General features: G+C 32.3%; 2 long non-coding RNA genes across 5 annotated transcripts; both read right to left on the reverse strand.

Annotated features, from left to right (window-relative positions):
• Positions 1–5735: 5735 nt before the first annotated feature.
• Positions 5736–37019, reverse strand: LOC127714186 (uncharacterized). 2 transcript variants are annotated; one of them, XR_007987602.1, is made up of 5 exons: positions 36917–37019; positions 36103–36408; positions 29587–29710; positions 9755–9910; positions 5736–6150 (listed from the first exon to the last, which is right to left on the reverse strand). It is a non-coding gene; the product is annotated as an uncharacterized LOC127714186 (long non-coding RNA). The 2 variants fall into 2 exon arrangements; XR_007987601.1 differs by lacking the exon at positions 9755–9910.
• Positions 37020–55919: 18900 nt separating this feature from the next.
• Positions 55920–66023, reverse strand: LOC127714185 (uncharacterized). 3 transcript variants are annotated; one of them, XR_007987597.1, is made up of 3 exons: positions 65957–66023; positions 57657–57694; positions 55920–56353 (listed from the first exon to the last, which is right to left on the reverse strand). It is a non-coding gene; the product is annotated as an uncharacterized LOC127714185 (long non-coding RNA). The 3 variants fall into 3 exon arrangements; XR_007987598.1 differs by lacking the exon at positions 57657–57694 and adding an exon at positions 59478–59515; XR_007987599.1 differs by lacking the exons at positions 55920–56353; positions 57657–57694 and adding exons at positions 58386–58413; positions 59478–59515.
• Positions 66024–72089: the final 6066 nt, after the last annotated feature.

Consider the following 72089-nt stretch of genomic DNA (forward strand, 5'->3'; position numbering starts at 1 on the left):
TCAATGAGATTTTAATGTTTGCGATATTGAGAAAAATCCTGTTTAATTTATGTAACAAATTTCAAAATGCGAGTTTAAATAATGGCGATTATAACCATAAAAACATCGCAATATGTTCTGAATTTACAGTATTTTCATATGAGTCGGACTTATTTCAGACACATCTCAAAAACAAGAAGATCAAAGAAGCCAGATCATTTAATTTCACATTCAGATATATTGATGATGTTCTTTCAATTAACAATCCAAAATTTTCTGATTAGGTCCCATTGATATATCTTCAAGAACTAGAAATTATAGAAACAATATTTAAAGGTTTCATAACGATTGAGAATTGTATATCGCTTGATATCAACTCGAGGTATTTGATTTCAATATAATAATAAACGAGCCTTCGGCGTGGTACATGACATTTAAAAAAAATGGTGGGTTGAACCTGGAATACAGAAAAAATAAATGCAAGAACACTCAGGACAGAGAAATACAGAAATAAATTATCTACAAGTACATTTCAACATGTAAACAACAGAATAACAAAGAATAGCTAAAATTATTTTACGACAAAACACAAATACAGCACAATAGAATTTTATACTGTGCGTCACACGAATGTACGTACTAACGCCACAAAAAGTGAGTCACAGATAAACATTTCTAGAAATAGAATATAAGAATGGGATTAAATTTGTAATGGTGTTATTTGATGTATTTTCTAACCCTTTCTTGAATATTAATATAGAATTATGCTAGTAATGGTGTAATTGTTGTATTGTATAACCATGTTGGGTTTTCTTCTGAATCTAACGGTTTAAAAACAAGTAAATCATGTGTATATAGTTGCTTAAAAAAAACCAACACACAAATGAACTATGTGGTTCAGTACCTGTACTTTTACATACATATAGAAAATAAAAATAGAATTAAAACCACAAACAATCTACAGCTAGTACCATCTAATGAAATAGTTAAAAACGACAAAACAAACAACAACAAATAATGCAAGATCCAGATATATGTACCTTCACTTCGAACAATTCGTAAATTGGTCGGATTTAAACAAATCCCATTTGCCTATCTAAAAGCAAAATCACAAAAATACTAAACCATATTACAAAAATGTAAAACACAGAAAAATAGACTCCTACAGCCCATCATTTACACAACGCGAAAAGCAGAGCCTCAAAGTACTGGTATGTCTTGAACCTGGTAACGCTTTTAGTAGCCCCAATTGTTCATTTTTTATTGCAATGCCGTCAAAAACGCTAGATGCTGAAGCTGAATTTTCAGGTTATGAAATGTTGGTAACAAGAACCTAATCGAGAAAGTTAATTTTAAATTATCATTCTCAAATACATGGTTTTCTATAACTGGTATTTTCCAATAAATAAGAAGAAACGAAAGTGTTAAATTTTTTATATTTTTTGTTCTAATTTATTTATTTTGACTTTCAGATATATTGATGATCTCCTATCACTCAAGTGCTCGCTTGTATTGCATTTCTTATAAACTAAACTTTGTATTGAGAATAGAGCTGTTATAAGAAGTTCTTCTTCATATTTAGAACATTTTCTGGATGTTGACACAGATTGACGGACGACTTAAAACTTGAAATTATGACAAATAAAGGGACCTATGTTATATTCTAAAATTCTAAAGATCTACTGCTAAATCTTAGATCACAATCTCTGCAATTTTGCTGCAACATTAAGACTTTTGATTTCGCTACGCTTTACACTACTTTTCCAAATGCTCAATTGAAAGATCGACTTCACCATCTCATTAACCAGAGCTTTTTCTATAAAAATGAGAATCGTAGTTACAAATTTCTTGTTTCTGGAATATCATAATTCTTATGTTGTGAAGAACCAGACTGAATCTACAAGAAAATATATTGACGATGATACAATCAAAATGCTGGACTTTTTGATCGACAATATATTTGTTGAGTTTGGAGGATTGATATTTCAACAGACATTCGGTACAATGTATTCCAATGAGTACTTATTGTGCACACCTACTTGCAAATTTGTTTTTGTACTTTTATGAAGCAGAATTCATTCAGAACCTTCTAAAAGACAAAAAGAAAAAGCACCTTGCGAAATTCATTAATTTTACTTTCAGATATATTGGTGATGTCCTATCACTGAATAACTGAAAATACTACTGATACTAGAAGGACTGCTTCATACTTTGATCTTTTCCTCAATATTGACACAGATGATCGACTTCACACTAAAATCTATGACAAACTGGACGATTTCAACTTCCCCATTATCAATTTCCCATTTCTCAGCAGTAAAAAGTAAAATCACAAAAATACTGAACTCCGAGGAAAATTTAAAACTTTAAGTCCCTAATCAAATGGCAAAATCAAAAGCACAAACACATCAAACGAATGGATAACAACTGTCATATTTCTGTCTTGGTACAGGCATTTTCTAATGTAGAAAATGGTGGACTAAACCTGGTTTTATAGCTAGCTAAACATCTCACTTGTATGACAGTCGCATCAAATTCCATTATATTGACAACGATGTGTGAACAAAACCAACGGACTCAATTGATAAAAATGTCAATAATAGGGGTACAGCAGTCAACATACACTCTGCCCCATCGTATGGTGTTTACATATATCAGTTGATACGTTATGCTCGTGCATGTTCACACTATACGGACTTCATATACAGGAGTATGCACCTTACGCAGAAACTGCTCCAACAAAGTTATGAGGAGGAAAGATTAAAAATGACACTTCATAAATTTTATGAACACCATCACGAATTGGTTGATCCATACGATATGTCTGTGTCGAACTAACTAAAGACATTTTTACCTTGTCTTAGATTGTAGTTTACCATTTACGTCGTCTTGTCTTTTAAGTACCGGACATGACCTATTCCCGAATATGACTGTTTTGTTGAGTGTGAATTCGCATTGCTATAAGACGTGTCACGGTATTTGTTTATCCATCATTCGTGTATTTAGTTATGATGTTGTATTTGTAGTTCTGATCGGATATTGTTACACATCTTATCGTTTGTAGTTGTAATTCTACTTTTTTATTTTCTATTCGTATGTGAAAGTAAAGATAATTAATCACTCGATTCATTTGTATGATTTTGGTTTAAAGCAACTGTATGTACATGTACACGATTTATTTGTTTTACAGTTTGATTAAGAAGAGATACTAACATGGCTGGATGATACAATAAATTATCTTATTACTAACACAATTCTATATTAATATTCTTGTAGTGTTATAAAATGCATCAAATAACATTATTACAAACCTAATCTTTATTTATATCCAATTTTTTTTAATTTACCTGTGACGTCACTTTTGTGGCGTTGATACAGTCGTTTGACGGACAGTGATGTTGTCATTTTAGTGCTTTTTCTTTTGTGTTTATTTTTTTCTATAAAAATATTGTATTGTATTGTAATGTATTAAACATTGCCATAAAAGCGAGAGATTTGGCTAGCCACAAAACCAGGTTCAACCAACCATTTTTTCTTAAAATATCCTGTACCAAATCAGGCTAATGGGAGTTGTTATTTTATAGTTCTTTTCTGTGTGTGTTGCATTGGCGTTTGTTTTTTGTTGCACTTCAGTGTTTCTGTCGTTTTGTTGTTTTCCTCTTATAATTGATGTTTTCTCTCGGTTTTAGTTTGTAACCCGGACTTGTTTTTTGTCAATCGATTTATGACTTCTGAACAGCAGTTCTCACTGTTTGACTTATTGGTTGTATTGTCCCTATGATATTTCCCCATGTTAACCTATGTTCCTTTGGAATTTCAACCAAAGATGAAGAACTGGATCTTCCATCACTGTATTGAATACCTAAACTACAAACAACGATATATTGCTGGGTCTTCCAAGTGCTACAAGAAACCTCTTTCTAAATTATTAACATCTGTTTTATCAGCAATCAAAGCCGTGCTTCAAAGTTATTGTGAAACTGCCATTTCTAGAGGTGGCGTGAATCAGATGTGGATACTAAATAAAGGCAACAGTAGTATACCGCTGTTCGAAACTCGATAGAGATAAAAACAAATCCGGGTTACAAACTAAAACTGAGGTAAACGCATCAAATATAAGAGGAGAACAACGACACAACAAAAACACAACATTAAAATGTAACACACACAGAAACGAACTATAATATAAAAATGGCCATTTTCCTGACTTGGTACAGGACATTTTAAGAAAAAAATGGTGGGTTGAACCTGGTTTTGTGGCATGCCAAACCTCCCGCTTTTATGGCAACGTCAAACACTACACCAAAACGACAACATCACATGACAGGATACTAAAAAAAATTCCAAAGAACTTTTAGAGTACATACAATCTAAGACTCTTTCATCTTGCAACAGTATTAAAACATTTGACTTTTCTACTCTTTACACAAGTATTCCCCATTCCAAACTTAAAGACAAATTGAAAGAGTTGTTATTGCTTTGTTTCATAAAAAAGAATGGCCAACGTTGATACTAGTATCTTGTCTGAGGGAGGGATAAATCCTACTTTGTAAAGGATCACACTGATTCAAACAAAAAGTTCTCTGAAACTGACATTATTAAGATACTTGATTTTTTGATTGACAACATATTTGTTACGTTTGGAGGACGTGTTTTTCAACAGACTGTAGACATACCAATGGGAACCAATTGTGCCCCTCTTCTTGCCGACTTGTTTCTTTATTATTATGAGGCTGGCTTCATACAGGAACTTCTTAGGATGAAAAATAAGAAGTTAGCAATATCCTTTAACTTTACTTTCCGCTATATAGATGATGTTCTCTCACTAAATAATTCAAAATTTGGTGACTATGTTGAACGCATCTATCCCATCGAACTAGAGATAAAGGATACAACAGATACAGTTAAGTCTGCCTCATATCTTGACTTTCATCTAGAAATTGACATTGAGGGTCGGTTGAAAACAAAACTTTACGACAAACGAGATGATTTCAGCTTCCCAATTGTGAACATTCCATTTCTATGTAGCAACATTCCAGCAGAGCCTGCATACGGAGTATATATCTCCCTATTGATACGATATTCCCGCACATGTATTTCCTATCATGATTTTCTTGATAGAGGGTTGCTGCTCACAAGGAAGGTATTAAACCAAGAGTTCCAAATGGTGAAGTTGAAATCATCCCTTCGTAAATTTTACGGAAGCCATCACGAGTTGGTTGACCGTTATGGGATAACCGTTTCACAGATGATATCGGATATGTTTCTTACGTCGTAGCTACAATACCCTTCCCTTTTTCATGAATGTGACCTACCGAATTAGACTATTTACCGGGTTTGTAATAACATGAGCAACACGACGGGTGCCACATGTGGAGCAGGATCTGCTTACCCTTCCGGAGCACCTGAGATTACCCCAAGTTTTTGGTGGGGTTCGTGTTGCTCAATCTTTAGTTTTCTATGTTGTTTCTTGTGTACTATTATTTGTCTGTTTGTCTTTTTCATATTTAACCATGGCGTTGTCAGTTAATTTTCGATTTGAGTTTGACTGTTCCCCTGGTATCTTTCGTTCTTCTTTTCTTTGCTTTTGTAATTGTTTGGAAATACCTTGACCTATATTTTTTAAGGATACACTTCTTATATGATTTTTTTTTCTGTCGAAAACATCAAATATTCATCTTGTTAAAACTATTATAAGAACAATATTCAATTGTTTCTAATTAAGAAACAATAACAGAAAACAGAAAATAAAAACATTGCAATATTTAAAGAAAATATTTAATTTCTCAAAACGTCTTATACTACATTAACCTAAATTCAACTGTTGATAAGGCAACGATTAAGCTATAACCTAAGTTTATATCAAGCAGTGTTACTTTGCGTTGTATCATCCGTTTTATTTATTATTAAGGCTAAAATTTCATATATTTTGTTGCTGACACGTGGGTCGAATAAGCGAATGACTTCAATTATATCTTTTATGTCACACCCACATAATAAAAGCCCTATTGTCAGAAGAGGTCCATATAAGATCTTATATTTCAGTAAATGCCTTCCAATAAGTTTCAGGTTTTCAGTCGAGCATAATCCTGGTTTTGGTATCTCTTCGTTTTTCTCTGAACCAGTCTTGTTATTGTTATTATCTTTATTCTGTTCAACGGGTATGTCATTCTAAAATTAAAAGGTATCATTTTCTTTTTTGTAAGATTTAAATACATATTCTCAATAAAAATTACCTGGCATTTTTATATTGCGTTAATTCTTAAATATTTGAAAGTAAACCAACAGAAATAGATTTAGTGCACAAACATATTGCTCGAAATGTGTATATCAAAAGTTGTAGTCATATTATATGCATAACGCTAACTTATCTCTTCAGCGCACTATTTTAGAAAAAAAATATAAATGTTGTCAACAGTTTACCGGATTAAGGATCGAATATCGCATAACAAAAACTTTAACCTTACAATCGATTTTTTATGTTAAAATTATAAACATATACATTGACATCATTATTTACTAATATGTACATTTTGTGGTGACATTATCCAGTATATTGATTACATGAATAACCAAGAAAACAGGCACATCTTAGTACTGAAATAACTGAGTACCTTTATCATTCTCGTACGAACTTCTCATAGTGTATAGTGCCTTAGGCTCAATGATCACTTTTTGTATAACTTAAGAATTATTTAGCCACGTCAAGAGTCATACAATATAAAACCAATCAGAACACAATGAAAGTTAAACCGGGTTTATCTGATTACCTACCTTATTCAAAATGAAAGTACATACAGACCATATATTTTTGGAATCAGGGCGTAGCAAGTTATCATATTAGGTCGAAAGTAATATTTTCTAAACCGGAAAATGCAAATTATTTCCCTTTTTTCAGACGATATTTAATATTTATCAAACAAAGAGTTCAAAATGGTTAAGTTGAAATCATCCCTGCGTAAATTTTTTCCGCCATTACGAGTTGGTTGTCCGTTATGGAATGACCGTTTCAAAGATAATGTTCCTTATGTCGTAACTACAATCCCCTTCCCTTTTCACGAATATGACCATACCGAATTAGACTATTTACCTAGTTTGTAATAACATGAGCAACACGACGGGTGCGACATGTGGAGCAGGATCAGCTTACCCTTCCGGAGTACCTGAGATCACCCCAAGTTTTTAATGGGGTTCGTGTTGCTATGTCTTTAGTTTTCTATGCTGTGTCTTGTGTACTATTATTTGTTTGTTAGTCTTTTTCTTTGTTAGCCATGGCGTTGTCAGATTATTTTCGATCTATGAGTTTTACTGTACCTCTGGTATCTTTGGCCCCTTTTTTATTGAAACCACATATTTTTTAATCAGTATGAGTTAATCTATGTTTAAACGCCAAGAGCAACTTTATGTTAACCATAAGTAGCATCTCATCAATTATTTAGAAATTTAAAGTGGAAAGACATTCCTTGTGTCATAACTACAATCCCCTTCCCTTTTCGCGAATGTGACCTACCGAATTAGACTATTAACCTGGTTTGTAATAACATGAGCAACACGACGGGTGACACATGTGGAGCAGGATCTTGTATGTGCATATCCTTGGTAATAGAAAAAAATAACGACGAAAGTTTTTTTCTTGATGTGCGTTCTATCCTCATTAAGCTTTGGTCTGTTTTGGTAAATGTTTGAATAATCTGATGACATTTTACAAGAGTTATCAACCCATCAATTATTCTTTTATCGGTATGTTCGCGTAACTCATAAAGCTGTAATGATCAAAGGTCTTTCCATTAAAGATCCGTAAGTCATAACATGGGAAATGAGGTCAGGTTAAAGGTCAAGTGTGTAACCTCCTCTCAAACTGTAAAGGCTAGGTACAAAAAAAACTGAAGGAAAATTTTGGGTTTTAGAAAGATAAAAAACGATACATTCGGTCCAAACCTGTCTGGTTATATCCTCAGGAGTAATAGCCCCCTAAAATGATTAAATTTAAGGTTAATTTATTACAATTTCATATTGATACATGATAAAGGCCTGTGGTCTTTTGCAAAGGCTAAGATGATATATCACCTTGACAAAAATTAACCGGATGTGACCTTGTTCAAACCAGAAGTAATATTTTTTTTCACTTATTCAAGGTAAAAAACTCGAGATTATATACTTTCGACATCAGCATACCAAAAATTATAAAATGGCAACAACAAGGAAATTTTTAAAACCGGCATTGGATAATTATCTGCCTTACTAAAAGAAAAATATATAGAAATCAAATTTTATATCAATGTAGAGATGCTATTTCATTGAAGCGAATGTGATCTTTTGTAAACAGGAAGTAACTGATTATCTTCTTTATAACATCTGAAAGTACATAGAAAAAAGAAAAATCACAAAAATACTGAACTCCGAGAATAATTCAAAACGGAAAGTCCCTTATCAAATGGCAAAATCAAAAACTTAAACACATCAAAATAATGGAATACAACTGAAATATTCCTGACTTGGTACAGGCATTTTCTTATGTTAAAAATGTTGGATTGAACCTGGTTTTATAGCTAGTTAAACCTCTCACTTATATGACAGTTGCAACCACTATATTGACAACGATTCGTGAACAAAACAAAAAGACACAATAGGTAAAAATGTCACAAATAGGGGAACAACAGAAAAACGAACCCAACAAAACATTGGGGTGATCTCAGGTGCTCCGGAAGCGTAAGCAGATCCTGCTACACATGTGGCACCCGTCGTGCTGCTCATGTTATTACAAAGCCGGCAAATAGTCTAAATCTGTAGGTCACATTTACGAAAAGGGAACGGGATTGTAGTTACGACATAAGGAACATATTCGATATCATCTGTGAAACGGATATTCCATAACGGTCAACCAACTCGTGATGGCGTCCGTAAAATTTATGAAGTGTCGATTTCAACTTCACGAATTGGAATTCTTGGTTTAAAAATGAAAAGGTCACATTGGGAAGCTAAAATCATCTCTTTTGTCTTAAAGTTTTGTTTTCAACCGACCCTCATTGTCAATTTCTAGATGTAAGTCCTATACAAATGGCAAAAAAGTCAAAAAGAAACCATATACGTTTTGCATCAGTGTAAAATTACCTTTTACATGTTTAACATGAAACTAGAAGTGACACAGAAAAGACCCTAACTATTTGTTTTTTAAATCAGTATAAAATATCTTTTCAAAGAACACCGGAAGAGAAATTTCTAGGCCGGCAGTAGCTTATAATCTACCTAATTTCGAGTACAAGTACAAAGAAACAATATATCTTGGAATCGGTGGATTGATTAGCTGTTTTCACACACTCTTTTCACTTTTGCATATGAAAGTTCCCAAACTTCATCTATTTGGAATTAGTGTGAAGTCAGGTTCAGATGAAACCAAAAGTAAAATTTTGTAAACTGGAAGAACCTCCGTATTTTCTTTTTTTAGCAAAAGTATATAGAATCATTGATTTTTTGAATCAGCGTACCGAAGGTCAATAGTTTCTAATTAAAAAATGTGCAATTGGAATCGAAAAACCGTCAATTGTTCTCTTTTTAAATGTGTTTTGGTGAGGTTATTTATGCTGTTATGTTCACAATAATGTTTTCTGGTTTGCTTTATAACTCTAACGATATGGTATAGTTCGTCAACGTCATTCTGGAAACAATTTGCATGAAAACAGAAATCTGTATTACATTGTTTTTCGAAACGGATTATCTCATCATTCGATGACGAGTTAAAAAAAAGACCAAAAATTACATTTCAAAGTGTGCTTACCGCAACACGCACACCTAGAAATCCACCATCCTTTGATTCGTTTTTTTTTTTTAATCAGGTTTGGTTTGTATCGTTTGGATATTTCTTTATGAATGGCAATAGCTCGATTAGATTTGTACCATTCATTTTCCAATATGTTCAAATCTTCTTGATTATCTTAAAAGAAAATGAAACAAAAAATTACCCAAAACATCTTCGGTGCAAGGTGGACACGTCACCTAAGCTTCTTCTGTACATAATGTCACTTAAAAAAGTTTAAAATCTAAAAAATAACTTGGACGTTGACAATGACAATTCAATTTGTCTGATAATTTCAAAACCCCTGTTTAAAAGCAATACCTAAAACAGTTTCAAAGTAGCCTGTACAACTTTACCAGAAAATAAAATATAACAGAAATAGTATTCTAACGTCTAATGCGAGGCTGGATGAATTGTTGTCATAAGTTCAGTTAAAAAATCTTTGATGTTTATGATGGCCATATAATTTTATGATATGATGCCTGCTTTGTACTAAATCAATATTTTTAGCATGTTAGTTTTCAAGACTCAACACATTTTTATTTGTTTCTTGTCCTAGTCACGATTTGAACTGGAATTGATAATAACTCATGTACTCCAAAATTTGAGACAAGATCTATGTTTCATTTTATGTTTTTTCATTAATGCCCTCTGGGGAAAGCTAAGGACAGTTTCCCCAGAGGGCATTAATGAAAAAACATAGAATGAGTCACTCATTTTCCCTACCATCACTCATTTTCCTGACATCATTTGTTTCCAGTTACTCCGACTTCCTTACTTGACCCTTACAGTTTTAAGGATTCTTTTGGAATTTTTTGAATTTTACTAGTTTAAATACCAGGGTTCTTTTCATTTGGTAGGGATGTACAAGTACGCATCCACGTCCAATTTTTTAACCTTGTCCCAAATTTACTATTATTTTTTTCTTTTCATTATAAAACTGCTATTTATTTGGGATGATAAAAGCCTCTGTTCGACATATTTTACCAGCTTATATCGATCAGTGCTGTTTTTTTTTTTTTTGGGAATGTATTTACACGCAGTTGTTGTGCCAGTTCATATCTCTAATTACTATTTTCATTTTAGGCATGTCTTTGAGTCGTTTTTTGAAAATTTTAAAAGTTTATTAGCGTCTCTACATATGATGTTCGGGTGAAACTGTTTCACTTTTTTTATTGTATAGAATTCAAGATTGCTATAGTTTAATAATCAGAATAGATTGATCTGATTCATTTTACATCGTGCTCATACTGATGAAGGATATCTGTTATCCGAAATATTTATAGTTACATTTGTTCGTTTATTGTCATTTTTTGGTGATGTTGTACCCTTTTAGACTGGTTATATATTATATTTTGTAGTGTACTGTATCATATTTATATGATCCATCGCCCCGTAAGATTTATCGTTGGCTACTATTCAGTCATTTTATATAATTATATATATATATATATATATCATGTGTTGCTATTTATAGGCACTTATATTAATATCTTCAGTAACACGCATTTCACAAATCTTTGTGTAATCCATTCAAATTTATCGCTATCTTTACAACATGGATAGCGCACTGCATTTTAAGAAATTTAGATCTTTAACTAAAAAGAAACTTCAAACTGAACATCATATATCAAACTAAAAACATTACATTCAAAGTAGATCTGTACCAAAAGGTTTAAACATCAAAGTGAGTCTCTAGGCACCGGGACATACATCAAAAAGGTTCATGAGCCGTTGGAATGAAATTCTGTTGAATTGAGCTTCTTCAACTGTTACTTTCTTTTACAACCACAAATTACAAACAAATTGTAAATGAAATATTAGATATCATCAACAGTAGTCACATTTCACGTGACGATTTACCAAGAATAAAACGTCGCCTCGAAGATATTGAAAAAATTGAACTATACAAACATAAAGAAAAACAAAGGAATAAATTTCAAAGAGATAAAGTTCACACTGTTTCTTTAAATCAGCATATTAATGATATCAATACAACAAACCATAAGGCCCCTAGAAAATGAAAATTTAAAAGATGGAAACAAAAACCTGAACGCATTTTTGTAAATTTGTCATCTAAAGAACTGACACGTGCTGAAAAATGTCTTTTAAGTAAAGGTTTTAACTTCTGTCCTACCCCATCAAATGTTAATAACTTCCAGCTAGACGAGGACTTAGACCAATTCGCTAGACGTTTACGCTTGAAAGATTTTTTCTACAATAGGGGCAAGAAACACCTTGAAGAAGCCGGATTAACAGATTCAGATACTGAGACCAATGAAGAAGTCACGCCCATCCCAAAATTTAGGAAAAAAAGTTCATGGAAACCACCAAAAGTAAAAACGATAACTTGGGAGTCATTTATTTACTACGTGAGTTCTGATATAAAGTCCTGTATAACAAATAAAAGAAATTATAATTTATCCAAGTCAGAAAGCATCGCTTTGAAAGCGTTAAAAGAACAAGAGGATATTGTAATAAAACTTGCTGACAAAGGGGGTGCTGTGGTTGTCATGAATAAAACAGATTACATGGCAGAGGGGAATCGCCAACTGTCAAACTCCATTTTTTATATACAATTAACCACATATCCAACACTAAATACCATTCGAAAGATCAACACCATCCTTCAAGAGATGTACGACCAAAAGCATATCGATAAGGACACCTTTGATTATCTTCGACCTCTTGAGAACGAAGCAAAGGCTTGAAGATTCTATATGTTGCCTAAAATACAAAAAACGGGCAATCCTGGTCGACCAATTGTTTCAGCGAATAGTCACCCAACTGAAAAGATATCCGAATTTGTAGATCATCACTTAAGACCTCATGCTAAAGATAAAGAACTACCCTCTTACATTCAGGCTACGACTGATTATCTAAAGAAAATGGAAAGCCTCAATCCTCTACCAAACAATACTATACTCGCATCCATGGACGTGTCTTTTTATATACCAACATTCCACAAGAAGAAGGAATAGCAGCGTGTGAAGAGGCATGGAACACTCGTAGTGAAAAAAATCCTCCAACTGAGTGCCTTGTTACACTTCTGAAACTAGTGCTGGAGAACAACAACTTCTCTTTCAATGACAAACACTATCTCCAGATGGACGGCACTAGTATGGGCACAAAAATAGCCCCGTCATATGCCAACATATTTATGGGCCAACTTGAAAAACGCCTCTTGGCTAGTGCTCCATACCAGCCATTATCATGGTTTCGATTCATTGACGATATTGATTTTAAATGGACAGATTCGCAAGACCATCTTCATACACTGCTCCCGTTGTATCCCATTCAGCCAGGCATTGCGAATCAAGAGAATATGCTCTACTGAAAATAAGCAAAATGCTAGACTTGGACAACTACGTAAACATCTAGTTGTTCGAGAGTACAATAACAACATCATTGATACAGCTTTCGAAAGAGCAAACAAAACTAGTCGCCAAGAACTTCTAGAGTACAAGGATAAGAATAAAGAAGTCAACAGAACACCTCTTGTACTCACTTACCATCCTGATTTTAAAAATATGTCATCCATTATTCTGAAGCATTGGAAAATTATAGAAAATGACTCAAATCTAAAGAAAGTAGTTTCCTCACCACCAGTCATGGCCTTTAGAAGACATAAAAACATCCGTGACAAATTAGTGACATCCGTATTAGCAAAACAGCCTACTCCACCTCCCGGTTGCTACAAACAATGTGGTTGAAGGAATTGTTTATGTTGTAAAGCTGTCAATACAAGCAGTTCTTTCATCAGCTCCGTTACTAAACAAAATTATACCATCTACTCAAATTCTAACTGTAAAACGGAGAACTCAATTTATATATTAACATGTAACACTTGTGGCATTCAGTATGTGGGAGAAACAATGGATAAATTCAATATGCGGCTCAATAACCATCGTTCATGGTACAAAACCAACAAAAACTGTCCTCTCACAAGACATCTTCGCTCAAAGAAACATCCTTTTGATAATGTTACTTTCCAAATCATAGAAGTCAACACCGAGTGGGACACCACGGCGAGAAGGAGAAGAGAAAACTTTTGGATCCACCAGCTCCACACTTTAGAACCGGATGGTCTTAACGAAAAAGACAAGAAGAGATACAGGAAAGATAAAGAATAATTTAATACACAGCATCGTCCTTTTTATCCTGTAATATTGGCCAATGGACGTTGCAAACTCGAACTACCAATGTTGTAAATAATCTTGAACTTCATCCAAATTATGTATTATTTACAAGGCAGCTAAATTCATGTGCAACATGTACATTGAGCTGCAAAAGTTTCTTATCATCTACATCTGATTTCACCTGGATATATGCACGCTTGATAAACCTAGTTTGTCTAGCCAAATATTGCGTTTATTTTTATCGTTTTGTAAATATTTTAAACATTCTAATATTTACATACTGAATAGTGTGTCAAAATTACATTGTTAGGCAATCTATAATTTTATTTGTGTAATTGTATTAATCTCTGTACTGATTAATCCACACTCCCATAGATCTGTATGTCATGTGTTGCTATCTATAGGCACTAGGTACAAACAACATTTTCCAAAAGACCAAAAACGTGAAAAAGTATATTCTAACAAAACGCATTTGACTAACAGGTCGAACAACAAATGTTCTCAAACCCTGCTGACTGTCATTGGCGATTGCCAAATAAACGAATCACCGATATAAAAATGGATCTTAATTATAAATTTAATACTAAACAGAAAACAATAAACTTGCGCAAAAGATGGTATACCGCAAACAAAAAGTGCAAAGGTTTTTGTACACCATATCCGGATTTCGACAATTAATGTCTCTTCAGTGATGTTAGGAATCGAAACGGTATTTGGAAAGGCATGCAATTTGCCTCAATTTAGGTTAGACTCTTGAATTTTGAGGAGTCAAAATAGGATGAACGGATCATATAAACCCGAAGGCAAATATAATACAAGCCCAAACGAAAAAATATAAACAAGTCTAAATTGAAAACAACGTTCAAACCTATGATTGCGTTGGATAAAAACCGCAATTTTTATACGTGTGCATGCAAAACAAATTTCTTGTTAGAGGGGTCTAAATACAGCACAAACAACATTTTCCAAAAGACCAAAAAAGTGAAAAGTATATTTTAACAAAACGCATTTGACTAACAGGTCGAACAACAAATGTTCTTAAACCCTGCTGACTGCCATTGGCGATTGCCAAATAAACGAATCACCGATGTAATAAATGGATCTCAATTATAAATTTAATACTAAACAGAAAACAATAAACTTGCGGAAAAGATGGTATACCGCAAACAAAAGGTGCAAAGGTTTTTGTACACCATATCCGGATTTCGACAATTAATGTCTCTTCAGTGATGTTAGAAATCGAAACGGTATTTGGAAAGCCATGCAATTTGCCTCAATTTAGGATAGACTCTTGAATTTTGAGGAGTCAAAATAGGATGAACGGATCATATCAACCCAAAGGTAAATATAATACAAGCCCAAACGAAAAAATATAAACAAGTCTAAATTGAAAACAACGTTCAAACCTATGATTGCGTTGGATAAAAACAGCAATTTTTATACGTGTGCATGCAAAAAAAATTTCTTGTTAGAGGGGTCTAAATACAGCACAAACAACATTTTCCAAAAGACCAAAAAAGTGAAAAAGTATATTTTAACAAAACGCATTTGACTAACAGGTCGAACAACAAATGTTCTTAAACCCTGCTGACTGCCATTGGCGATTGCCAAATAAACGAATCACCGATGTAATAAATGGATCTCAATTATAAATTTAATACTAAACAGAAAACAATAAACTTGCGGAAAAGATGGTATACCGCAAACAAAAGGTGCAAAGGTTTTTGTACACCATATCCGGATTTCCACAATTTATGTCTCTTCAGTGATGTAAAGAATCGGAACGGTATTTGGAAAGCCATGCAATTTACCTCAGTTTAGGATAGACTCTTGAATTTGTAGGAGTCAAAATACGATAGACGTAATATATAAACCCGAAGGCAAATATAATACAAGCCCAAACGAAAAAATAAACAAGTCTAAATTAATAACAACGTTGAAACCTATGATTGCGTTGGATAAAAACAGCAATTTTTATACGTGTGCATGCAAAACAAATTTCTTGTTAGAGGGGTCTAAATACAGCACAAACAACATTTTCCAAAAGAACAAAAAAGTGAAAAAGTATATTTTAACAAAACACATTTGACTAACAGGTCGAACAACACATGTTCTTAAACCCTGCCGACTGCCATTGGCGATTGCCAAATAAACGAATCACCGATGTAATAAATGGATCTTAATTATCAATTCAATACTAAACAGAAAACAATAAACTTGCGAAACAGAAAACAATAAACTTGCGGAAAAGATGGTATACCGCAAACAAAAGGTGCAAAGGTTTTGGTACACCATATCCGGATATCGACAATCAATGTCTCTTCAGTGATGTTAGGAATCGCAACGGTATTTGGAAAGCCGTGCAATTTACCTCAATTTAGGATAGATTCTTGAATTCTGAGGAGTCAAAATAGGATGAACGGATCATATAAACCCGAAGGCAAATATAATACAAGCCCAAACGAAAAAATACCAACAAGTCTAAATTGAAAACAACGTTCAAACCTATGATTGCGTTGATTAAAAACCGCAATTTTTATACGTGTTCATGCAAAACAAATTTTTTGTTAGCGGGGTCTAAATACAGCACAAACAACATTTTCCAAAAGACAAAAAAGTGAAAAAGTATATTTTAACAAAACGCATTTGACTAACAGGTCGAACAACACATGTTCTTAAACCCTGCTGACTGCCATTGGCGATTGCCAAATAAACAAATCACCGAAGCCCAAACAATAAAATATAAACAAGTCTAAATTGAAAACAACGTTTAAACCTATGATTGCGTTGGATAAAAAAGGCAATTTTTATACATGTGCATGCAAAACAAATTTCTTGTTAGAGGGGTCTAAATACAGCACAAACAACATTTTCCAAAAGACCAAAAAAGTGAAAAAGTATGTTTCAACAAAACGCATTTGACTAACAGGTCAAACAACAAATGTTCTTAAACCCTGCTGACTGCCATTGGCGATTGCCAAATAAACGGATCACCGATGTAATAAATGGATCTTAATTATAAATTTAATACTAAACAGAAAGCAATAAACTTGCGGAAAAGATGGTATACCGCAAACAAAAGGTGCAAAGGCTTTTGTACACCATATCCGGATTTCGACAATTAATGTCTCTTCAGTGATGTTAGGAATCGAAACGGTATTTGGAAAGGCATGCAATTTGCCTCAATTGAGGATAGACTCTTGAATTTTGAGGAGTCAAAATAGGATGAACGGATCATATAAACCCGAAGGCAAATATAATACAAGCCCAAACGAAAAAAATATAAACAAGTCTAAATAGAAAACAACGTTCAAACCTATGATTGCGTTAGATAAAAACCGCAATTTTTATACGTGTGCATGCAAAACAAATTTCTTGTTAAAGGGGTCTAAATACAGAACAAACAACATTTTCCAAAAAAACCAAAAAAGTGAAAAAGTATATTTCAACAAAACGCATTTGACTAACAAGTCGAACAACAAATGTTCTTTAACCCTGCTGACTGCCATTGGCGATTGCCAAATAAACGAATCACCGATGTAATAAATGGATCTCAATTATAAATTTAATACTAAACAGAAAACAATAAACTTGCGGAAAAGATGGTATACCGCAAACAAAAGGTGCCAAGGTTTTTGTACACCATATCCGGATTTCGACAATTAATGTCTCTTCAGTGATGTTAGAAATCGAAACGGTATTTGGAAAGCCATGCAATTTGCCTCAATTTAGGATAGACTCTTGAATTTTGAGGAGTCAAAATAGGATGAACGGATCATATCAACACGAAGGCAAATATAATACAAGCCCAAACGAAAAAATATAAAAAAGTCTAAATTGAAAACAACGTTCAAACCTATGATTGCGTTGGATAAAAACAGCAATTTTTATACGTGTGCATGCAAAACAAATTTCTTGTTAGAGGGGTCTAAATACAGCACAAACAACATTTTCCAAAAGACCAAAAAAGTGAAAAAGTATGTTTCAACAAAACGCATTTGACTAACAGGTCAAACAACAAATGTTCTTAAACCCTGCTGACTGCCATTGGCGATTGCCAAATAAACGGATCACCGATGTAATAAATGGATCTTAATTATAAATTTAATACTAAACAGAAAGCAATAAACTTGCGGAAAAGATGGTATACCGCAAACAAAAGGTGCAAAGGTTTTTGTACACCATATCCGGATTTCGACAATTAATGTCTCTTCAGTGATGTTAGGAATCGAAACGGTATTTGGAAAGGCATGCAATTTGCCTCAATTGAGGATAGACTCTTGAATTTTGAGGAGTCAAAATAGGATGAACGGATCATATAAACCCGAAGGCAAATATAATACAAGCCCAAACGAAAAAAATATAAACAAGTCTAAATAGAAAACAACGTTCAAACCTATGATTGCGTTAGATAAAAACCGCAATTTTTATACGTGTGCATGCAAAACAAATTTCTTATTAAAGGGGTCTAAATACAGAACAAACAACATTTTCCAAAAAAACCAAAAAAGTGAAAAAGTATATTTCAACAAAACGCATTTGACTAACAGGTCGAACAACAAATGTTCTTTAACCCTGCTCACTGCCATTGGCGATTGCCAAATAAACGAATCACCGATGTAATAAATGGATCTCAATTATAAATTTAATACTAAACAGAAAACAATAAACTTGCGGAAAAGATGGTATACCGCAAACAAAAGGTGCCAAGGTTTTTGTACACCATATCCGGATTTCGACAATTAATGTCTCTTCAGTGATGTTAGAAATCGAAACGGTATTTGGAAAGCCATGCAATTTGCCTCAATTTAGGATAGACTCTTGAATTTTGAGGAGTCAAAATAGGATGAACGGATCATATCAACCCGAAGGCAAATATAATACAAGCCCAAACGAAAAAATATAAAAAAGTCTAAATTGAAAACAACGTTCAAACCTATGATTGCGTTGGATAAAAACAGCAATTTTTATACGTGTGCATGCAAAACAAATTTCTTGTTAGAGGGGTCTAAATACAGCACAAACAACATTTTCCAAAAGAACAAAAAAGTGAAAAAGTATATTTTAACAAAACGCATTTGACTAACAGGTCGAACAACAAATGTTCTTAAACCCTGCTGACTGGCATTGGCGATTGCCAAATAAACGAATCACAGAAGCCCAAACGAAAAAATATAAACAAGGCTAAATTGAAAACAACGTTTAAACCTATGATTGCGTTGGATAAAAACCGCAATTTTTATACATGTGCTTGCAAAACAAATTTCTTGTTAGAGGGGTCTAAATACAGCACAAACAACATTTTCCAAAAGACCAAAAAAGTGAAAAAGTATATTTCAACAAAACGCATTTGACTAACAGGTCAAACAACAAATGTTCTTAAACCCTGCTGACTGCCATTGGCGATTGCCAAATAAACGGATCACCGATGTAATAAATGGATCTTAATTATAAATTTAATACTAAACAGAAAGCAATAAACTTGCGGAAAAGATGGTATACCGCAAACAAAAGGTGCAAAGGTTTTTGTACACCATATCCGGATTTCGACAATTAATGTCTCTTCAGTGATGTTAGGAATCGAAACGGTATTTGGAAAGGCATGCAATTTGCCTCAATTGAGGATAGACTCTTGAATTTTGAGGAGTCAAAATAGGATGAACGGATCATTTAAACCCGAAGGCAAATATAATACAAGCCCAAACGAAAAAAATATAAACAAGTCTAAATAGAAAACAACGTTCAAACCTATGATTGCGTTAGATAAAAACCGCAATTTTTATACGTGTGCATGCAAAACAAATTTCTTGTTAAAGGGGTCTAAATACAGAACAAACAACATTTTCCAAAAAAACCAAAAAAGTGAAAAAGTATATTTCAACAAAACGCATTTGACTAACAGGTCGAACAACAAATGTTCTTTAACCCTGCTGACTGCCATTGGCGATTGCCAAATAAACGAATCACCGATGTAATAAATGGATCTCAATTATAAATTTAATACTAAACAGAAAACAATAAACTTGCGGAAAAGATGGTATACCGCAAACAAAAGGTGCCAAGGTTTTTGTACACCATATCCGGATTTCGACAATTAATGTCTCTTCAGTGATGTTAGAAATCGAAACGGTATTTGGAAAGCCATGCAATTTGCCTCAATTTAGGATAGACTCTTGAATTTTGAGGAGTCAAAATAGGATGAACGGATCATATCAACCCGAAGGCAAATATAATACAAGCCCAAACGAAAAAATATAAAAAAGTCTAAATTGAAAACAACGTTCAAACCTATGATTGCGTTGGATAAAAACAGCAATTTTTATACGTGTGCATGCAAAACAAATTTCTTGTTAGAGGGGTCTAAATACAGCACAAACAACATTTTCCAAAAGAACAAAAAAGTGAAAAAGTATATTTTAACAAAACGCATTTGACTAACAGGTCGAACAACAAATGTTCTTAAACCCTGCTGACTGGCATTGGCGATTGCCAAATAAACGAATCACAGAAGCCCAAACGAAAAAATATAAACAAGGCTAAATTGAAAACAACGTTTAAACCTATGATTGCGTTGGATAAAAACCGCAATTTTTATACACGTGCTTGCAAAACAAATTTCTTGTTAGAGGGGTCTAAATACAGCACAAACAACATTTTCCAAAAGACCAAAAAAGTGAAAAAGTATATTTCAACAAAACGCATTTGACTAACAGGTCAAACAACAAATGTTCTTAAACCCTGCTGACTGCCATTGGCGATTGCCAAATAAACGGATCACCGATGTACTAATTGGATCTTAATTATAAATTTAGTACTAAACAGAAAGCAATAAACTTGCGGAAAAGATGGTATACGGCAAACAAAAGGTGCAAAGGTTTTTGTACACCATATCCGGATTTCGACAATTAATGTCTTTTCAGTGATGTTAGGAATCGAAACGGTATTTGGAAAGCCATGCAATTTACCACAATTTAGGATAGACTCTTGAATTTTGAGGAGTCAAAATAGGATGAACGGATCATATAAACCCGAAGGCAAATATAATACAAGCCCAAACGAAAAAATATAAACAAGTCTAAATTGAAAACAAAGTATTTTTATACGTGTGCATACAGACAAATTTCTTGGTAGAGGGGTCTAAATACAGCACAAACAACATTTTCCAAAAGACCAAAAAAGTGAAAAAGTATATTTCAACAAAACGCATTTGACTAACAGGTCAAACAACAAATGTTCTTAAACCCTGCTGACTGCCATTGGCGATTGCCAAATAAACGGATCACCGATGTAATAAATGGATCTTAATTATAAATTTAATACTAAACAGAAAGCAATAAACTTGCGGAAAAGATGGTATACCGCAAACAAAAGGTGCAAAGGTTTTTGTACACCATATCCGGATTTCGACAATTAATGTCTCTTCAGTGATGTTAGGAATCGAAACGGTATTTGGAAAGGCATGCAATTTGCCTCAATTGAGGATAGACTCTTGAATTTTGACGAGTCAAAATAGGATGAACGAATCATATAAACCCGAAGGCAAATATAATACAAGCCCAAACGAAAAAAATATAAACAAGTCTAAATAGAAAACAACGTTCAAACCTATGATTGCGTTAGATAAAAACCGCAATTTTTATACGTGTGCATGCAAAACAAATTTCTTGTTAGAGGGGTCTAAATACAGCACAAACAACATTTTCCAAAAGACCAAAAAAGTGAAAAAGTATATTTCAACAAAACGCATTTGACTAACAGGTCAAACAACAAATGTTCTTAAACCCTGCTGACTGCCATTGGCGATTGCCAAATAAACGGATCACCGATGTAATAAATGGATCTTAATTATAAATTTAATACTAAACAGAAAGCAATAAACTTGCGGAAAAGATGGTATACCGCAAACAAAAGGTGCAAAGGTTTTTGTACACCATATCCGGATTTCGACAATTAATGTCTCTTCAGTGATGTTAGGAATCGAAACGGTATTTGGAAAGGCATGCAATTTGCCTCAATTGAGGATAGACTCTTGAATTTTGAGGAGTCAAAATAGGATGAACGGATCATATAAACCCGAAGGCAAATATAATACAAGCCCAAACGAAAAAAATATAAACAAGTCTAAATAGAAAACAACGTTCAAACCTATGATTGCGTTAGATAAAAACCGCAATTTTTATACGTGTGCATGCAAAACAAATTTCTTGTTAAAGGGGTCTAAATACAGAACAAACAACATTTTCCAAAAAAAACAAAAAAGTGAAAAAGTATATTTCAACAAAACGCATTTGACTAACAGGTCGAACAACAAATGTTCTTTAACCCTGCTGACTGCCATTGGCGATTGCCAAATAAACGAATCACCGATGTAATAAATGGATCTCAATTATAAATTTAATACTAAACAGAAAACAATAAACTTGCGGAAAAGATGGTATACCGCAAACAAAAGGTGCCAAGGTTTTTGTACACCATATCCGGATTTCGACAATTAATGTCTCTTCAGTGATGTTAGAAATCGAAACGGTATTTGGAAAGCCATGCAATTTGCCTCAATTTAGGATAGACTCTTGAATTTTGAGGAGTCAAAATAGGATGAACGGATCATATCAACCCGAAGGCAAATATAATACAAGCCCAAACGAAAAAATATAAAAAAGTCAAAATGGAAAACAACGTTCAAACCTATGATTGCGTTGGATAAAAACAGCAATTTTTATACGTGTGCATACAAAACAAGTTTCTTGTTAGAGGGGTCTAAATACAGCACAAACAACATTTTCCAAAAGAACAAAAAAGTGAAAAAGTATATTTTAACAAAACGCATTTGACTAACAGGTCGAACAACAAATGTTCTTAAACCCTGCTGACTGGCATTGGCGATTGCCAAATAAACGAATCACAGAAGCCCAAACGAAAAAATATAAACAAGGCTAAATTGAAAACAACGTTTAAACCTATGATTGCGTTGGATAAAAACCGCAATTTTTATACATGTGCTTGCAAAACAAATTTCTTGTTAGAGGGGTCTAAATACAGCACAAACAACATTTTCCAAAAGACCAAAAAAGTGAAAAAGTATATTTCAACAAAACGCATTTGACTAACAGGTCAAACAACAAATGTTCTTAAACCCTGCTGACTGCCATTGGCGATTGCCAAATAAACGGATCACCGATGTACTAATTGGATCTTAATTATAAATTTAATACTAAACAGAAAGCAATAAACTTGCGGAAAAGATGGTATACGGCAAACAAAAGGTGCAAAGGTTTTTGTACACCATATCCGGATTTCGACAATTAATGTCTTTTCAGTGATGTTAGGAATCGAAACGGTATTTGGAAAGCCATGCAATTTACCACAATTTAGGATAGACTCTTGAATTTTGAGGAGTCAAAATAGGATGAACGGATCATATAAACCCGAAGGCAAATATAATACAAGCCCAAACGAAAAAATATAAACAAGTCTAAATTGAAAACAAAGTATTTTTATACGTGTGCATACAGACAAATTTCTTGGTAGAGGGGTCTAAATACAGCACAAACAACATTTTCCAAAAGACCAAAAAAGTGAAAAAGTATATTTCAACAAAACGCATTTGACTAACAGGTCAAACAACAAATGTTCTTAAACCCTGCTGACTGCCATTGGCGATTGCCAAATAAACGGATCACCGATGTAATAAATGGATCTTAATTATAAATTTAATACTAAACAGAAAGCAATAAACTTGCGGAAAAGATGGTATACCGCAAACAAAAGGTGCAAAGGTTTTTGTACACCATATCCGGATTTCGACAATTAATGTCTCTTCAGTGATGTAAGGAATCGAAACGGTATTTGGAAAGGCATGCAATTTGCCTCAATTGAGGATAGACTCTTGAATTTTGACGAGTCAAAATAGGATGAACGAATCATATAAACCCGAAGGCAAATATAATACAAGCCCAAACGAAAAAAATATAAACAAGTCTAAATAGAAAACAACGTTCAAACCTATGATTGCGTTAGATAAAAACCGCAATTTTTATACGTGTGCATGCAAAACAAATTTCTTGTTAAAGGGGTCTAAATACAGAACAAACAACATTTTCTAAAAAAACCAAAAAAGTGAAAAAGTATATTTCAACAAAACGCATTTGACTAACAGGTCGAACAACAAATGTTCTTTAACCCTGCTGACTGCCATTGGCGATTGCCAAATAAACGAATCACCGATGTAATAAATGGATCTTAATTATAAATTTAATACTAAACAGAAAACAATAAACTTGCGGAAAAGATGGTATACCGCAAACAAAAGGTGCAAAGGTTTTTGTACACCATATCCGGATTTCGACAATTAATGTCTCTTCAGTGATGTTAGAAATCGAAACGGTATTTGGAAAGCCATGCAATTTGCCTCAATTTAGGATAGACTCTTGAATTTTGAGGAGTCAAAATAGGATGAACGGATCATATCAACCCGAAGGCAAATATAATACAAGCCCAAACGAAAAAATATAAAAAAGTCAAAATTGAAAACAACGTTCAAACCTATGATTGCGTTGGATAAAAACAGCAATTTTTATACGTGTGCATGCAAAACAAATTTCTTGTTAGAGGGGTCTAAATACAGCACAAACAACATTTTCCAAAAGAACAAAAAAGTGAAAAAGTATATTTTAACAAAACGCATTTGACTAACAGGTCGAACAACAAATGTTCTTAAACCCTGCTGACTGGCATTGGCGATTGCCAAATAAACGAATCACCGAAGCCCAAACGAAAAAATATAAACAAGGCTAAATTGAAAACAACGTTTAAACCTATGATTGCGTTGGATAAAAACCGCAATTTTTATACATGTGCTTGCAAAACAAATTTCTTGTTAGAGGGGTCTAAATACAGCACAAACAACATTTTCCAAAAGACCAAAAAAGTGAAAAAGTATATTTCAACAAAACGCATTTGACTAACAGGTCAAACAACAAATGTTCTTAAACCCTGCTGACTGCCATTGGCGATTGCCAAATAAACGGATCACCGATGTAATAATTGGATCTTAATTATAAATTTAATACTAAACAGAAAGCAATAAACTTGCGGAAAAGATGGTATACGGCAAACAAAAGGTGCAAAGGTTTTTGTACACCATATCCGGATTTCGACAATTAATGTCTTTTCAGTGATGTTAGGAATCGAAACGGTATTTGGAAAGCCATGCAATTTACCACAATTTAGGATAGACTCTTGAATTTTGAGGAGTCAAAATAGGATGAACGGATCATATAAACCCGAAGGCAAATATAATACAAGCCCAAACGAAAAAATATAAACAAGTCTAAATTGAAAACAAAGTATTTTTATACGTGTGCATACAGACAAATTTCTTGGTAGAGGGGTCTTAATACAGCACAAACAACATTTTTCAAAAGACCAAAAAAGTGAAAAAGTATATTTTAACAAAACGCATTTGACTAACAGGTCGATCAACAAATGTTCTTAAACCCTGCTGACTGCCATTGGCGATTGCCAAATAAACGGATCACCGATGTAATAAATGGATCTGAATTATAAATTTAATACTAAACAGAAAACAATAAATTTGCGATAAAGATGGTATACTACAAACAAAAGGTGCAAAGGTTTGTGTACACCATATCCGGATTTCGACAATTAATGTCTCTTCAGTGATATTAGGAATCGAAACGGTATTTGGAAAGCCATGCAATTTACCTCAATGTAGGATAGACTCTTGAATTTTGAGGAGTCAAAATAGGATGAACGGATCATATAAACCCGAAGGCAAATATAATACATGCCCGAACGAAAAAATTTAAACAAGTCAAAATTGAAAACAACGTTCAAACCTATGATTGCGTTGGATAAAAACCGCAATTTTTATACGTGTGCATGCAAAACAAATTTCTTGTTAGAGGTGTCTAAATACAACACAAACAACATTTTTCAGAAGACCAAAAAAGTGCAAAAGTATATTTTAACAAAAGGCATTTGACTAACAGGTCGAACAACAAATGTTCTTAAACCCTGCTGACTGCCATTAGTGATTGCCAAATAAACGGATCACCGATGCAATAAATGGATCTTAATTATAAATTTAATACTAAACAAAAAACAATAAACTTGCGGAAAAGATGGTATACCACAAACAAAAGGTGCAAAGGTTTTTGAACACCATATCCGGATTTCGACAATTAATGTCTCTTCAGTGATATTAGGAATCGAAACGGTATTTGGAAAGCCATGCAATTTACCTCAATTTAGGATAGACTCTTGAATTTTGAGGAGTCAAAATAGGATGAACGGATCATATAAACCCGAAGGCAAATATAATACAAGCCCAAACGTAAAAATATAAACAAGTCTATATTGAAAACAACGTTCAAAACTATGATTGCGTTGGATAAAAACCGCAATTTTTATACGTGTGCATGCAAAACAAATTTCTTGTTAGAGGTGTCGAAATACAGCACAAACAACATTTTTCAAAAGACCAAACAAGTGAAAACGTATATTTTAACAAAAGGCATTTGACTATCAGGTCGAACAACAAATGTTCTTAAACCCTGCTGACTGCCATTGGCAATTGCCAAATAAACGAATCACCGATGTAATAAATGGATCTTAATTATAAATTTAATACTAAACAGAAAACAATAAACTTCCGGAAAAGATGGTATACCGAAAACAAAAGGTGCAAAGGTTTTTGTACACCTTATCCGGATTTCGACAATTAATGTCTCTTCAGTGATGTTAGGAATCGAAACGGTATTTGGAAAGCCATGCAATTTACCTCAATTTAGGATAGACTCTTGAATTTTGAGGAGTCAAAATAGGATGAACGGATCATATAAACCCGAAGGTAAATATAATACAAGCCCAAACGAAAAAATATCAACAAGTCTAAATTGAAAACAACGTTTAAACCTATGATTGCGTTGGATAAAAACCGCATTTTTTATACGTGTGCATACAGACGAATTTATTGTTAGAGGGGTCTAAATACAGCACAAACAAGATTTTTCCAAAAGACCAAAAAAGTGAAAAAGTATATTTTAACAAAACGCATTTGACTAACAGGTCGATCAACAAATGTTCTTAAACCCTGCTGACTGCCATTGGCGATTGCCAAATAAACGGATCACCGATGTAATAAATGGATCTTAATTATAAATTTAATACTAAACAGAAAACAATAAAATTGCGGAAAAGATGGTATACTACAAACAAAAGGTGCCAAGGATTTTGTACACCATATCCGGATTTCGACAATTAATGTCTCTTCAGTGATGTTAGGAATCGAAACGGTATTTGGAAAGCCATGCAATTTACCTCAATTTAGGATAGACTCTTGAATTTTGAGGAGTCAAAATAGGATGAACGGATCATATAAACCCGAAGGCAAATATAATACAAGCCCAAACGAAAAAATATAAACAAGTCTAAATTGAAAACAACGTTCAAACCTATGATTGCGTTGGATAAAAACCGCAATTTTTATACGTGTGCATGCAAAACAAATTTTTTGTTAGAGGGGTCTAAATACAGCACAAACAACATTTTTCAAAAGACTAAAAAAGTGAAAAAGTATATTTTAACAAAACGCATTTGACTAACAGGTCGAAAAACAAATGTTCTTAAACCCTGCTGACTGCCATTGGCGATTGCCAAATAAACGGATCACCGATGTAATAATTGGATCTTAATTATAAATTTAATACTAAACAGAAAGCTATAAACTTGCGGAAAAGATGGTATACGGCAAACAAAAGGTGCCAAGGTTTTTGTACACCATATCCGGATTTCGACAATTAATGTCTCTTCAGTGATGTTAGGACTCGAAAAGGTATTTGGAAAGCCATGCAATTTACCTCAATTTAGGATAGACTCTTGAATTTTGAGGAGTCAAAATAGGATGAACGGATCATATAAACCCGAAGGCAAATATAATACAAGCCCAAACGAAAAAATATAAACAAGTCTAAATTGAAAACAACGTTCAAACCTATGATTGCGTTGGATAAAAACCGCAATTTTTATACGTGTGCATGCAAAACAAATTTCTTGTTAGAGGGGTCTAAATACGGCACAAACAACATTTTTCCAAAAGACCAAAAAAGTGAAAAAGTATATTAAAACAAAACGCATTTGACTAACAGGTCGAACAACGGATGTTCTAAAACCCTGCTGACTGCCATTGGCGATTGCCACATAAACGGATCACAAGATGTAACAAAATGGATCTTTATTTTTTAAATTAAAACCAAGCAGAAAACAGCAAACTTGCGGAAAAGATGGTATACCGCAAACATGAGGTGCCAACATTTGTACACCATATCCGGATTTCGAAATTAATGTCTCTTCAGTGATGTTAGGAATCGAAACGGTTTTGGAAGGCCATATAATTTACCTCAATTTAGGATTGACTCTTGAATTTTGAAGAATGGAAATAGGATGACCTGGTCATATAAACCCGAAAGCAAATATAATACAAGCCCAAACGAAAAAATATAAATAAGTCTAAATTGAAAACAACGTTCAAACTGTGATTGCGTTTGATAAACGGATCACAAGATGTAATATATATATATATATGATATAAACTTAGTGATAATGAACCTAAAATGAATTGCTTTAATGTGTAAGTCCGGTAGGGAAATAAATTATTTTTCTCTTACGTTGCGTGCATATGATACTCCGGTCTTTTTTTTACCTGAATCTGTGTGTTATTTTTTATCTTAAGTTATTCATGTAATAATGACGAATATTAAGTTCAGAAATTAAAACGAGACTGCAATGTAGCTTAAATACAAAGTGCCTTTGTCAGGATAAAATTGCAGGTAGGAATACTCTGTCAGCATCTTTATACATTATTGAATGTTGTTTCATAATGTTGTTCTATAGCTGACTATGTGGTATGGGCTTGCTCATTGTTGAAGGGCGTACGGTGACCTATAATTGTTAATTTCTATGTCAGTTGATCTCTTGTGGAGAGTTGTCTCATTGGCCATCATACCACATCTCCTTTTTTTATATTTCTTCTTTTTATATACTATCTAAAATGTGCGTACAATCTCAAGCGTGTGATACTATCCTTTACCTGGTATTAACTTGAGGCATGGGACACTTAAAACCCAAAAACAGGGTTATGTGTTTGTGTTTCTTAAGTTTCTTCAATGCTATAGTTATAGATAAAACACAATTAGTATACACAATCATTGTTTGGCTTATCTGCTTGTATATCCTTCTTAACCTGTCTTTGTATGGCTGGCTTACAAATCAATAATACGTTTCATAATATTACTTTTGATTGATGATTACATTTAGAATGGAAATGGGACATATTTCAAAGAGACACCAACCCAATCAAAGAGCAGCCGGAAGTGGTCTTTAGCTAGCCCTAACTAAAATTGTGTACTAGTTCAGTGATAATGGACGTCACACTAAATTCCAAAACATATAAATGAACTCAAATGAAAAACAACATACAAGACTTACATTGTTTAAGATTTTACGTGGAACAAAAAAGGCATGCATGACTAATAAAAAGAAACATTTAGATTTGACCAACATATATTTGATTATTTGTTTCATTCGAGGGGAATTCAGTTGCTAGTGCACACAATGCTCATAATTTGTATAAACTACAGGAGCAATAAGGCATACCTGCTTGATAAAGCACTTCCACTTTCAAATTGTCTTTGCCAAATGTACAATCTTCATTAGTTTGCATTTTTGTCGTTCTCATGGTAGTTCCATTCTTGTCGAATAATATTAATGACCATTTTTCCTGTAAAGAAAAAAGGTCACCATAATAGACTGGCTTGCTATATGAGCGAAAGATATCTTTAGAATTGATTTTTCAAAGGATGCTTTGTATCGTTTTAAAGGAAAAACATATATACGTAGCTTACTATAGTGAATGAGACATTGAGGTTCTCATTTTATTCCTGTGAACTTTGGTGCAACGGTGTTTTATTTCTAATTATACAATATTCATTTATATTAATAGCTGGATTATAATTTAAAATGGGAATGAGGAATGTGTCAAAGAGACAACAACCCGAACAAAAAGTTAAAAAAAAAACCAACCGAAGGCCGTCAATTGGTCTTCAACAGAGCAAGCACCAACACCCGGAGGCGGCCTTTAGGTGGCCCCTAAACAAAACTTCGTACTAGTTCAGTGAAAATGGACGTCATACTAAACTCCAAAACATATAAATGAAAGAAAATTAAAAAAAACATATATTGGAAACTCTTACAAATGAACATTTGCTTCACTATTGAGCTTGAATGTCCCTCTGGTATCTTTAGCCCCTCTTTTATACATGCATCACACCGCATTTTTACTTATTTAACTCGCGATGACGTTCGTAAAAAGTTCGAATGTATGATTTTAACTTCATCACTTGGAACTTTTGGTTTAATAGCTTCCTTGTGAGCAGCAACCTTCAATCAATTAAGTCACAATAGAAAACACAAGCCCTGGAATGTCAACTTGGATAAATGTACTCCAAATGCATGCGGCTGCTGAAATGATGCTACCTAGAAAGGTAAAGTTTACAATTGAGAAGCTGTTAAAGTTTTGTTATCAACCGACCCTAATTGTCAATTAATAGATGTAAGTCAAGATATCAAGCAGACTAAAACTATATATTGTATCTGGCGTTTCAAGCTCGATGCAGTTGATGCTTTCAACATAGTCATTAAACCATGAAATATTAAGTGAAAGGACATCCTAGTATGTATAGTGAAATGTTAAATTAAAGGAAATTACTAGCTTTTTCCAACATACATAAAAAGCTCTTGACGTATAAAATCAGCCTCATATGAAAAATTCGGAAAGACGAAGAGCACAGTGGGTTCGGCAAGACGAAGAGCACAGTGGGTACGTCAAGACGAAGAGCACAGTGGGTAAGGCTAGACGAAGAGCACAGTGGGTTCGGCAAGACAAAGAGCACAGTGGGGTCGGCAAAACGAAGAGCACAGTGGGTACGGCAAGACGAGGAGCACAGTGGGTACGACAAGACGAAGAGCACAGACCACAGTTGGCACGGCAAGACAAAGAGCACAGTGGGTATGGCTAAACGAAGAGCACGGTGGGTTCGGCAAGACGAAGAAAACAGTGGGTACGGCAAGACGAAGAGCACAGTGGGTACGGCAAGACAAAGAGCACAGTGGGTACGGCAAGACAAAGAGCACAGTGGGTACGGCAAGACGAAATGCACAGTGGGTACGGCAAGACGAAAAGCACAGTTGGTACGGCAAGACGAAGAGCACAGTGGGTACGGCAAGACGAAGAGCACAGTGGGTTCGGCAAGACGAAGAGCACAGTGGGTACGGTAAGACATAGAGCACAGTGGGTTCGGAAAGACGAAGAGCACAGTGGGTACGGCAAGACGAAGAGCACAGTGGGTTCGGCAAGACGAAGAGCGTAGTGGTTTCGTATAAGAATGCCGATTACTCATTCAAAAACACGTCCTGTAAGTTAAGTCAAATTGATGTTTGTCCCTCGGTTTTAGTTTGTAACCAAGATTTGTTTTCTCTCTATCGATTTATGACTTTTGAACAGTGGTTTACTACTGTTGCCTTTATTTACTTAACAACATTTCACATGTACATCTAGTGGTGGTGCATTAGACAATTTGTGCCAAAACAACTGAACAAAAACTACTAGTATTACAATAGATTTTGATCAGAATGCAATAGAAAGAAGCTGAATTTTTATCTCAGCAACCATCCCCCAAAAAATCAGTACTCTTCAAAATTAACGAAATGAAACAAAACGCGCTCGTATACACATCAATGAAAATAACGCACCACTTCTTCCCATAAAGTCACCAAATTCATTTTTACCAGTTTGAAGGTGGTTAATTACACGCGACTTTATTTTTGGCAAATTTCGCAACCTTTTGTAGGGGTTAAAATTTAGTTACTAGTAATCGAGAAGTCAAGATTGAAAATAATAATATCTAAGGGTAAATATCCAATTGATCCAATTATATGCCAGTTCAATTGCTACAATTGATTAATTTGAATTTCACAATTTAAGTGGCACAAACGTTGTATTTTCACGAAGTGATTATGACATTAATAATCAGATTTGGCGCGAACGAGTATCCTTGATTAATTTGTAGGTCAAATTATGAAGATATACTTTCGTGAAGACATTTGTTTAACTGAAACGCAATATTATTGGTCCTGATTGTCAGGAAATTGTATACATTTAGTAAAAGAATTCCGATTTAGAATCATAAGTTATTTCACATTACATTTTAGTTTACATATAATGCTTGTCAATAGTGATATTCAAACCTAAAGTTTAATTTTATTTATCTTATCTTGTGAGTGTTTACTCCCTTTGAGAACAATTTCCATATAAACATCAATATATTTTCAATATTATTTGTCCTGATTGTCAGGAAATTGTATACATTTAGTAAAAGAATTCCGATTTAGAATCATAAGTTATTTCACATTACATTTTAGTTTACATATAATGCTTGTCAATAGTGATATTCAAACCTAAAGTTTAATTTTATTTATCTTATCTTGTGAGTGTTTACTCCCTTTGAGAACAATTTCCATATAAACATCAATATATTTTCAAATATTAAGGTTACCTTTCCATTTTTTACTTTACTTTCGCAAATGTAATTTAAATCAATACATCTAAATTATCGCTATGGCTATAACGTTATAGGTCCATATAATTGATAATACCAAAGTACCCCCTAAAAACCATCAAAGACATAAAGGTTGAAAAAAATAATTAATACGTGTATTAATTGACCTTAATTTAAGATATTATTTGTAATGACTTGGTTTCTATTTAACGACCAATGCCATGAGTCACGATAACAATAACAATAACATAAATGTTGTGATTATTTATCTTATCGTACCTTATTGATACATTAAATTTCATGATATCCAAAGCGCGTGTCTGACTATATTGTACATATGATACAAATATTTTTGATCGATATCTTCTCGAAACTTCTTTGGTTAAATCAATTCAAGTAAATTTATCATACCGCAATGGTGAGCAATCATAAATTCCGGGCAAATGCTTACGATGTACAGAAACGAAAAAAACACTACGTTAATCCCATGGCGTGAAACATATGTAGAAATTGTAAAACGATTTGTATAGACATAGCTCCATCATCTGTCTAACTCCTCAGAAAAATCTACCCACATAAACCCTCATTGTCGCAAACCGTTCCGCAGTATTCCTTAACGTAAAAAAGAAATATTCAAATGTAATAGGCTTTGATACAATCTGCGTAGCCTTTTTAAACTGTAACAGTGCAGTAAAATGTAGCTAGAATTCATTTTTGCTTGTATATGATTTAAGTTCTTTTGGTTTTTTTTTTTCAGTTTAGATTTGTCTCGGATTGTTTGTGAAATGTCAGAATAGCAGTTAACAAAAGTGTACCAGTTATTGCTTATTGCTTTCGCGGGGAAATATTGGCATTTTGTTTAAATTTTGTGTAAGAGTGATTCAAGCAATAACTATCATAACAAGTTTTCAACTTATAGAGATTTATATATTAAAAAAAAGTATCAAAAATTCACTTGTATCGAAATTAATATAAGATTCCAAATTTTTAAATTGTAATGGGTTAAGGTCACTGTTTTTCACAGTTGATGACAATTTTACACAGGCAAAAATGTCACATGAAATATTTTGCTTTAATGTAGACTTTGGCATAATGAAATTGCAAGTTAAAGTTGATTTCTGTGAATAAATGTATAACAACTGTATAGGTCTATTAACTGTATGTTTTGAAATAGAGTCTTGTTGCAAGTGCATGTGTATGAAGATGGGTATCAATGTTTCACGAATTATACTTACGAGAGCTATGATCAGCGGATGCATGAAACGGGTAAACCTGTTATGTTCAGGATTGTGGTAAAACACAGTTTTTGGTTCAATCAAGGAATATAAAAACCTTGTTGTGGATATTCACTAAGAAAGGTGAACGTTCACTAATGTCAGATATGTGACTTATCAAGTAGAAAGGTGAAATAATAAAGAAACATCTGAAAATGTCATAAATCCTCGGAGATTAGATTTAGAGTTATTGTAGCGAACAACAAGAATTTTATAGATCCAAAGGATGCACTAACGTAAGTCGGGGATGTAAAAATAAGAGAATTACCGAAGCAAGCATGGGAACAAAATAGGGAGAGAAAAAAAAGAAACGAAAAGAAGATGCACAGAAAAATTTAAACGTTATGTGCAGTCTGAAAAAACACATGTAGAGAAATAGCATTACAATGCTATTGTTATAAGCCTAATGTTTAATTTCGAGACAAAAACTTCGATAATGAAAGTGTCTAAACCCAGAAAACATTGACATTTCATTCAAATTTTCTTGCATATAATATATATTCTGTATACATGTACAATTTCTTTCAAAGAGTTATTCATTATTAAATTTTAATATCTGATGATAACATTTAATCTTCAAGGTGCCTAGAGCGACTTAATCAAAATCCAAAGATTTTTTTTAAATTTGTCAAAATGAAGTTTTTATTATATTTTTTTCAAAAATATAATAAAAAGTATGGGTCACCGGATTTTTTTAACGCTACAGATTGTGCCAAATTGTCAGATTTTGTATAGATTGTGCATGGAAAATTCAATTTTGTGTGATAAAAAGAAAACTACACCATAGAATTTTAAGATAAAATTTGAGACGATAGCTCTTATAACATACTCTTTTTTTTATAAAATTACTTTATCTATGTTTTCATTCCTACTATCTGAGTTATCTCCCCTTATTTGGCAAAGGTGAAAAGAATAAATCAAACACAAATATGATGTCTTTTTCAGACATTACAGGCGACAATATGATAAAACACATTATTTTCTATATTTACGTTAAAAGTCTTTCACATGAATTACATATTTCTCTAAAAATATGGACATTTCATTAAAGATCTAGACCAATTGTTATCTGTTACTTCAAAATCCAAGATGGAGGAAGACACCCGAGCCATCTTAAATGAGAAGTTGTGTGACGATTTTGACGTTTTTATTGTCTTATTATTTCCCTTCATTGTAGCGTGTTTACATTTTATATAATTACACTTGTTCACATGAAAACTTTCACCTTTGTTTAATTACATGTTAAATAAATTATTTTTAATTAGCATTTCATAGTGAGAGATAAGATTGTGTGTAGAGTTATTTGAACTGCGACCTAAATTTCGAAATTTGAATAAAATTTAAATGTTTTCTTGGTTTTATCACTATCCTTGTCTCGAAATTAAACATAAGGCTTTCTACAAAAGGATTGTAATAGCATTACATAAGATAAATAACGGCAACAGGAGTATACCGGTGTTCAAAAGTCATAAATTGATAAAGAAAAATCAAATCCGGGTTACAAACCAAAACCGAGGAAAACACATCAACTATAACAGGAAAACAAAAGAACAACAAGAACACCGAAGTGCAACAAAAAAAAAACGCTAACACACACATAGAAACGAGCTAATTGATAACAACTGCAATATTCCTGACTTGGTACAGGTCAATTAATTATAAATTTGGGTTGAAACTGATTTAATGTCATGCCAAACCTCCCGCTTTATCACAATGTTAAAAAATATCGTTAAATCATTACGTGACAGAAATACAGCACAAACACACGCAAGAACATTCATAACAGAGAAACGCACAAACAAATAATATAAGTCGACACATCATGCAAACCGAAGAACAAAGAACATATTCCATGAACGACAAACACCACATGATATCAAAAACAGTGACGCGCTTACGTTACTAACATACAATCTTAAACGTTATATTACTATTTTACAATATTCGTTCGAACAATTTTCATGACAATGGTGGTATGGAATGGCAATTTTATAAATATTTTGACTACAAACGATATGATACATTATAATGATTATCCAACCAAAACCATAACAAAAAAACATCAGAAATAAATCCATGAATGTTGGATGTACAAAACACCGAGACACGCCGCTCAGCTATGCAAATTCACATTCCGTGTAACAGTTAATATTCGGGAATATGATGGTATTGAAAACTATATAAATTAATCTAAAAGGACTTGGATAATCAGGTCATTACTAACCATATAGAAAACTACAAATTACTTGTGTTGATTATCTTTAATATAAACATTGACTCACCGGTCTCGATAAAATTTCCTTGTATCTAACAATCGCCTCTACAATTTCAAAAATATACTCATCAGCTTCTATAATTTCTGTTTCCTTATGTTCATCATCGGTTTTATCTTGAATGGCTTTGTCTAAATTTTCAATCATTTTTTTTTTTCTTTTTAAGAATTTTTATAATAGCTTGAAGTTTTGAAAGGTCAACATCCTTTTCATTTGCTTCCTGTATTTTAACAACAGCAACGCGTCTGTGTATACCACGAGTCTTTTTGAGCTCATCCATAAGTCACGACTCCAATGACTGATTATACTGTCTTTCTATGTAAAAAAATCGTATTAGATATGTATTATGAAAAGTTAAAACTGCATTTAATAAACTTTATAAGCACGTTAATTTTATCAAGATTAGTTACATTCAAAGAAAGAATTATAACAAAGCATTGACAGACTGTTCAATGTATTGATTTATATAAACATGTAGTTCCATGTCCTGCTTTTAAATGATTTTCGTTGCAAAAGTTTGATTACCAAATAAAACATGAGTGAAAGGGGGCGGAGGTATTTTTTACCAGCTCAAATATCCTGTGTCATTCTTGCACGTATAGTTATCTTAAGTGTCTTATCAATCTACGAACTAGATAGCTTCACTCATTTTATTTTCATTTACTTTAATTAGATTGAAACAATATGTTAGCTGTTATAAAAGTCAAGAACAATTGATTTATCAAATCTTTTATTACGTAAATAGCAAAGGAGTACTGAGAAATACTACTTGTCAGTTATCACAGAAATACTGAATAAATAACCAAAAGTAATAAATACCTACCCAAACATATTAGTTAAATAACATAATATCGAATAGTTCAGCTAACATGTTGTTTTCAACAGGTAGCACATATGTAGAATATTCGCGCTGTTGATAAAGTATAGTTCTCCGTTATTTAAAGGGAGGAGTTTTCTGTTTAACTACCCAGTAAAAAGAAGTTTGTAATATTCTGATTGGAACAAAACTGTGAAAATAGATCATGTAGATTTGACTAATGAAGTGTACATTTATTCTATTTTCAAACAAATAAAACATAGTATGATATATAATTGACAATGTGATTATTAAGTGACACAATGTTGATCTGTAATACTGAAATATCAAATATATCTGTGAATACAAATTTAAATCTATAAAAACATAGTGATGTAGCATTATTAATTTGACAAAACTTAGTATATTTTATTGTAATTGCTGTATCTGAGCAGTCAAAATGAGTTGACCGTATGATTTCGTTACATATACAGTGGTCACTGACAATAAAGTGTGTAAGGGACGTCTATTACTTTTAATTTCATAATGCAATGCACATAGTTCAAAGTCGTTCCATGGGACATTTTGCTGTTACAAATGAGTATTTCATTCTCAATTTTATTATGATCAGCAATGGGCACACTAATTTGCTCAACAGTATATATTTGTTTGTGAATCCTGCTAACCAAAAAATATTGAGAAGTTCTAAAACGATAGATATTAATAGTTTTCTAATTTTTTTTATAATGATTTGTGTATTGACAAGATTTTTTTACTTACTTCTTGTACTTCATGATTTTGATTGCAGACGAAATAGAATTGAAAAACATAAAAAAAAAAATGGAAGTAAAACTATTTTAGCAGCAAGGTCAGTTTCTTACATTATTCAGGTAAACATCAGCCTAACAATGTTAGATCTGTAAACTTGCCTTCACAAACTTTTTGTTCTTCCCTCGCCGGGATTCGAACTCATGCTCCTGAGATATCGTGGCATCACATCGCCTTGCACTATGCCCGACGTGCTAGACCACTCGATCACCTAGGCTCTACATGATATCACAAAGAACGCTTATTTACAATGTACTGTAATTAGTCTCGCTTAAAGTCATGAGTGTTTTTTTATTATTAACTTTCATGAGTACACACACGTATTAAAAAAACGCAAAAAGCCTTCAAACACGCCATAATCATTTAAGCATCTTGTTATCTGTTTCTTCGATGTTTTTGTTTTATATTATTTTTTTAGCAAACCGACAGTGCGAGTCCGTCATGGGGGTCAAGGTCGTTAGAAACACCCTAGTAGTTGTTGAGTTGAGGTCGGGTCTGTGACACTTCTCCTGTTTCTATTTTATATTGTATTATAGATAATATGTGATGTATTTACTGAAATGAGTCGCAATGCATAACGGTTAAAATATACTTCGGTTGAAAGTCGTTTGAAGTTCTTATATTTGAACATGTCAATGGATAAAAAATTACAAAGAAACAATTTAATATTCCAACTAGTATGTTTTTTTTTTAGAGCAGGAGACTCCTACAAACGAATATGCAAGATGAAAAATTAAGATAATAAATATTAAAAAGCACAAATCAAATTATGTATATAGCAGTTTAGGATATCTCTACCTGGTATAGGAGAGATAACTCCTTATCATTTATACAACTGCCAAAATATGGTAATGCATTTAGGTATCATTTGTATTTAATATCATCGTGTAAATACATTCTTACTTTCAAAAAGCAGAATTTGAACACATGGAAATTATCAAATTAAAATAGAAGATGTTTTAAAATTGAGTACTTTCAGCGAAAATGTAATCTTGAATTATCGATGTCTTTAATGTTAATGAAGTGTTAATAATTTGATAAATCATAATAAAGATATTGAAATGAAATTACAATTGTGTCAAAGTTTGATAATCCGATAATCGTTATTAATTTAAAGATAAAGAGTTATATGTGACACCAGAGAGAAAAGCAACTCGCCTCTATCTAAGAGGGGCGAAAGATACCAGAGGGACAGTCAAACTCATAGATCGAAAATAAAATGACAACGCCATGGCTAAAAATGAAAAAGACAAACAGACAAATAATAGTACACATGACACAACACAGAAAACTAAAGACTAAGCAACACGAACTCCACCAAAACTGGGGGTGATCTCAGGTGGTCCGGAAGGGTAAGCAGATCCTGCTCCATAATGGATATAAAAACTAAGATTCGGAATTATTGGATCTGCTTACCCTTCCGGAGCACCTGAGATCACCCCCAGTTTTTGGTGGAGTTCGGAAAGTTTACAATACTCAAGGTATCTGATATTTAGTTTGCTCTTGAACAATTGAAATCTGCATTTCTATACAGTTCTGAACACTTACCTCTATTATCTGCCGCACTTTCCGTGTCTAACTTGTAGCATTGCACAATTTAAAAGTTTTGCAAAATCGTTGAATTTGTAATTTGGTTTGATAATTTACTAATAATTGTCTGATACAAGTTACACATCTTATGTATCATTAAATGGAAACCAAATCACAAAATAAACAAACAGATATCTATAAATGTGGGGATTAGTGTTGCTCTTGGTACGTTCGTCTTCGTGTTTGATGTCACAATCATTTAAGAATCATTAGATGCAACATATTTTTTGTCATATATAACACAGTGTCGGCCATAAAACCATTGAACAGATGGCATCAATGTATTTACTTAGAACTGTTGGTTCAAGAATTTTCCTGTAGACATCAACCTTCGAGCTCACCCGATATTTTACTGTGAGAAAGTCAGTATCAAAAGCAAATAGTCCTGTATACTTTATCTAAACTTCAATAGGTCTTGTTACATCGTCGGTGAATACAACTTCTATTTGTATTCTAGTTAAGTACAATTTATGCCGTTCAATATCATTGCAGATTACTATTAAATAGAATCAGGTAGAAGTTTAAGTGTCCATTTCCAATTAGTGCAATAGTATTACTGAGAAACATATTAATTTTAGTCTTTAATGAAGTGACAAATAATACAAAACTCAATAATATAAATACAAAGAAAAAGTAGATAAGTTACATTGTAACAACTGTTACGACCAGAAAAATCGACTTTTAATTGTAGCCAACAAAAGTCACAAATCAATGATAAAATTTGACAAGATTTATTATACACAAGTTTACAAGAAGTATCCCACAAATAGTAATGTCAACTTAACTGTCAAAATATATATCCAATCTTTTAACTTTTCTTTATCCGAAAATCTTCTCGGAATCCATAGAGAATATTACGTCCAATAGGTAACAATCTAGTATGATGTAAATTGTAAAAAAAAGTGTCAATCCAACTGCTGAGAATGTTGATGTCTATCGATGTCTAAGTCTATATCTAACTTTAGGGTCTGCATACTTATATATATACTTATAACGGAAACTTCTAGATAACGGTAGATGTTTAAATTACGCATCTTTTGTTATGATCATTCTGGAAACGTTATGTAAGTGAAATAGAAAGTTCTAATCATTCCATGAGTATCAATGATTGTTCTAGTGATTTCTAAACTGCATAGTTGTAACACAATGTGTATTATTTTGTACACAATGTAAAAAAAATATAATGTAAACATTCTTAGGCCACACAAAACAAATAAGGTCAACTAAATAAATATGATAGTTACAATATCATAACACCTCCCCGCTTTAAAAAAGTTTGAGTGTAACAAAAAATTTTCATGAATAATATGTACAAAAATACATAGTATATACAGAGTGTTCTAATCAGGTCTAGATAAAGCATCTGCTATTACATTATATTTACCTTTGATATGTTTTACAATAACATCATATTCCAGTAACTAAACTCCACCTAGTCAACCTCTGGTTCTTTTTTCTCATTTTATGTATGAAGGTGAGAGGATTATGATCAGTATAAACAAGAATAGGATGCACAGTGGGATTTAAACATACATCAAAATGTTGAAGTGCAGACAACAGTGCAAAACACTCTTTTTCAATAGTCGAATAATTTTTCTGATGTGTATCTAATTTCTTAGAAAAATATGATATAGGTTTCTCAAGATTATCACCTGTCTCTTGATATAAAACAGCTCCAATTCAGCATCAACGGCAAGTTTAAATTGTTTTTCAAAGTCTGGAGTGACCAGAACTGGACTATTAATTAAAAGTGATTTGCTATTTTCAAAAGCGTTTTGACAATTTTCACCCCGGATAAATGTAGAATCTTTCCGTAAATGGTCAATGGTCGAACAACAGTAGCAAAATTTGAACAGAATTTCCTGTAAAATCCAATCATGCCTAAATATCTCAAAGGTTGTTTTTTTATTTGTAGGAGGAGGAAATTTGGTAATTGCATCCACTTTAGCCATAATAGGTTTCACCTGACCTTGGCCAACTGTGTGTCCTAAGTAATCAACAGTGGCCTGACAAAATTCACTTTTACCAAGATTAACAGTCAAATTTAATTGTGACAGTCTATCAAAAGTATCATATAAATGTGTTAAATGTTCTTCCCAGCTATCACTACATACAATAAGATCATCAATATAAGCATAACAACAGTCTAAATCTTTTATAACATTATTGATCATTCTTTGAAATGTAGCTGGAACACTTTTCATGCCAAACGACATTACAGTATATTGAAATAAGCCGTCTGGTGTGACAAAAACTGATATTTCTCGAGCTCTCTGTGTCAATGGAACTTGCCAGTAACCTTTCAATAAATCAAATTTGCTCACAAATTTTGCTTGACCAATGTTGTCAATACAATTGTCTATCCTTGGAATCGGATAGGAATCAGATTTTGAAACTGAATTGACTTTTCTGAAATCAGTTACGAAACGAAAGGTTTTATCTGGTTTGGGTACAAGGAGCTATGAGAGCTCCATTCACTGTTACTCGGCTCATTATATCATTGTCAAGCATATATTTTATTTCTTGTCTCATAAATTCAAGTGTGAGTGGATTGAGCCGGTAAGGATGTTGCTTAATTGGAGAAGCATCGCCTACATCAACATCATGACAAACGGCAGTGCTTTTGTTTGGCACATCTGGAAAAAGATTTTTAAAAGAAAATACCAAAGCTTTTATTTTTTCTCTACGATCAAAAGACAGATGTGCAAGTTTTGAATCTAAATTTGACAAAATTTCTGAATTTTTCAAACTTACTGTCTCTTCCATAGTTTTAGAACTAAAAGGTGGTTCAATTATATCTGGTTTGTCATGATTGTTCTCCAATTTAACCATGGCTAAAGTGGCAACTGGATTACTCTCACATTCATTAGTACGCTCAAAGTATGGTTTTAACATATTAATATGACACACTCTATTTTGTTTGCACCGACCTGGAGTTTTTACAATATAATTCAAATCATTGATTTTACTCTCTATTGTATAAAGTTCACAATATTTAGCCTGTAAAGGATGTCCAGGTACTGGCAAAATACGAGTACCTTATCACCAGGCTCAAAAACTCTGTCCCTGGCATCTTTATCATACCATATTTTCATCTTGTTCTGTACATTTTTTAAGTTTTTCTGAGCAATTTGACAGGCAGTATACAATTTTTCTTTAAATCTAGATGCATAGTCTAGAAGATTCAAGTCAGTGTGTTCAGTAAGCCATTTGTCCTTTACCAATTTCAAAGTAAAACCAAGGGATTCTTGAACAGCCTCACGGACCGCAAAAAGTAGAAAGTGAACTCAATCACTCCAGTCTCTGTCAAATTGAAGACAAAAAGTTCTAATCATGTTCTTCAATGATTGATGACAACGATCTAATCATGTTCTTCAATGTTTGATGAAAACTATGGCCATTGTTATATTATAGCTCGTTTCTGTGTGTGTTACATTTTAATGTTGTGTTTCTGTTGTGTCGTAGTTCCCCCCATACATTTGATGTGTTTCCCTCAGTTTTAGTTTGTAACCCGGATTTGTTTTTTTCTCAATCGATTTATGAATTTCGAACAGCGGTATACTACTGTTGCCTTTATCTAAGGCACCTTGAGATTCTGGATGATAAGCACTTGGTCTATACTGAGCAATCCCTAAACGACTTGCTGAAATAAACCTGACATGAAATTTGAACCCTGGTCGGACTGTATAGACTTCGGAAGTCCTACTAGCGTGAAAAATTTGATAAGAGCTTTGACAATAGTTGGTGTCTTGATATTCCTAAGCGGAATAGCCTCAGGAAAGCGAGTGGATGTACACATGATCGTCAATAAATACGCATTTCCGGTCTTGGTTTTTGGTAAAGGTCCAACGCAATCAATGAGTACTCGGTTGAAAGGTTCTTCAATGGCTGGAATAGGCAGAGGTGGTGCTGGTGGTATTTTCTGGTTAGGCTTACCAACAACCTGGCATATATGGCATGATTTGCAGTTTTCTGTGACATCATTTCGAAGTCTTTGCCCGTAGAAAAGCTGCTAGATCTTAAGGCAAGTCTTCCTTATACCTAAGTGTCCAGCCAAGGGGTGTCATTGGCAAGACCAATAATGTCTTGCCTATAAACTTTAGGCACCACCACTTGGTATACCACTTTCCATTCCTCCTCTGGGGTAGCATCAGGGGGCCTCCACTTCCTCATTAAAATGCCGTCTTGATGGTAATAGCATTCGGCCACTTTGTCTGCTTCCTCCTGTGGTTGAGCCCTCTTGCGGAGCTAAAGAATCTCAGAGTCTTTATTTTGTTCTTCGACAAATTTCCTTCGGTCTAATGAATGGCTGTTTACATCTGGCCATGGCATAATTACATTCTTGTTAATACTAGGTGATCTTATTAGGGCCTTTTTTTAGCTACCAGGACCTTCAATGTCGGCTAGGAAAGTGTCAGAAAGGTCCATGTAATCAAACTGGTCTTCTTGCAAATCCTCATTTTGTTGTTTTCTAGCCATCGCCCTTGTAACAACACAAGCTGGATACAGTTCAGCAACATCTTCAGGTGATTTAACATTCACCATCGATTCACTTGTAACAATTGGTTCAGCAACCACTTTGTTCCTAGCTAGATCATTTCCTAGCAATAATGAAACACCCTCAACAGGGTGATTAGGACAAACATTCACAACAACCGGTCCAGTTATCAAATCTGACTTCAGATAAATACGATGGAGGGGAACATCTATACAACCTAATTCCACACCTTGTAACAAAACGGAGGCACCAATAGAAGTTTCGTTGGACAAAGGCAACACACCTTCTAACAATAAAGTCTGAGAAGCTGCAGTGTCCCGTAAAATCTTAATAGGCTGAGGAGTAGTATTATCAACAATGGAAACAAACCCATCAGACATAAAGGGTTTATAATCCTCCATGTAATCACAAAAACTGGACTTAAAAGCCTGACTCGCAGGACATTCCAACGAATCGTTAACATGGGGTGTCTTACAAGCACTGGTCTTAGGCTTATCATCTCTTTCATTCTTCGTCTGGAGTCTAAAACAATCAGCCATCAGGTGACCATTCTTCTTACAATAAGCACAAGTCAGTGAATTCTTCTCAAAAGTATCAAATTTTGGACTAGACATATTATAACTAGACTGACTCTTATTCTGTGCAACAGGCTTACTATCAGTACGCTCAGTGCTTTGATTCTTGTAATTTCCACTCGAAGTATTAATATTTTGACCCTTGAAACTTCTTTTATGTGAAAGGGTATACTTATCTGAAATAACAGCTGCATCATGTAATGTCTCAACAGTTTTGTCGTCTAAATGTGTTTTAAAGTCTAAATGAACACTTTGTTTGAACTCTTCTAATAACATCAATTATCTTAAGTTATCAAAATTGTTATCTGTTTTCTTTGATGTAAGCCATTTATCAAATAGATCTTCTTTTTTCCTAGCAAATTTAACATAGGTTTGTGAATCAAACATTTTATAAGATCTAAATTACTGTCTATAGGCTTCTGGTACTAGCTCATAAGCTTTCAAAACTTTCTGTTTTACCGTGTCATAATCAGAATTTCGTTCGGATGAAAGTGCTGAGTAAATTTCAGCGGCCTTGTCCTCAAAAACACTTTGCAGCATCGTAGTCCAATGAGGCTTTGACCATTTCAAATTATGAGCAATTTTTTCAAACTGTGGAAAATATCTATCGACTTTTTTTCACAAAATTTGGGAACCAAGCGTATATTTTTTGCTGCATCAAAATGTTCTGATTTCGACTGGACTTTAGTGTTGCTTTCTTCTTTGACCAAGAAAATTTACATTTTCTTCATCTCTAACCTATTCCTCATTTCAAGTTCTGCCTGTTTTAATTTACATTCAGCTTCTTTTTCTTTTATTTTTTCCATCTCTAACCTTTCCTCTTTTTCCAATTGTTTTAATTTAAGTTCATCGTCTTTTTCCAGTTGCTTTAATTTAACTTCGTTTTCCAGTTGTTTTACTTTAAGTTCATGTTCTAATTCAAGCTGTTTTAATTTGATAGCGTCAACAATTTCTACCTTAAGTTCAAGAGCCTCTTCGCCTTAAATTTCAGCGTCAACTAATTTGTCTATTACCAAATTTTTTATAATTTGTTTTCTCATAGATACCCTCAAATGTAATTTCAGATGTTTAGCAAGCAACACTAATTCCTCTTTCTTTAAATTATCAAACCCCTCCAGGTCTGGCGTTTTCAAAAATTTACCGGCATCAAATGCCATTTTGTAGAATTTTGTTGGCTAGTTCTAATAAAGATACTTAAATTTTTAATGAGATATTTACGTTATCCCGGACACGAGCCCCCAATTTTTGTTACGACCAGAAAAATCGACTTTTAATTGAAGCCAACAAAAGACACAAATTAATGATAAAATTTAACAAGATTTATTATACACAAGTTTACAAGAAGTATTACACAAATAGTAATGTCAACTTAACTGTCAAAATATGAGTCCAATCTTTTGTCTTTTCTTTATCCGGAAATCTTCTCGGAATCCACAGAGAATGTTATGTCCAATAGGTCACAATCTAGTATGATGTAGTTTGTAAATAAAAAGTGTCCAATCCAATTGCTGAGTCTATATCTAACTTTAGGGTCTCCATACTTATAAATATACTTATAACTGACGGAAACCTCTAGATAACGGTAGATGTTTAAATTACGCATCTTTTGTTATGATCATTCTGGAAACGTTATGTAAGAGAAATAGAAAGTTCTAATCATGCCATGAGTATCAATGATTGTTCCAGTGATTTCTAAACTGCATAGTTGTAACACAATGTGTATTATTTTGTACACAATGTAAAAAAAAATATAAGGTAAACATTTTTAGGCCACACAAAACAAATTAGGTCAACTAAATAAATATGATAGTTACAATATCATAACACAACCCACCGATACAAAATACCAATAGATATTTGATTTAGATTATCAAAAATAGACAATCAATAACTGTTTTTATCAACCTCTGATTGAACAGTTATGTGAAGTCCTGCATCGGTTAATTTTGTATAAAGTAACAACGTTTACGAAGTCCGTAATATTTAAATGTGCATAAAAATATTAGACAGGCATGAAAGCAATGTCAAATAATTAAAACATTTAGATATCGATAATAAAACGAACTGCACATATCGAGGTTAATATAGTTCGGTCATAATATTTTCAAAATTGGAATGAATGATGGAATAGAAGTTTTTAAAAATCATGTCTGTCTTGTAGCTAAAATATTAGATAAGACAAATCGTATTGTTGTTTCTTAAAATGATATTCCAAGAATGAAAAGAACTATTATTTTACAATTTGTGAACGATAATTCTACCTGAAGACTATCAAATATTCTTAAATTGAAGTAGCTGTTCATTGAATTAAAAAAATGGCTTAAATAAAGAAAACAAATGTGTTGATAGTACTTAACAAAATAAATGTTAAAATATTTACTTCACTTTACTTTTTAATTGAACTATATGTATTCACTTAACACAATGAATCAAGTGCGCAAAACGCATCTCTCTTGAAAACATATCCATTCGAAACGAACTGTTTAAACCGGTCGTAACCTAAAAGATCCAAAGTTATATATCGCCAACCACAAATCAAAAGATGAAAAGACACTTTTGGTTAACAACTGTCGGCAATCAATTTGCCATAAAATTTTATACCACAAAACAATAAAACACAATGACAGGTTGACTGTAACACATATTTCCAGCAATTACCGTAAAGGATGACACACTGCCAGGCAAACTGAGTTACTATTAATTAGTCAACAAACATAAATATATATTTTTTCGGTAACTATTTTCACATTCCAGGCTTTAAAGAAAATCCCGACTCTTCATTTTAAGCCATTAAAATGCATTGTACTAAAAAATCTATTTATTAAATAATTTCCTTGTTAAGTATTTTGAACTGTTAGATCCATTCTAATTAAGGATTTGAACAACACAATGTGACGATATAAACCTTTAAAAAGAATATATGATTAGTATTACATAACTTTTGAAACCCTTATACGATAAAAAAAAATAGGAAAGAAAAGAAATAGTTTGATAAATAAAGGCAACAGTAGTATACAGCTATTTGAAAGAGGCTTGCCGACAAAATTGTAGCTATGCAACGTTTGTTTTTGTGTTCATACTTAACGACACTAATATTCGGCTTTGTATAAATTCTGGTCAAATCGACCACTACTCTACCAGAATAAAGTGTAAATAAGTTGATTAGAATTCATCATTTGACTCCAATTTCAATTTAGCCTCCTGAATGAATCATTTAAAAACTAGTTATTTAAAGGTGAGAAGAATATCATTACCTTTCAATTGATAATTTGTTATATGCTGCATAAATTGTAGCTAACAGTATGATACATGTACTAGTTTTAAGGAGATCAGTTTGAATTTTGAATTAAAATTGAGAATGGGAATTGGGAATATGTCAAAAAGACAACTACCCGACCAAAGAGCAGATAACAGCCGAATGCCACCAATGAGTCATCGACAAAGCGAGAAAATCCCGCACCCTCAGCTGGCCCCTAAATAAAAATGTGTACTAGTTAAGTGAAAATGGACGTCATACTTACCTCTTAAACGTAAATTAACTTAAATTAAAAAACATACTAGATTAGCAAAGGCAAGAGACTCATGACTTTGTACAGGCGCAAATGCGGAGGGGTTAAACATCCTTGTGTCATTTCAACCCTCCCCCTATACCTGTAGCCAATGTAGAATAAAGAAACACACAGCAGTACGCACAGCAATACTCAGTTTAAAAGAAGTCCGAGCCCGACGTCAAAATCAGTAACAAAAGAATCTAAGCAAAATGGCAATGATACATAACATGCATACATTAACAGAGGACTACGAGCAGTTACTGACACGCCAGTTCTAGACCTCAATTAAACTGATTGAAAGATTGCGTCTTCATCATTTGTCGATTTTCCAATAAACATAAATACAAATAAGTTGAGAGATAGGAAAATACACTTTCAGAATAACAGAATTCAAAAATCATTCAGTACTATTATCCTCAAAAGTGTATTTCTAATTAAACAAGATCTTGCATTCTAATTGGTTAATTAACCGGATGTAAAAAAAAAAAACACCACACCACAATATTTTTAAAAAGTTCAACCTCTTTTAAATAGCATATGAAACACTAAAAAATTGATTTGAAACATGTTCTGTTCACTGGCCATGGTATGGAACAGATGTTATTATTGAATTTTAAAACACATTTGTTTAAATCAATCGTGATCTATGTTTTAAATGTATAACACTTATTTTATCTTCAGTTGCAAGTTTTCTGTTGAAAACATTTTTGCTTTCGTTGAAATATGCAGTTATGTGAAGTCCTGCATCGGTTAATTTTGTATAAAGTAACAACGTTTACGAAGTCCGTAATATTTAAATGTGCATAAAAATATTAGACAGGCATGAAAGCACTGTCAAATAATTAAAACATTTAGATATCGATAATAGAACGAACTGCACATATCAAGGTTAATATAGTTCGGTCATAATATTTTCAGAATTGGAATGAATGATGGAATAGAAGTTTTTAAAAATCATGTCTGTCTTGTAGCTAAAATATTAGATAAGACAAATCGTATTGTTGTTTCTTAAAATGATATTCCAAGAATGAAAAGAACTATTATTTTACAATTTGTGAACGATAATTCTACCTGAAGACTATCAAATATTCTTAAATTGAAGTAGCTGTTCATTGAATTAAAAAAATGGCTTAAATAAAGAAAACAAATGTGTTGATAGTACTTAACAAAATAAATGTTAAAATATTTACTTCACTTTACTTTTTAATTGAACTATATGTATTCACTTAACACAATGAATCAAGTGCGCAAAACGCATCTCTCTTGAAAACATATCCATTCGAAACGAACTGTTTAAACTGGTCGTAACCTAAAAGATCCAAAGTTATATATCGCCAACCACAAATCAAAAGATGAAAAGACACTTTTGGTTAACAACTGTCGGCAATCAATTTGCCATAAAATTTTATACCACAAAATAATAAAACACAATGACAGGTTGACTGTAACACATATTTCCAGCAATTACCGTAAAGGATGACACACTGCCAGGCAAACTGAGTTACTATTAATTAGTCAACAAACATAAATATATATTTTTTCGGTAACTATTTTCACATTCCAGGCTGTAAAGAAAATCCCGAATCTTCATTTTAAGCCATTAAAATGCATTGTACTAAATAATCTATTTATTAAATATTTTCCTTGTTAAGTATTTTGAACTGTTAGATTCATTCCAATTAAGGATTTGAACAACACAATGTGACGATATAAACCTTCAAAAAGAATATATGATTAGTATTATATAACTTTTGAAACCCTTATAGGTTGCAATTCTGTAAATACAGACAATGCAATTTCCCATAGGAACTCCCTTTGCGGCTAAAACTGTGACACTTTTACTATGAAGTTTCGTGAAAAATAATATCCCAGAACGGAAAGTTTATATGCACTACTATTTTATTCAAAGGTCAAAATATAGGGCTGTGCGGCATATTTTCAACATTTATATGCCCTGAACTTCTAAGAGTTTAAACTTATACTAAAATTCTATACTACCCTTACCTCCATTTTTGGACCTCCTAAGAATTAAAATTTAGCCGCTACCATGTTTATCTATACTGGTTACATTCCCAAGTGATGTCTCTATGAGATGAAACACAGAGATCATCAATGGGAACCAGTACGTTAACAAATTAACATACCTATGAATATTAAATATCTCCCCATAAGAGGCGTGGTTTGAGAAACAGCTGTATTTACAAAGTGCAACCTATACAAACATTTATTCAAATAGAAAACTCTCTAAAAACACTTTTTCTCACAACAATACTTATTTATCAGAATTATAGCCTTAAAGAAATCACTGCATATACTCTAAGTCTCCTTTTACAGTACATTTTATACCCTTACCCCTGTTTCAATTTTTTAAAGATTTTGAAAACAAGACTCTAATTATTGCCAGCTTACCCTATGTGCATGTTTTCTGACATTAACTGTCTAAAACCTGTTTGAAACTATTCTGATAACAAATTGAAAGCATTTTAGAATACTATAAATGTTTTGTTTAGTAGTTAAGCATTCCAACATTCAAGATTATACAAAGTATCCAATCCTGCCTGTGTCTCCAGTCCACATCTTACTATATGCCTATTTGTCAATGAAAGTTCACAATTTCTGCCTCAAATGGTCAGTTTAGAATTCTTGTCACAACAGTATCATCCCGAACCATATATCTAACATAAGTTAGTTAATATATGTCCTAGAAGTGTTTAAACAAAGGCATATTTGCAAAAGTTGTATTTATGAAGATATCAGTCTGGTGCATAAATTCACTAAAAGTTTGATTGAAATGACTGCTTACATCTGATTTTTGCATAACTTCCTAGCACAGTTATTGTTTACTTTATAAAAGACCTTTAAAATAAAAAAAATCATAGCATTTACAAGTTAAATTATCTGTTTTATGACTCAGGGGTAGGCATTTTCCTCTGTTTTTTGCCCCTGGGGCCTCACATTTCCTAATTTTTTTCCCTGTTTCTAGCAATGTGAAATATTTACTACATATTTAGGATAGAACACACTATTGTAAGTTTTAATGAGGTCTTTTTGTAATTCTAGCTTGTACTTTTTTATGCCGCAGTCACAAAAAAGCACATTTAGGCGTTACGGCTTACTTTTGGGTTATCGACAGGACAAAAACACCCCACCAGAAATATTTAGGAAGGATCAATGAGTTGCAATTACTGCGAAGAGTAAATATAAGCACTTCTAAACAATTTAAATTACAAATAGGCATATATTATGAATTTATTTTGAATTCAGGGCTTTAAGTAAACCATGCATACTGTAAACTGTGAATTTATGCTGAGTCATCATAGTTAAGGCCCAGGATTTTCTCAATCTTCATGAAATATTTATAAAACTTCATATTTGAGTTAAATTCTTTAAAATCTCTGAGATAAACCAGATTTTGTGAAATTCTGTATGTTCTATTTTTTAACCCTATATAGGTTGCAATTCTGTAAATACAGACAATGCAATTTCCCATAGGAACTCCCTTTGCGGCTAAAACTGTGACACTTTTACTATGAAGTTTCGTGAAAAATAATATCCCAGAACGGAAAGTTTATATGCACTACTATTTTATTCAAAGGTCAAAATATAGGGCTGTGCGGCATATTTTCAACATTTATATGCCCTGAACTTCTAAGAGTTTAAACTTATACTAAAATTCTATACTACCCTTACCTCCATTTTTGGACCTCCTAAGAATTAAAATTTAGCCGCTACCATGTTTATCTATACTGGTTACATTCCCAAGTGATGTCTCTATGAGATGAAACACAGAGATCATCAATGGGAACCAGTACGTTAACAAATTAACATACCTATGAATATTAAATATCTCCCCAAAAGAGGCGTGGTTTGAGAAACAGCTGTATTTACAAAGTGCAACCTATACGATAAAAAAAATAGAAAAGAAAAGAAATAGTTTGATAAATAAAGGCAACAGTAGTATACAGCTATTTGAAAGAGGCTTGCCGACAAAATTGTAGCTATGCAACGTTTGTTTATGTGTTCATACTTAACGACACTAATATCCGGCTTTGTATAAATTCTGGTCAAATCGACCACTACTCTACCAGAATAAAGTGTAAATAAGTTGATTAGAATTCATCATTTGACTCCAATTTCAATTTAGCCTCCTGAATGAATCATTTAAAAACTAGTTATTTAAAGGTGAAAAGAATATCATTACCTTTCAATTGATAATTTGTTATATGCTGCATAAATTGTAGCTAACAGTATGATACATGTACTAGTATTAAGGAGATCAGTTTGAATTTTGAATTAAAATTGAGAATGGGAATTGGGAATATGTCAAAAAGACAACTACCCGACCAAAGAGCAGATAACAGCCGAATGCCACCAATGAGTCATCGACAAAGCGAAAAAATCCCGCACCCTCAGCTGGCCCCTAAATAAAAATGTGTACTAGTTAAGTGAAAATGGACGCCATACTTACCTCTTAAACGTAAATTAACTTAAATTAAAAAACATACTAGATTAGCAAAGGCAAGAGACTCATGACTTTGTACAGGCGCAAATGCGGAGGGGTTAAACATGCTTGTGTCATCTCAACCCTCCCCTATACCTGTAGCCAATGTAGAATAAAGAAACACACAGCAGTACGCACAGCAATACTCAGTTTAAAAGAAGTCCGAGCCCGACGTCAAAATAAGTAACAAAAGAATCTAAGCAAAATGGCAATGATACATAACATGCATAAATTAACAGAGGACTACGAGCAGTTACTGACACGCCAGTTCTAGACCTCAATTAAACTGATTGAAAGTGCGTCTTCATCATTTGTCGATTTTCCAATAAACATAAATACAAATAAGTTGAGAGATAGGAAAATACACTTTCAGAATAACAAAATTAAAAAATCATTCAGTACTATTATCCTCAAAATGTGTATTTCTAATTAAACAAGATCTTGCAATTTAATTGGTTAATTAACCGGATGTAAAAAAAAAAAAAACACCACACCACAATATTTTTAAAAAGTTCAACCTCTTTTAAATAGCAAATGAAACACTCAAAAATTGATTTGAAAAAATGCAAATACAAAAAAAAAAAATACTGTTGATATTAGAAGAAGAAAATCTTTGTTTCCCAATTTTTAGTATACCCGAAAAATATCAATTTTCCAAAACTCCTTTTGAAAAAAAACATTTAAAATAAAAAAAGAAGTATTTGACAATATGAAAATCAACATCGGTGTGTAGTGTACGTTTTTTACAGTTTCAAATGGATAATTAGGCATAGTTCAAATCAAATTATCTCCCATTCACCATAAACATCGTAAAACATTAATTATATTTATAATCTGATGTATGTAAATATTCAGCCCATTTAAATGCATGACACATTCGTATATCAATAGTGTTCTATTATCATCATTACATGTATTTTGTGAAATGTTAAAACATTGATCATTGTGTACTCTCGCCTCGGTATTTATTTTATCGATTAGGAAAGGGTAAAGAAATGAAACATTAATGAACAGATTATATATATATATATATAAACCTTTTAAAATATGAAATATCTTCAAAAAGATGATTTCATACGAAAACGTAAATTGAAAGCCGTACTCCAAACAAAGCTTTAACATGGGAAAAAATCAAAATGATCAAAAGATAGTATTATATGTTAAGAAAAATATTTATCTAAATTAAACATGAATATGAGTGTATTGATTTGGAAAGGAAATCCTTTTTTTTTATAGTAAACCACCAAATGAAAGTCTAGTCCTTTTTACCATTTTCTACATAAGAAAATGCCTGTACCAAGTCAGGAATATGACAGTTGTTTTCCATTCGTTTGATGTGTTTAAGCTTTTGATTTTGCATTTGATTAGGGACTTTCCGTTTTGAATTTTCCTCGGAGTTCAGTATTTTTGCGATTTTCCTTTTTTTTTCACCTTTAGCGGTTTTCTCATTACCGAACATTTTACCTGCAATGAACAACAAGTGTGCCACTAGTTGCGAATCATCCCTTCGTTAGTTTTCCGGACGCCATCAAGAGTTGGTTGACCGTTATGGGGTTCGTGTTGTGCAGTCGTTAGTTTTCAATGTTATGTTTTGTGAACTTTTGTTTGTCCATTGTTTTTTTTTCTTGTCCTTTTTTAGCAATGGCATTGTCAGATTATTTTCGACTTATGAATTTGAATGTACCTCTTGTAACATTCGCCTCTCTTTCAGAATGCTCTGATAAGCTTAATTTGGGCACCTTATATATTTTCCAGATATATTGAAACATTTCTAATCAGTGAGGTGTATTAATATTATTATTATTATTATTATTATTATTATTATTATTATTATTATTATTATTATTATTATTATCATCATCATCATCATCATCAAAATCATCATTATTATTATTATTATTATTATTATTATTATTATTATTATTATTATTATCATTATTATCATCATTATTATTATCATTATCATTACTATTATAATTATTATTATTATTATTATTATTATTATTATTATTATTATTATAATTATCATAATTATTATTATTATTATAATTATCATAATAATTATTATTATTATTATTATTATTATTATTATTATTATTATTATTATTATTATTATTATTATTTGTTTAGCAATGTGAGATTTTAGAGCGGATGATATACAAGCATAATTTGTTAATATATATTAAAATCAATTGGGCTGATAAAACCTTCGGCAGTGAACCATTATCAGGAACTGATGATTGATCAGTCATTAAAGATTTTTGAATCTGCCTTCATCAGGAATGCTTTATTTTGAAAAAGAAATGTATAAATACAAACATACGAGAGCAGCTATATGACGACTTAAGCTAACCTTGAACGAAAAGAGGGGCGAAAGATACCAGAGGGACATTCAAACTCGTAGATCGAAAAGAAACTGAGAACGCCATGGATGAAAAAGAAAAAGACAAACAATAGTACTCTAAACACAACATTAAAAAAAATAAAGACTGAGCAACACGTACCACACCAAAAACTTGAGGTGATTTAGGTGCTCCGGAATGGTAAGCAGATCCTGCTTCATTTGTGGCATCCACAAATCAAAATAAGGTCAGCTTTGGCTTCGGATGTTTCTTCTGCTTTGTAAATTACTTAAATTAAAAGTTAATTTGATCATTTTAAACCATCACAGATGTAACACGTGCACATTTATAATATGAACGAGGAAAATAGTTTGATGCATATTAGAACTATAATTTAACATTGACCAGTAGAACACCTTAAGTACAAAAGAAATTTGAATGTAAAACATCATACTACAAACTTTAAATGCATTCGGGTGCAACATGTTCTGTTCACTGGCCATGGTATGGAACAGATTTTATTATTGAATTTTAAAACACATTTGTTTAAATCAATCGTGATCTATGTTTTAAATGTATAACACTTATTTTATCTTCAGTTGCAAGTTTTCTGTTGAAAACATTTTTGCTTTCGTTGAAATATGCACGTGCTCTTTGATATGATTTTTATAAAGCGATTGCTTAGATAATGAAAGTCGAATTAAATCAAAACACTAGATAACGATTATACTATAAGTAAATGTTTTATATACATTTGTATTTCTAGGTTAGAATAACATGAATAATGGTCAATCAAATGCAAATACTTTTTATAATATATATATATATATATAGAATATAGAATGTATATCTAATTACATACTGTCCTATATCAATTTTGCTTCTGGTGATTCCAATATTTGTGTTTTTATCATTTCTGAATTGATTATCATGCGTTGGGTTTGCAATCTCCAATGATTTCAATCCCAGTAATGCCAATGTTTGCACAAATTGTTGTGAACACGAGAATATTACAGACATAACCCAGATAAAGATCGGTATGACAATGTGGACACTGGCAGTTATCACTGTCATCATATTCATCGAGTCTGTCCTGTTTTGTACAGCAACAGCAACATCTTACTCTTTTGGGGACGTTTCTTGTTCCTTGTTCAGTTGCTGGCTCACTTATTTGCTTATTGGCGCATGTAATTCCTTGTTTAATAGGTTGGTTGTTATCATGATCACATGTAATATTGGACTCGTCATTAATAGGGGAGGTAGTCTCTACTACAGTAGTTAATATTGGTATCTTCTCTTGGTTCTTTTGTGCTCGAACCAAAGCAATGTGATGCTTCTTAATAAAATGCCCTCTTATTACACTGACAAAAACGAAAAATGTGTGTGACACTAGTGAAACACTAATTAGTGTCAGGAGATGAATGTAAAAGGTATTTGTCTCGCCAAAGCCCAAAACTGCTCGCAACTGTGAAATGTTTGCCATCATAAGCGATACGTCTGCAATATTTTGTATATATTTCTTGCTCTCTGAAAAGCGGTTTTGAAAGTCAATTCTAGTTTCCTTTCTTGTTATCATTGGCTGAAAAAAAAATCTATAAAATTAATCGTAAAGTTATCAAATACTTAGTTAATGAACGACAACTGTATTTATTTGCCTGAAGGTCACTGTAGGTTAAGGTTGGACACTTAGATTATTTGTATCTGATCTATAAAATACAGTTAGTTGGTATTTCGACTTACTGTAGAAACATTAATTTTCGTGGGGTTAAAATTTCGTGGTTTTGTCTCTTTATAAGATTTCATGGGGATTAAATTTCGTGGTTTCCAGTAAATGGAAGTGATATTATATGTAGGTTAAATTTTCGTGGGGGTTTTAATTTCGTGGATATATTCTTTCAAGGAAATAAACGAAATTAAATCCTCCACGAAATTTTCTGCTTTTACAGTATTCATTTTTTTTTTTTTTAAATGTTAATACATTGCAGTTACAAACCTATTGACAAACGTAATGTTAATGAATGTAAATAGTTCATGTAAATAGGCACAATAATCGACCCCTGTTCCATTTTAATAATTCGATATAAAACACAAATCAGGGTAACAAACATAAATGCATGAATCGCGCCAACTTGACAGGAGCCAGACCCTGCGCGTCGACAGGGTGATATCACCAGCTATGCAAGCATTACCACCATACGAGTCTTAATTCAACCAAAAGGTCACAATTTTGAATAGGACACTATCGGAGGAATTGTAGCTTACACAATTTTTTTATTTTTTTTACTTGAGGTTGAATGTCCCTTTCGCCTCTCTTATATACGATAATTCTGGTTTTAAAGATCTACGACTGTGAAAACATGTAGCTAGTGGGATTAGTCTCTCCCTAATCGATTTGCGAGATTTAAACATCGTTAAACTACTGTTGCTTAAATGTAACCCTATATGTGTGCCAGTACCATGTTAACAATAAGGTGTACCTTCTTCTTTGTTCTTTGTGCACGGTCATTTTCGGGTTTTGTTGGTTGTAATGATCTCTTGTTCTGAACATTATTTTGTTGGTACCGTAATCATGTCAATGTATGATTTATGTTATGTAGCATGCAAAGGTTCATAATCTTCTTTCGGAAAATATTATTCTATTGCTGTTTGTTTGCATTTATAAAGGATTTTTTTTTTTATTCTTTATTCCCTGACGACTCGCAAATCTTTATTCCTTTGAAGTACATTCAATTCCATGAGTGTTTGGTAGAAGCATGTATTTGTATCTTCATAATCGATTTAATCGCCTGTTGTTTAGATTTAGTTTTTTTCACTATATCATTTGTTTCGTTTTTCTTGATTTACTATTTGTTCTTTTTTATTTAGATATCAATGATAATTACCTCTGCCTCAATACAAGTTCTTTTCCCTTGACTCATGGCTGAAAGTATCAATTTCTTAAATGATTAATAATGAATGAAGAACAACATGGCTGCCAAGAGTGTGACACATTAATTACAGCTCCTTATTTTTGGTGTTTTTGAAGTGATTCTATACATTGTTGCTATTGGAAAATTATATATTTATGATCCTCTACATACAAGGTTTCAAGATTTAGCTGTATTATTCCTAAAAATTCTGCATTTGGATTTATATTTGCAATTTAGTGTTTTTGGAAATTAAAGGATTGTAAAAACTGTTTATAGAGTTAATATGCCTAGAGACAATTTAAGTAAAAACTTAAATAAGACCGTACAAACACTTATAGCCCCAATGAGGGATTTAACCAACAAAGAGAATAAAGAGAATAAAGACCACAAAGAAGGAAAGGAAAAATCTGACGAGAAGGCCTCAAAACAAGCTAAAAGAACATTGTCTGATGTTGAGAAGAGTGAAGAAAGTGACAATAGTATGAACCTTAGCTCAGATTTTAATGATATTAGTAAAGAACTGGGGGAAATAAAAAGTGCTTTGAAGGATAACATAAAGAAAGATGATTTAAAAAAAGCCTTGGAAAATCTTGTTAAACAATCAGACATTGAACAGATAGTTACAAATATTGTAGAAAAACTTTTAGGAACTCTGAAGAATGAGATTAAAAAAGAAGCCAATGACAAAGTAACAGAAATAACTTCTAGTTTCCTTTCTTGTTATCATTGGCTGAAAAAAAAATCTATAAAATTAATCGTAAAGTTATCAAATACTTAGTTAATGAACGACAACTGTATTTATTTGCCTGAAGGTCACTGTAGGTTAAGGTTGGACACTTAGATTATTTGTATCTGCTCTATAAAATACAGTTAGTTGGTTTTTCGACTTATTATTTTTTTTTTTTTTTTAAATGTTAATACATTGCAATTACAAATCTATTGACAAACGTAATGAATGTAAATAGTTCATGCAAATATATAAAGATATAAAACACAAATCAGGGTAACAAACATGAATGCATGAATCGCGCCAACTTGACAGGAGCCAGACCCTTCGCGTCGACAGGGTGATATCACCAGCTATGCAGGCATCACCACCATACGAGTCTTAATTCAACCAAAAGGTCACAATTTTGAATAGGACACTATCGGAGGAATTGTAGCTTACACAATTTTTTTTTTTTTTTACTTGAGGTTGAATGTCCTCTGGTATCTTTCGCCTCTCTTATATACGATAATTCTGGTTTTAAAGATCTACGACTGTGAAAACATGTAGCTAGTGGGATTAGTCTCTCCCTAATCGATTTGCGAGATTTAAACATCGTTAAACTACTGTTGCTTAAATGTAACCCTATATGTGTGCCAGTACCATGTTAACAATAAGGTGTACCTTCTTCTTTGTTCTTTGTGCACGGTCATTTTTGGGTTTTGTTGGTTGTAATGATCTCTTGTTCTGAACATTATTTTGTTGGTACCGTAATCATGTCAATGTATGATTTATGTTATGTAGCATGCAAAGGTTCATAATCTTCTTTCGGAAAATATTATTCTATTGCTGTTTGTTTGCATTTATAAAGGATTTTTTTTTTATTCTTTATTCCCTGACGACTCGCAAATCTTTATTCCTTTGAAGTACATTCAATTCCATGAGTGTTTGGTAGAAGCATGTATTTGTATCTTCATAATCGATTTAATCGCCTGTTGTTTAGATTTAGTTTTTTTCACTATATCATTTGTTTCGTTTTTCTTGATTTACTATTTGTTCTTTTTTATTTAGATATCAATGATAATTACCTCTGCCTCAATACAAGTTCTTTTCCCTTGACTCATGGCTGAAAGTATCAATTTCTTAAATGATTAATAATGAATGAAGAACAACATGGCTGCCAAGAGTGTGACACATTAATTACAGCTCCTTATTTTTGGTGTTTTTGAAGTGATTCTATACATTGTTGCTATTGGAAAATTATATATTTATGATCCTCTACATACAAGGTTTCAAGATTTAGCTGTATTATTCCTAAAAATTCTGCATTTGGATTTATATTTGCAATTTAGTGTTTTTCTGTGTGAAATTAAAGGATTGTAAAAACTGTTTATAGAGTCAATATGCCTAGAGACAATTTAAGTAAAAACTTAAATAAGACCGTACAAACACTTATAGCCCCAATGAGGGATTTAACCAACAAAGAGAATAAAGAGAATAAAGACCACAAAGAATGAAAGGAAAAATCTGACAAGAAGGCCTCAAAACAAGCTAAAAGAACATTGTCTGATGTTGAGAAGAGTGAAGAAAGTGACAATAGTATGAACCTTAGCTCAGATTTTAATGATATTAGTAAAGAACTGGGGGAAATAAAAAGTGCTTTGAAGGATAACATAAAGAAAGATGATTTAAAAAAAGCCTTGGAAAATCTTGTTAAACAATCAGACATTGAACAGATAGTTACAAATATTGTAGAAAAAACTTTTAGGAACTCTGAAGAATGAGATTAAAAAAGAAGCCAATGACAAAGTAACAGAAATAACTTAAAAACAAAACACAGAAACATGAGAAATCCAGCTATTGAAATCCCAAAATAGTACTTTAAGTAATCAGTTAGAGGAACAAAATATTAGATTAAATAGTATAACAATAGAAATGGAGGATACTATGAACAAATCATATGCAGCATTGTCAATGGCTAATTACAACGAGCAATATTCTCGAAAATTTAACATCATAATGGTAAACTTTCAGACAGAAAATTATAAAAATCTACGAGAGAATTTTTTGAAAACAGTAAAAGATTACCTCAATTTAAAGCTTGGAAAAGAGAGAGATATAGTGACAATACACAGGCTGAGATCGTACAAATCTGGAGTACCACCAGTGATTGTTAAAGTGGGGAATAGTGAGGTAAAAACAGCAATTATGAGACAAAAGAAACAACTGAAGAACCATGTGAAATTGTATGACATTACCATAAAAAATAGAGATCTACTGAAGGGACTACGACACCATTAAGACATTGATGTAGCATACTAGTACAATGGTTCTGATATGGGAAAACAAAAGATGGTCTCCAGATTATCTTTGTCATTTTTGATGATATAAGCTACAGAATTGAATATGAAAGAACCAAAGATGTGAACAACCAAAATGGTGAAAGTTGAATATCTTCAGCTTTAACAGTGAAACTATTGGTATAATCATTTCAATAATACATTTTTGTTTTAAATATGTTATATCATTATTATATGGGTCTTTTGGTTGTTTATTTCCATTTATATCATTTCTATACTTAAACAATTATTTTGTGTTTAATTTTAAACCAATATTTATTCTAAAACGCTAGATTGATTTAAAATAGACTATTTTCACATAAAATATGCAATATGTGTATATAACAATATTGTGGTTATCTCCCTTATGTAACCAAAATGAAAGACTGTTTAAGATATGGTAAAAAGAAAGTCATGGCAATTATTTCATAGCAAAACTGTGTAACAATTTAAAACAAAGACGTATTACACAGTCTTAAAATCTTTGAATATAATTAGTAAAAAAGGTTCAAAACACCGAATTTATAACAAAACAGTGGTGACCATGTTGGACAATTTTTTTGTTTTTAATTCCGGTTACACAAGATACTATGTATCTTGTCTTACTTAGCAGCCTTTAGTCTTAATTTTTATATTAATATATATCTGGTCTCTATGTTTGCTATATCACATATTTGACAATGTATAGGATTTATGGAAGGTATTACAATTTTGTCAGTAAATTGCCAGGGTTTAGGCGATATTGGTAAAAGAAGAGATAGTTATGTTTACTTGCGAGATAAGAATTGTAATATATATTGTTTAGAAGATACTCATTTTACTCCATCACAAGACAATGATATTGAAAACCTCTGGGGATACAAATGCTATTTTAGCTCATTTTCATCAAACTCCAGAGGCGTAGCAATTTTTTTCAAAAATAATTTTGAGTTTCAAGTTCATAGAGAAAAAAGAGATTTATATGGAAATTATCTTGCATTAGACATTACAATTGAAAGTCATAAGATAACTCTAAATGCTATTTATGGTTATAATATGGACAATCCAGGTTTGTATGAAAAAATATCAGATATCATTGAAGATTTTGAGAATCAGTACTTCATAATCTGTGGTGATTTCAATCTTGTGCTAAATCCTGAAATAGATTATTACAATTACTTACATGTAAACAATCGAAAAGCCAGGTTAAAATTATTAGAAATTATGGATAATCAAAATATGGTTGACCCATACAGAGATCTATATCCAGATAGAAGAGGTTATACTTGGAGAAAAAAGTCACCACTGAAACAGTCAAGGCTGGACTTCTTTCTCATATCTGATGTATTATAACCTTCATTAAAAGATTCATTTATATAATCAAGCTATCGATCAGATCACTCCATCATAGTTTTGCATTTAGTATTTAATGGTTTCGAAAGTTGAAAAGGACTCTGGAAGTTTAGAAACTCATTGCTATCTGACCAAGAATATTTAGACACAATAAATGTAAAAATTTAAGATATAAAAAATCAGTATACTGTGAAACAACTTTCAGAAAAGCAGAACATTATGATTTCAGATTTTGTGTTGAGTATCGATAATCAATTATTTTGGAAACCCTGTTAAATGAAATAAGAGGTAAAACTATAGCATTTAATAGCTACAAAAAAAAGAAAAGTAGAAAACCTTACAAAAAAGATTAAAAGGGCAGAAGAAAATATTAACAACAATACTGACTTCCAGAGTCTTGAGGAAAAAAAACAAGAACTTGAAGACATTAGAGGGAAACAATTAAGAAGGAGTGTACTAAGATACAAGGCAATATGGATCTCAGAAGGTGAAAAACCTAGTTAATATTTTTGTAATTTGGAATCTAAAAACTTTACGAATAAAATTATCCCTAAAGTACAAAAAGATGATGGAGAAATGATTAATAATCAAAAAGATATTCTCAAAGAGGTTAAGAATTTTTATCTAGAGTTGTTCTCAAAAAAAAAATATTGTTTAAGATAAGATAAGAATTTTGATACTGTTTTTGATAAATGCAATGTTCACAAATTAACAAGTGAGGAGTCAGATAAACTGGAGGGTCCAATCTGTCTTAATGAGGCATCAAATGTTTTAAAAGCAATGAAAAATGATAAAAGTCCACGATCATCAGGTTTTACAGCTGAATTTTTCAAAGTTTTCTGGGGAAAAATTGGTCCATTTGTTGTAAGATCCTTAAATCATGGTTTTGAAAAAGGTAAACTCTCTGTTACGCAGAGACAAGGTATAAATAAATGTCTACCTAAAGGAGACAAACCACGACAGTTTCTTAAAAACTGAAGGCCAATCACTCTCCTAAATACTTCTTATAAAATTGCATCAGGGGTTATTGCTAATCGATTTAAACAAGAATTGGGAAATTTGATTGATCCTGATCAAACTGGTTTTGTTCTAGGTCGATTTATAGGAGAAAACACAAGATTGTTATATGATTTGATGCAAATTGCAGAAGAAAAAAAACCTACCATGACTTCTCCTATTTGTCGACTTCGAAAAAGCTTTCGATTCATTATCATGGGATTTTCTACAAGAAGTATTAAAATTTTTCAATTTTGGACAATCTATTCGAAAATGGGTGAGAATTTTCTACTCTTATATTAATTCAGCTGTAAACCAAGGGGGTAATTTATCAGATTTTTTTAACATTGAACGGGGTTGTAGACAAGGCGATCCGCTTTCTCCTTATTTGTTTATATTGTGTGCTGAAATACTAGCTATTAAGCTTCGCAACAATCAGAAAAAAAGAGGCTTGAATTCTGTTAGTATTGAACATAAATTGTCTCAATTTGCTGATGATACTGCTATTTTTTTAGATGGATCTGAAGAATCTCTAATGTAAAGCATGAAAGATCTTAATTATTTTTGGCAAATCTCAGGTTTAAAAATTAACTACAGTTAAACCCAGGTTGTATGGATTAGCAGTATGAAATACAGTCAGAATGAACTTTGTACTAGCTTAATCTTATCATGGGGTAAACATAATTTTTCGTACCTTGGAATAGACTTTGATGTAGATTTATCAAAGATGATACGATTAAATTATGATAAAACAATATTGGAGATTGAATCTCTTTTAAAGCAATGGAGCAAGAGAAACTTAACTCCAATTGGGCGTATTACAGTAGTTAAAACATTGGCATTACCAAAGCTTATCCATCTGTTTTCATCATTGCCAAATCCGGAAAACAGAATTATTCAAAAACTTGACAACTTGTTTTTTAAGTTTTGTTTGGTAAAGTTAAGAGAGAAACATAAGTGAAAGATTATTTTGAAGGGGGTCTAAAAATGATTATTTTGAAACCTTTCATAAAATCACTGAAATCAACATGGGTTAGAAGGTTGATCAATAATAAAAAAAAATACAGGAAATTTTTGCTTTCTACGGGATTGATTGTGATTTAATATAAAATACAGGTGTCAAGTACATAGAAAAACATATGGTTTAATGAGAAAATTAAAATAGAAAATGATGTTGTTTTTTTACAAAGACTGGTATGACAAAGGTGTACACATTGTAAATGATTTAATAGATGAAGCTGGAGAAATTTTTTCCCTGACCAAATTCCAGGACGTGCATCACATACGTACAGACTTTCTGAAATATTATGGCGAAATAAATTGTGTTAAACAGTATTCCCAAAACTTTGTTAAGAATGCTGCATCTCCAATAAAGAATTGTTACCCAAGCATTCCTAACAATATCAAGATTTTTTTAAACATAAAAAAGGTTCTAAAGATATGTACTTCATATTGAGAAAAAATCTTACTCAACCAACAAATAAAAAGAAAATTATGGAAAAGTTTGGTGTCACTAATGATGAAATGAAACTCATTTATACACTTCCATTTAAAGTTACAACAAATAGTAGATCACAGTGGTTCCGATACAGGATTAACCACTTAGTTTTGACTACTAATTATTTCCTGGAAAAAATCAAACTTGTACAAAGCCCTCTTTGTACTTTTTGTAATATACAACCAGAAACCATTATACACTTATTGTGGGAATGTGAAGAAGTACAAATTTGTTAGAAAATGTTGATACATGGACTTCATCTACAGCACACATAACACTTAACTATAATTTTAAGACTTTTGTATTTGGTATTTTTGATGTTAGAAACTGTATTGTACAAAATAAGATATTGCTTTGTATTAAATATTATATTTATTCAAGTCGATGTTTGAAAAAAGTTCTATCACTTCAGGGACTCAAACAAACAATAAATGATCTGTACTGTACTGAAAAAACTGTAGCTATTTATAAACAAAAACAAGAACAGTTTGAGAGAAAATGGAATAGCTGGCACTTTCTGTGTTTATACTGAGAGCAATCACACAAATACATGAGACTTTTGTTTTGTAAATTTGCTAATGACACCTATAAATCTGGCTCTTTACTTTCCATCTGTCTTGAATAAATTACCATATAAATGCAGTGATATATAAGGCAAACCACGGATGACCAATTCTTCTTTTCTTCCCTAAAAATTGCAAACTTGTTTTTGGTTTTTTTTTTTGACAAATGTTTGGGGTTTTTTTCTTTTAATTTCCTATCCCATTTTTTTTTTCTTCTTCAAAATTTTACTACAGAAATAAAACAAAACATAGACAAATTAGTTTGCAGCAGAAAACTCAAACTGTTCTTAAGAATTAGTAATTGTAAGAATTGTTGAAATTAACTTAAAGAATAATTGATATACCTTTGTATATTATCATGATTATGCATTATGTGTTTTGAAAAAATAAAATAAATATAAGAAAATAATGAATCAATTGTCGTTTTAGGTTTGAAAACCATTTTATATTTTTTAATCAGTTTGGGATTTCAAATATTTTGAACTCGAGCTATTATTATACATGAAATGCGATTCTTGTGGAAAATAATTGATACTGTTAATTTTATAACATATAGGTAACTTGATTGAATCGATTGCTAGCAAATCAGTATTGATATCAAATGTTAAATGACGTCATTAAATCTAAGTCATGTCGAAGTTAACATCTCTCTAGAAAAAAAGGAAAAGAAATGCGAATGATCTTGCTCCTTGTAAGGCACTAGTCATGTTATATACACCACAAATAATTAGTTCAGAATAGGATTATTAGACTTTTGTACTAAACTAAACTATGAAATTATAAAAATAACAATTATTATATTATTATCATTAAAATATTTGAAGTAGAGTTAAACTTACCGTTTGTTGGGTTTGTCAAAATCTCTTAAATGTGATGCGAATATAAAATTATGATTTAAAACGTACTATTGTGCACATTAAATATAGTTTTAAAAAATTGCTTTATAAATCTTTTTGTGTTTAATGTTTCGTAACGTAGGATGTCATTCAAATATAAAATCATGTATTCCATTTATGTAATCAATGTACTGTATTACATAAGTTAACCAAGGGTAACAAAAATATGCACATTCGTGTAAATGTCTTATTTAAAATCAAATATTTAAATATTAAGTAGTTTGAGAAAGAAAAAAGTTTAAAAATAGTTTTCATTGATTTTACATGTATAAATATCAGTAAAAATGATTGTATATTCACAGCTGAACTTAAAAAATGTTACTTCTTCTGTTTTGAGAATAATATTGAAGATGATGGGGAGGGGGGGTCTCAGGTGCTCCGGAAGGGTGAGCAGATCCTGCTCCACATGTGGCACCCGTCGTTACCAAAGATGCAACCTACGACGTTTAATTGTTTTCACTTATAGAAACTCATCTAAGTTAAATGTTCATTTTTAAAAAGCATTCTTAAACCTTTGTTCCAAGTACGGATATGCTACTAAGTAGAGGGATTAAACAAACAGTGTTTCAAATAACATAAGACCCTACTGAAGAAACTTACATCTGTAGCAATAAATTGTCCCGTTGTCCGTAGCTTTACAAGGGATGTTACAGGAGACCGTTAATTGATCTTAAAAAAGTTCCTTGATCTGGTAACTGTTGAACAGATAATCACTACAAATACTTATTAGAGTGCATACATGACATAGTTATCACCGAACTAACATGAGCAACATAATGGGTGCTTCATGTGGAGCAAGATCTGCTAACCCTTCAGAGCACATGAGATCACCCCAAGTGTTGGGGTTTATGTTGCTCAGTTTTTAGTTTTCTATGATGTGTTTTATGTACTAATGTTTGTCTGTTTGTCTTTTTCTTTTTTATCCATGCTGTTGTCAGTTTATTTTTGACTTATTAGTTTGAATGTCCCTTTGGTATCTTTCGCCTCTCTTTCACAAAAAAACTGTGACCAATGCTTATTAAAAGTATTTTATTTGTTTCGATAGAAAATCATTTGATTTCAAATGATGCAGAGCACTTCTAACACATATAATATATAAACGCAACAGAATGTAGTTAACCGATTTCAAATCTAATAACTCGATTTAGACCACACATAAACAATAAACTGTAGACACATGATTGGAAATGTCTACCTTTTCCGTAATTGTTGAAGCTTTTAATACTGTTCTTCATCTCAATGTCGCAGTTAGCCTTTAACGCGGACCAAATCCCTGTTGATTCATTGTGCGTCTCTCTGATCAATTGAGTCAAGCCATTTGAATTAATGTTTATAGTTTTTTCTGATTCTTATGTTGTGCTATAACACTACTGTTTCCAAGTTAGGGGAAAGGTATGGCGCTCAAAAACATGTTAAACCCAACCACTTCTTCGTGTGCCTGTCCATGTCAGTAGCCTGTAATTCAGTGGCTCTCGTGGGATCATGTTTATCATATTTATTTTTCATAACTACGTCGTTAGTTTTCTTGTTTCAATTGTTTCACATTTTCTATGACGTGTTTTCGAACAGGCTGCAAAGTTTTAACACATGTGATATAAAACAAAATCCATCATGCGCAACTGGTTTATTCCTGGAATTTTTTTTTCTTTCTCGTCGGGTCTTACTGCTCTCGGTTTTATTTATGCTCGATTATCTTCTTCTTGTGTACTGAATCGCTTGCGAAGCCGTCGTACATTTTATTGTATATATCTGAACAGTTTTCTAGCCGCTTGCCTTCTTATTCATCAGCTTTTCTGATCAGCGTGGTTTTTTTTACATATTGACAGTTATTTCATTATTTTTCAACGAAGGAATGCATAACTTCTTGTAAATTCGATTCCAGAAATCTAATTGTTCATCTAAAGTAGTCATCGAAGAGAATACATTTCGTTAGTGACATTGTCTCCGCTATTGTCATCTTGCTGTTTCTTATATCTGTGTACTCTGATAAAATTTAAACTCAAATGTCCATTAATATATATTTATCATTATCTTTTTTGTCAATAGTAAAAAAATGTCGCAAAAATAAATCGGTTGTGACATGTAGTACATGTTAGCAGTTATTGCGGAATGTAGACCATTTTTCTCACAATTAAAATTTTTACTTCCTAAAAGCGGATGTTAAAAGACTACTTGATGATGACAAAAGCAGGAATATAAAAGAAAATTAGAACAAAGAGAGGGGTTTCAGGATAAATTTCAGTAACTACAAAGATTTATGAGAGGAGTTTTGAATGGAAAACAATGATAAGTATTCACTTTTTATTCTTAAGTTATTGTCTCTGGTGTATAATATTTAAGATTTGTAGCATGACCGACATTTGATTATCTCCCGTTTTCCTGAAAAATCTCCAATAGAATATACTTCAAATATATTATTTTGTATTAACTTTGAATAAAGTTTGTATGATGCCTGTATGTCGCTATTCATTTTAAAGTATTTATGTTTACCGGTAGTTGAGCTGTTGTTTGCAGTATCTGTGGAATGATTTCCGAAATGAACTACCACAAATACATTTGATTTACGTTTTTTAGAAAAAAAAACCAAGAAAACTCAGTTATACAAACATGTTTTTTAGTAGTTCTTACAATATTTCTACCTTATACATTGTCATAGTATTTTTTGAATTGTTAACTAAATATGTTTCTAAGTAATTGATATTTGTGTTATTGTCCTCTTATTTTACCATGGCCGTTTTTAACAATGTTTAATATGTTGTTGTTTATCGGTAAAATTTTAAAGTAAAGTTCTACATGCAAGATATTAGATTTTTGTAAATTATAGATCTCTGTTCAATCTTTTCTAACGTTTAAATAAGTTAAAATGTTATCATTGGCTTTCATATTTTATTGTAAATACGTGTATACATAAATTGATATTGTGTTGTAAAGTATCAATTTTTTGTTTAAAAAAGTTTAAAAATAGCTTTCATTGATTTTACATGTATAAATATCAGTAAAAATGATTGTATATTCACAGCTGAACTTAAAAAATGTTACTTCTTCTGTTTTGAGAATAATATTGAAGATGATGGGGAGGGGGGTTCTCAGGTGCTCCGGAAGGGTAAGCAGATCCTGCTCCACATGTGGCACCCGTCGTTACCAAAGATGCAACCTACGACGTTTAATTGTTTTCACTTATAGAAACTCATCTAAGTTAAATGTTCATTTTTAAAAAGCAATCTAAAACCTTTGTTCCAAGTATGGATATGCTACTAAGTAGAGGGATTAAACAAACAGTGTTTCAAATAACATAAGACCCTACTGAAGAAACTTACATCTGTAGCAATAAATTGTCCCGTTGTCCGTAGCTTTACAAGGGATGTTGCACAGGAGACCGTTAATTGATCTTAAAAAAGTTCCTTGATCTGGTAACTGTTGAACAGATAATCACTACAAATACTTATTAGAGTGCATACATTACATAGTTATCACCGAACTAACATGAGCAACATAATGGGTGCTTCATGTGGAGCAAGATCTGCTAACCCTTCAGAGCAGATGAGATCACCCCAAGTGATGGGGTTTATGTTGCTCAGTTTTTAGTTTTCTATGATGTGTTTTATGAACTAATGTTTGTCTGCTTGTCTTTTTCTTTTTTATCCATGCTGTTGTCAGTTTATTTTTGACTTATTAGTTTGAATGTCCCTTTGGTATCTTTCGCCTCTCTTTCACAAAAAAACTGTGACCAATGCTTATTAAAAGTATTTTATTTGTTTCGATAGAAAATCATTTGATTTCAAATGATGCAGAGCACTACTAACACATATAATATATAAACGCAACAGAATGTAGTTAACCGATTTCAAATCTAATAAATCGATTAAGACCACACATAAACAATAAACTGTAGACACATGATTGGAAATGTCTACCTTTTCCGTAATTGTTGAAGCTTTTAATACTGTTCTTCATCTCAATGTCGCAGTTAGCCTTAAACGCGGACCAAATCCCTGTTGATTCATTGTGCTTCTCTCTGATCAATTGAGTCAAGCCATTTGAAACTAATGTTTATAGTTTTTTCTGATTCTTATGTTGTGCTATAACACTACTGTTTCCAAGTTAGGGGAAAGGTTTGGCGCTCAAAAACATGTTAAACCCAACCACTTCTTCGTGTGCCTGTCCATGTCAGTAGCCTGTAATTCAGTGGCTCTCGTGGGATCATGTTTATCATATTTATTTTTCATAACTACGTCGTTAGTTTTCTTGTTTCAATTGTTTCACATTTTCTATGACGTGTTTTCGAACAGGCTGCAAAGTTTTAACACATGTGATATAAAACAAAATCCATCATGCGCAACTGGTTTATTCCTGGATTTTTTTTTCTTTCTCGTCGGGTCTTACTGCTCTCGGTTTTATTTATGCTCGATTATCTTCTTCTTGTGTACTGAATCGCTTGCGAAGCCGTCGTACATTTTATTGTATATATCTGAACAGTATTCTACCCGCTTGCCTTCTTATTCATCAGCTTTTCTGATCAGCGTGGTTTTTTTTTACATATTGACAGTTATTTCATTATTTTTCAGCGAAGGAATGCATAATTTCTTGTAAATTCGATTCCAGAAATCTAATTGTTCATCTAAAGTAGTCATCGAAGAGAATACATTTCGTTAGTGACATTGTCTCCGCTATTGTCATCTTGCTGTTTCTTATATCTGTGTACTCTGATAAAATTTAAACTCAAATGTCCATTAATATATATATATACCATTATCTTTTTTGTCAATAGTAAAAAATGTCGCAAAAAAAAAACGGTTGTGACATGTAGTACATGTTAGCAGTTATTGCGGAATGTAGACCATTTTTCTCACAATTAAAATTTTTACTTCCTAAAAGCGGATTTTAAAAGACTACTTGATGATGACAAAAGCAGGAATATAAAAGAAAATTAGAACAAAGAGAGGGGTTTCAGGATAAATTTCAGTAACTACAAAGATTTATGAGAGGAGTTTTGAATGGAAAACAATGATAAGTATTCACTTTTTATTCTTAAGTTATTGTCTCTGGTGTATAATATTTAAGATTTGTAGCATGACCGACATTTGATTATCTCCCGTTTTCTTGAAAAATCTCCAATAGAATATACTTCAAATATATTATTTTGTATTAACTTTGAATAAAGTTTGTATAATGCCTGTATGTCGCTATTCATTTTAAAGTATTTATGTTTACCGGTAGTTGAGCTGTTGTTTGCAGTATCTGTGGAATGATTTCCGAAATGAACTACCACATATACATTTGATTTACGTTTTTTAGAAAAAAAAAGAAGAAAACTCAGTTATACAAACATGTTTTTTAGTAGTTCTTACAATATTTCTACCTTATACATTGTCATAGTATTTTTTGAATTGTTAACTAAATATGTTTCTAAGTAATTGACATTTGTGTTATTGTCCTCTTATTTTACCATAGCCGTTTTTAACAATGTTTAATATGTTGTTGTTTATCGGTAAAATTTTATAGTAAAGTTATACATGCAAGATATTAGATTTTTGTAAATTATAGATCTCTGTTCAATCTTTTCTAACGTTTAAATAGGTTGAAATGTTATCATTGGCTTTCATATTTTATTGTAAATACTTGTATACATAAATTGATATTGTGTTGTAAAGTATTGTCATATTATATAATGTGCTGCTAAAAATAATGCATACTAAAACAAATATAATATCATGATCAATAAAATCATTAAATGGAAGATCCGTTGAAAATGTTAACTTAACTTTCACTTTTTGTCCTAGGCACGACGAAATGAATTAAAAGAATCTTCTTAGTATATATAGTTTCAAACATAGGAAAAATAACGATGTACAATGCTGAACTATAAGTATTTATCGATATATATTGCATCAAAAGCTTGTTACATTGATTTATTTCGTAATATTAATATGTGCTGCATAGTGAGAAAAAGCCGAAGGGATAGAGTGCATACAAGAAATAAAAGCTTTTCCGATACACCAATGTTGAGAGTAGTCCACATAGCTCTTGTTTAAGTACAATGTCAAGGCATTTCAAGTATAGAATATTGTGAATATAA

This window comes from Mytilus californianus, unplaced genomic scaffold (assembly GCF_021869535.1).
Source record: "Mytilus californianus isolate M0D057914Y unplaced genomic scaffold, xbMytCali1.0.p SCAF_9, whole genome shotgun sequence".
NCBI classification, from domain to species: Eukaryota; Metazoa; Mollusca; class Bivalvia; order Mytilida; family Mytilidae; genus Mytilus; species Mytilus californianus.